Below are 72089 nucleotides of genomic sequence, written 5' to 3' on the forward strand. Positions count from 1 at the left end.
GCCTCTTGGGAAGTGCAAATAAGGGAACTTCGGGCCAAGATCACTGAAGCAAAAGAACACAAAGATGAACTCTTAAAGTTCGATGATGCTTCCATGGCTAAGGAGCTAGATTTTGGCTTGGAGTTTGTCGAAAAAGCATGCAAACTAGAGGCAGAGCTCACGACTCTTCGGTCAAAATGATCTTTGTGTGAGAAACGTCTGGAGCTTCATAAGACAAAATACCTCCATATGAAGAATCATCTCCCATTTTAAATTTGGTCTCCTTATCATCATTTATTTCTTAATGACTTTTGGTTTTACTTGTATAGATTATTAGCCCTTTAGGACCTTGTAACGAATTCCAACCATATTGGCAATATTTTACATTACCATGTTGGCTTCAATTTATTTTAATGTAATTACTCGTTTATTATTCTTATCTCTTGGAGCGCTGGCTTATATTTTTTCAAATATTTTCCATTCACTCTTAAGATCCTTTCGATCCATTGGAAGGATAACTTTCCAAACCAAATCTTCAGGCAAAAATGTCTTAACTTTAACCTTCTTATTATAAGAGTTCTCTACTCTTTTCTTCTGCCTTTTTAATAATTCCAAGGCATTTAGTCTTTCTTCATCTATATTGACTAACTCATCTAGCATTATATTCCAATATGATTCTGATGGAATTTCATGATGCCTCTGAATCCTTGTTGATTGTAGGTAAATTTCAACTGGTAAAACTGCATCATGACCAAAGGTCAGTCGAAATGGGGTCGAATTAGTGGCTTCCCTGGGAGAGGTCCGACATGCCCACAAAATCTGATCTAAAGTTTTGTGTCAATTTCTAGGTTTCTTCCCTACATGTTTCTTGATCAAACCAACTACCACCTTATTTGTTGCTTCAACCTGACCATTAGCCCGAGCGTAATATGGCGTAGACGTTAACAATTTGAAACCCATTTCCTTAGCAAATTCTTGCATCTTTCACCCAGTAAATACTGATCCTTGATCCGTTGTAACGGTCTCTAGGATCCCAAATCTGTAAATGATGTGTTTCTGGATAAATTCAATCACATATTCTTGGCCTACATTTGGCAAAGGTATAACTTCGATCCATTTTGTAAAATAATCAATGTCACCCAAGATATACCTCTGATTCTTAGATGATGGTGGTCGAATTTCCCCAATCAAATCTAAAGCCCGACAAAAGGTCAAGGTTTGACTATAAAGTATAGTTCGCTCGCAGGGACATGTTGTATGCCTACATGTACCTGACACTCTTGGCATCCTTTGGTGAATTCGACACAGTCTTATAACATGGTGGGCCAATACATCCCTTGGCGAAACAATAACCATTTCATCTTATGGCCAACTTGGTGCGCCCCACATGTCCCACTATGGACAGTCGGAAGGGCTAACTATGCCTCTGATTCAATAAGACATTTAAGAAAAACTCCCTCAGAAGTCTTTTTGAACAATTCCATCCCCAAAAGAACATAACTTAAAGCTCGATACCTGGTTTTTCGATCAGTAGATGCCGTTTGATTCAGTAAATACTCCACAATTGGTTTCCTCCAATCCCCGTCTGTCAGGCTATCTATTGCCAATATTTTGAAGCTTTCTTTATCAGCGTATCCCAATTTTGTCACTTCTAAGTCTGATGGGGCTAATTTGGTCGACACAACTCTTCCTCTGACTTCGATTACTTTTTGCAATTTTTCTTTCGAAATTTTATACCCAGATGCAATTTGAGCCAAATCATTGGCCACTTGATTTTCCAATCGAGGTATGTGTCAAATATTAGCCATCTCGAATCTTTTCAACAATCGTCTGGCTATTATGAAGTACATGATGAGATTCTCTTTAACACACTTGTACTCTTTTATGATCTGTTTTATAACTAACTCTGGGTCACCTATTATTTCGACTCGAGTTGCCCCAAATTCCAACAATATCTCAAGTCCGGATATGAGAGCTTCATATTCTGCCTCATTGTTCGAGCAGAGGCCATCCACTTTATACTTGAATTTTGTTGGAATTTTATTAGGAGAAATAATTAGAACTCCTATGCCTGTTCCATCTTTATGACTAGACCCATCGAAGTACAATTTCCAGGGTTCTAATTCGAGGTAGTCTAGTGCATTCTCAGTTATTGAGTGGTCGACTATAAAGTCTGCCACCACTTGTCCCTTAACAGCTTTTAATGGCATATAAGTTAAGGAATATTCAGTCAAAGCTAGTGCCCATTTTCCAATTCAACTGTGCAAAATTGGCTTAGACAACATATGTTTAATAACATCTAAGTGAGATGAAACATAAACATCAACAGGTTTTATATAATGCTTCAACTTTGTACAAGAAAAATACAAGCATAAACACAAATTTTCAACTATATTATACCTAGTTTCTGCATCATTTAAGATCCTACTGAGGTAGTGGATGGCTCTTTCGACGCCATCATCATCCTCCTGAGCCAACATGCTCCTCAAAGTCTTGTCAGATACAGATATGTAAAATCCCATACTCCTATTCCTATAAGGTGGTGTCAAAATTGGTGGATGACTCAGGTATTCTTTGATTTTGTCTAAAGCTTTTTGTTGAGCCTGCCCCCATTTAAATCCTTCCTTGTTAAGTCGAAGCAAAGGCAAGAAGGCTTGCGTTTTTCTGCTAAGGTTCGAGATGAATCTCCTCAGAAAATTGATCTTGCCTAGTAGTAACTACAATTCCTTCTTCTTTGATGAAGCTTTCTCCTTCATTATGGCCTTGGTCTTATTCTGGTTTATTTCGATTCCTTTTTTGTGGACCACAAAGCCTAAGAAATCCCCTGCCTATACACAAAAAGCACATTTGAGAGGGTTCATTTCTAGACCATGTTTTCTCATCCTTTTAAAAGATAGTCGAAGATGGCCTATATGGATCTTCCTTGAAATAGACTTAACAACAATATCATCGATGTATATTTTCATAAAAGTTTCTATGAAATCATGGAAGATCGAATTCATTACTCTTTGATATGTTTCCCCAACATTCTTTAAGCCAAAAAGCATCACCACCATTCATAGGTGCCTAAGGCTCCAGGACATCGAAATGTTGTTTTTGGGACATCCTCTTCAGTAATGAATATATGATTATATCAAGAATACCCATCGAGCATGCTAAGATACTCATGACCCGCGGCAGAATCGACTAGCATCTCTGCCACGGGCATTGAATATTCATCTTTTGGGGTTACAGTGTTTAAATCTCTAAAATCTATACACACCCTCAAAGTACCATTTTTCTTAATGACAGGTACAATATTGGCTAGCCATTCGACATACCTGGCTGTACGGATGAAATTACAATGAAGAAGCCTTTCAACCTCCTCTTTGATCTTTGAGAGAATTGCAGGTGCAAATCGCCTTGGATTCTGCTTGATGGGCTTTTTCCTAGGCTTGATAGGCAACTTCAATTCGACCAGATCTTTGCTCAAACTAGGCATCTCATCGTAATCCCACGCGAAACAGTCCTTGAACTCCTTCAGCAACTAGATCATTTTTGAGTTGAGGGCTGATATTAACGCTAATGTAAGTTGGCCTTTTTGTCAACCCTTCTCCTAAGTCTATTTCCTCAAGTGGATCTTGCGTCAACATCTTGATATTTGTTTCCAGCGGATCCTTATCGAATCCTAAAGGCTCATTATCATAGATAGCGTTGAGCCTCTGGCCTTGATCTTCATCCTGAACCTTATCATCTAGTTATGGATCAAAGTCCTTTCCAGGACCTTTTTGGTGAAATTCCTTGTTGGCTTCGACAACCATGTTCTTGACTTCAACCTCCAAGGTCGATTGTTGGTTGTTTTCGGCTATGTAAGCCGAAATCCTTTTTAGTGCTTCGAACTCAGTCATCATCACCGAATTCGCTTCCCTAACCTGTTGGGTCGACTCCTGACGTTCCTATGTATCCAAAATCATATTCGCCCACCACCTCTCTATCCCAATGAAATCCATTAGTGGGGTGTAAATACAAAGAGCAGTATACATCATTGCCTAGAGTAAATGCAAAGCTGGCCGGATCGCTTGGAGCAATATTGGCCAAGTGTTTGTCGAACTGGCACATGTCGACATGATTGATAGGAGTCTTGAAGTAGCCCTGCTCTGCTTCTATGGTTTTTACAATACCGTCGGGGCGCCATATGATGATTCTTTGGTGCATGGAGGATGGTACAACTCAAACTCCATGTATCAATCTGTGTCCAAGTATCAAGTTATAGTTGGCCTTTGTCTCCACAATCATAAACATTATTGATCTGGTGATAGTTACCACTGTTAACTCGACCTAGATTACTCCAAGGGTAGTACCCACCTTTCCTTCATAGTTGGAAAGCACCATGTTGTGGGGCTTGGCATCTGTGTCATATTTGCCTATTTTTCTCAACATGTGATGCGGCATCAGATTCATCGTTGCGCTGCAATCTACCAAGATCTTATTAATTGGAACATCTTCGATCTTCCCAGTAATAAAAATAGGCTTGATATGACTCTTCATTGCCTCATTTGGTCTCTCGAAGAAAGCATTTTGCTCCTATACGCAACCATTGTTCATTACATAATAGCACACTGGTTTGTGAGCGACCATTTTCCTTTCCGTGATGTTGTCAGTGTCTTCGACCTCTGTTATCTGGTCGAATTCTCTAGACAACACTGATACTAAACCAACTAAGATATCCAGTGAAGGCTCTGACCCAAAGTCGAAGTCATCCGTTAGCATTTCGTTTTCGGCCACCATTCGATCATATTTCTCTTTGGCTGCCTCTGCCGGAGTGTTAAACTTTCCTTTGACAAGACTTATTTCCTTTTTATCCTTCTTTATGGCAGGCACATTGGTGTTGGATTCAACTTTTTCCTTTTCCTCATCCTCCCTCTGTGCTTTCCTCCTTATTTGTTCCCTTATACACTTGGACCTTGTCATGGGATTTTTCCCTTTGTAGTTTTCAGAGATGTGGGATGTTTTTCTGGCATCCTAGAATTCCTCATGGTATGCCAATGACGAACCTCTGTCTACTTCAAACTTCTTCCATTTTCCCTAGCCACATTTTCTGCCATCAACTGGCTTCACCCATTTTCCCCTAGAAGCCTCAGCGTTGGGCTTGAAGGAGTAGGTTTGGCAGCATGACCCCTTTGATCTGTTTCATCAAGCCTCACCAAAGTTCTGCTTGGATCGAAATACCTTCTTGGGTCAAAGACCCTTTTGGGCTCAAAAGCCTGATGATCCTTAAGGGCTCTCTGGCACCATTGGTCTTTGGCCCTCCTGACTCCTTCGAGATTGTGAGCCGCTTGTTTGTCGAACATGACACTGCATCGAGGGCATAACATAACTTTTGATTTTTTTCTTTGGCACATATGGAGAAAATCCATCAGAGTCTCCTCTTCTTTTAGTAAGGCTACTTTATTGTACTCTTCTTGTCGACACTCGTTATCAACTTCCATGACCATGTTGACCTCCATGTCGACATCTTCAGTGATGCCTAAATTCTGGAATTTCAGTTGAAGGCCCTCAGTAGCCTTATCAATTTGTTTGAAACTATCATCAGTCTCTTTGGTTACTATCATCAAGTTGGAATCTTCAGTGACTCTGGTGTTGAAACCATCAATGGTTCCGTTGGTGAAGCTTTCAGCGGCTTCCTGAATCAAAGTTCTTGAGGAATTCCTGGTCAAGGTGCTCAGAGACCCTAACCATGACAACTTTGTTGACGAAGTCCTCAGTAACTTCGACCATGGTGATGATGTGGTTGAAGTCATCAACAACTTCAACCATATTGACTTCATCTGGCTCTGTGTAGTGAGCATCATCCACTTGCAGAGGGTCAGAGTCAATCTTCATTTGGCTTCTGGGTTTGTCCCTGAATTTGAGTCTTCCTTCCTGAATAACATTCTGGACAAGATCCCTGAGAAGAAAACATTGAGACGTTTTATGACCCAGAAAACTATGGTACTTACAAAACCCTCTTTTCTTTCTTTGTTCCAAATGGGGCATTTTAGCACCAGGAGGCATTATCATTTAGCCATCCTTAACTAACAAATCGAAGATTTCATCATATTTTGTAACATCGAATGTGTAAGTTTTCTTAGGAAATTTTCTTTTCTGGTTTGATATGGTTTTTCCCATTCGACGGGGCCAAGACCTTACAAGAGTAAGGTGACCCTTGTTTCAACTTAGCAAGGTCGATTTCATTTTCGTCGAAGTTAAAAGGCTCATTATTGGATCATGCGTCATCATTACTGAATTCGACGTAGGCCACTCTTTTATTCTTATTTGGTCTAGCATTTTCTTCCTTCAAGCGTTCTAGCTGTCGAACTCTATCAGCCAATTGGGTCATATCTCTCAAATATTGGGTGTCTAACTTTTTCCTGATAGAATAGTCAAGGCCCCTAGCGGCCATTTCGACCAACTCATGCTCTGGTACCTATGTAAAACACCTAGCTTTGAGCAATCAAAATCTATTTAGATAATCATCAATTGGCTTAGTGAATTTTTGTTTAATATTGACCAATTCCTTCAGACTTATCTTCGTTTACCCCATGTAAAACTGCTCATGGAACATTCTTTCTAACTGATTCCAAGTGTGAATCAAATTTTGTGGCAAGGTTGTAAACCACGTGAAGGCATTCTTCATGAGAGAACTTGGGAAGTACTTTATCCTGAGGTTTTCGTTGTTCAAAATGTCTCCTGCCTCTATTATATACCTAGCCACATGTTCGACAGTGGATTCAGTGGTATCCCTAGAAAACTTAGTAAATTTAGGAATTTTCGTTCTAGGGGGTGTATCTGCCTGTAGGATATATTCCGACAAAGGTGATGTATAATTTTGCCTTCGAATGCCAAAATTCACCCCATTTCGTGCCATAATCCTTTCGACCATAACTACTAGATTGTTATCTGCTGCCATATCATCATGTCGAATTTGTTGTATGACATTATCAGCATTTTGGTTTCTATTTACCAGTACTATCCTTGGCTCTCTCTCCCTGGGGATTTGTGGTTCAACCCAAGGGGGTTCGACTCCTACTCCCTGATTTACCATCTTTGGTGGCAATTGATTTTGTAGGATTTGGTTAATAGTAGGGTCTTCTTCGAAGATTACCCCTTGGTTTTCCCTTATCCCATCCCTTGGAAGGTGTCGATGGGGTTATGACACACCCAAGAAGTCATCCATTCGCGTCATCTGCGCTGTCATCTGTTGATTCGATTGTGATGTATTTTGAATAAAAGGATTCAATACGGTGATCAATATTTGGGTAAGCATTTGGACCATATCATGGTTGCTTTCGTCCATCTGCTGCCTCCACACCGCTGCAGAATTATTGGTAAGGTTAGACATTTATGTTTGGTATCCCAAGCCTAAAGATTGGTTATTTTGACCCACGTTAACCCTAGATCCTGAGCTTTGTACTGGGGAGGTTATGTTAACCACTGGTTCTGAGAATGTCGAAGCAACGTTATGTAAGCTTGCCATTACTGAAGTTGGCATTCCATAAGGCTATTCTCGACCACCAAAAGGCATAGAGAAAGCGGGGGGGGAGGGGAATACTAAAGGCCTGTTTGGAACATTCCCAATTGGCGGGGGAGTGTTAGGAGGTCCCCTTGGCCCAATGTGAGTCAAAATGGGTTAAATATGGGTAAGCGAATGTGTAGGCATCAAACTTGCCATAGATGGTACCGGTTTAGACACGGACATTGTGGCTGTGTTTGCCCCTGTTGAAGAAGAAGGGGGTGGTACATTATTGTTTGGATTTTGAGGATTTTGGTTATTTGGCGCATTTGAATTCGCCATTCTCCTTGGTTTATCTTCGTTGGTTGTGGCTACTTTACCACTTCTTAATAACATACAACGGATTTTTCAAAAGGGAAAAAATGATTAAACGACCAGAATTAGAATAAATGAAGAAAAATTCACTTTTTCAAATGTTAGCATTGTGCCACTAGGCGTGCCAATTTGTTTACCGTGAAAATTGGTAAACAACCGCTGATATTCCAAATTACTAAATTTGGTTACTTACAGGATCGATCAGATTGATCCTAGGACATGTGCTAATTATTTTTGAAGGTGAATTCTAATGAACATAAACACTTCGACGACGTTCATACCAACAGTAATTCGTTAAAGGATTTAATGAAAATATAAAATGAAAGAGGGCAAAAAGAATGTTGTAAATCGAAAATAAATGGCAGTAAAGATAAACTTCTGGGTAAAAGTACAATTATGGAAATAAAGAATTGATTAAATTACTTCAAGTAAAAACAATGGTGTAACATCAAACTTACATTTCTCAATTTACTCTTTCTCTGCACACGGATACTTTGGTAAAATTGACAGATTTTGTACACACTTGAACACACACACACGATCCTAACACTAAGACCTCTTATTTATACTTGAAATTCTAGTTATCAGACTTTGGATGTCACACTGGTTGTTATGACATCCAATTCTGCACAGACAGGGATTATGCAGAACTTAATAGTAAGTGCAGTAAATAACACAAGTAATTGTTCACCCAGTTCAGTCCAACATGACCTACATCTGGGGGCTACCAAGCCAGGGAGGAAATCCACTATTAGTAGTATCAATTCAAAGCTAAACTCACCCGTTTACAACTTATCACTTAATCCCTACCCAATGCAATTTCAATCTTAACCTAAGATCAGAGTTCCTACTCACTCCCCCTCAATCACCTCAGTGATATTAAAGACACTTTGAAGTCACACTTCAAAAACAACTCTTGATTATGCTTCACAGCTTAAATCAAGATACACAGCACTCACGCTTAAAAGCTTTGAGTGACACAACACTTACAACTCAATGAACACCCTATGCCAAAGCAATCATCTACTTGATAATGGCTTGGCTTACAAGATACGTCTAATACAAGACTCACAAAATACAGCAGTGAAGTATGATGGACACACTAACTCTTCACGCTTCAAAATCCCCGAAACTGAATGAAGGAATGCCTTCCTTTTTATATTGCAGCACCTGGGCTTTTGCACCTGTATTTTCCTGAATTTTAGGTCACACAAGTTCCCTCAAATTCAACATTTAGGTTGCTAACAAATAGGCTATTTGTTAGGTTCATTGAATGTAGCTTGGTTGTTGATTTCCTGGATTTTCTCTCAGCTGTTGAATCCCTAAAGAATAGCCTGAGAAAAAGCTGAAACAGAAAACTGAACAACCTACAATTTAGCATATGCTGTCAGACACGAATGTCACGACATTCAGCTTGACATCAAGGTCCATATGCTGAGTCTGTTTTTCCAGAAAACAGACTGTACAATTTGCTGACCTGTACATGATCAAAATGACCATACTACAGTAACAGCTTACATTAGTAAATGTCAAAGTGTCCAACTTAACATTTACACATTTGGCCTTAAGTTAGTTCTGTTATTCTCTTGAAGAACAAACTAAGTTATATGCTGAAGTATAGCAGAACACCACTCTGCCTAATCTTCACCAGCTGCTGTTAATGATGAATGTCACAACATCCAGTTTGACATTCAGTCAGTAGGCCTTATGCCAGGTCTGGTTCTTCCTTGATAACCAGACTGCAAATGAATACTAAGTTCTAACAGAACTTCTGTTCCTTAGTATCTGTTGACAGGTATGAATGTCACAGCATTCAATAATCCTGTGTTAGCTAGTCCTGCAGTAACTACAATGTAGTCACATATACATGTCATGACATCAGTCAAGACATTAGTGTTTTACCATATAATGCAGCCAATTTAAACACCTACAAACTCCCCCTTTGGCAAATTTTTGGCTAAAACACTTTGATCCCCATAACAGAGTTCATAGCAGCGGAATAATACTAGCTAATACACTCAGAGTGGCAGCACACTCACACACATGGAAGTTAAATAAAAACTTCACATAGCAGCACACACATATTAGAAGTTGCACCTAAACTTCAACATCAGCTGCAGGGGGGGGGATCTTCAGATCTGTCATGAGAGTCTGTTGTGGAGACCCACTCTGTTTGTCAGGGGTATTGGTGATTATTACTCCCCCTTTTTGTCACAAATGTTGCCAAAGCCAACAACATAGTCAGAGCACAATGACAGAGATCCAGACTTGGTTTTACTTCACAGTTTCAACCAAGTTAACATCCACTTGATCTTGCTTCACAGCTTCGATCAAGTGATCACCCACTTTTGCTTTACAGTAGGTACCACCATATCAGATGCCATGATTTTGTTTCTGACATCCAGAACCACTCCTGCATGAACAGCATCCTTGAACTCCTGCAGATACAGAGCCCTTCTCTCTGTTGGGTGTCTCCTTACCCTCTTGTATACACCCTTGTTGCAAGCAGCATAGCTATGATCTGTTGACCAATCATAGCCTAGTACAAATTGTTTAATAGGCAGAGATATTAAACAATTTATCCCAAACATCAGTGGTTGCTATAAGGTCTCAGAGAGACATATTCCCAGTTTGCTCCTTAAGTTTTCAAACTGAGTAGCATCCAGAGCCTTTGTAAATATGTCAGCCAGTTGAAGATCCGTGGCTACATGTTCCAAAGTGATCACCTTGTCTTCCACCAGATCTCTGATGAAGTGGTGCCTAATGTCAATATGTTTGGTCCTGCTGTGTTGGATGGGATTCTTGGAGATGTTGATGGCACTGAGATTATCACAGAACAATGTCATGACATTTTGAGTGACATTGTACTCAGTGAGCATTTGTTTCATCCAAACCAGTTGGGAGCAACTGCTTCCAGCAGCTATGTATTCAGCCTCTGCAGTGGACAGAGAGACACAGTTCTGCTTCTTGCTGAACCACGATATGAGGTTTTCTCCTAAGAAGAAACATCCACCTGATGTGCTTTTTCTGTCATCAGCACTTCCAGCCCAATCAGCATCACAGTATCCAGATAGGACAGGCTCAGACCCATGTGAGTACAGCATCCCATAGTCACACGTCCCATTGATGTACTTGAGAATCCTTTTGACTTGATTCAAGTGGCTCACCTTGGGCTCTGCTTGGTATCTGGCACACACTCCAGCTGCATAAGAAATGTCAGGTCTACTTGCAGTTAGATACAGCAGACTACCTATCATGCTTCTGTACAGGCATTGATCAACACTAGGCCCTCCATCATCTTTGGTTAGCTTCAGATGAGTAGGAGCTGGAGTCCTCTTGTGCCTGGCATGATCCATACCAAACTTCTTAACTATGTTCTTGGCATACTTGCTTTGGGAGAGAAACATAGAGTCCTCCATTTGGTTTACTTGCATTCCAAGGAAATAGGTCAGTTCTCCCACTAGACTCATTTCAAACTCAGATTGCATCTGGTGCACAAATTTTTTAACCATTTGTTCTGACATTCCACCAAAGACAATATCATCAACATAGATTTGAGCTATCATGATTTTGCCTTCTTCATCCTTCACAAACAAGGTTTTATCTATGCCACCCTTTCTGTATCCATTTGAGGTCAGAAATTCAGTTAACCTTTCATACCAAGCTCTGGGTGCTTGCTTCAACCCATACAAGGCTTTCTTCAACTTGTATACATGCTCAGGTTGGTTAGGATCACAGAACCCTTTGGGTTGTTCCACATAGACTTCTTCATTCAGGTAGCCATTCAAGAATGCACTCTTCACATCCATTTGGAATAGCTTAAACTTCAGGATGCATGCTACCCCCAACAGCAATCTGATGGACTCAAGTCTAGCCACAGGAGCAAATGTCTCATCAAAGTCTACTCCTTCAACTTGAGTGTATCCTTGAGCTACTAGTCTTGCTTTATTTCTAGTAATTACTCCTTTCTCATCAGATTTGTTTTTGTAGATCCACTTGGTACCAATGATGTTGGACCCTTCAGGTCTTGGAACCAGCTCCCATACTTCATGCCTTGTGAACTGCTCGAGTTCCTCTTGCATGGCAATGATCCAGTATTCATCAGTCAGGGCTTCTTTCACATTCTTTGGTTCAACCTTGGAAACAAAGCAGGAATTTGAGTTTATTCCTCTTGACCTGGTAGTTACACCACTGGTGGGATCCCCTATGATAAGATCCTTAGGGTGGTCTTTCTGAATTCTGATAGATGGCACTTTGGTGGGTGCTTCTACTTCACATTCAGGAGGAGGTTCCTGTACTTCTTCAGGCTTGACTGGACTGTCAGTTGGACTATCAAGGAATGTTTCAACATCCTCCATGACATCGATTCCTTCCTCTTTATCATCCACAATGACATTTATGGACTCCATCAGGACATTGGTCCTGTAGTTGAACACTCTATAGGCTCTGCTGTTAGTGGAGTATCCCAGAAATACGCCTTCATCACTTTTGGGATCTAGCTTCCTTCTCTGTTCACGATCTGTGAGAATGTAGCATTTACTTCCAAAAATATGAAAGTACTTCACAGTGGGTTTTCTACCCTTCCATATTTCATACAGAGTGGAGGAGGTTCCTTTTCTCAAGGTGACTCTGTTGTGAATATAGCACGCGGTATTCATTGCTTCAGCCCAAAAGTGCATAGGGAGCTTCTTTGCATGAATCATTGCTCTGGCAGATTCTTGAATAGTTCTATTTTTTCTTTCAACTATTCCATTCTGCTGAGGAGTTATAGGGGAGGAGAACTCATGGCTTATTCCTTTAGATGAGCAAAACTCATCAAACTTGGAATTCTTGAATTCAGTACCATGATCACTTCTAATCCGAACCACACAACTGTCCTTTTCCCTTTGAAGTCTTATGCACAGATCTTTGAAGACATCAAATGTATCTGACTTCTCTCTGATGAAGCTTATCCACGTGTATCTGGAATGGTCATCAACCACCACGTAGGCATACTTCTTCCCACCAAGACTTTCAACCTGCATAGGTCCCATTAGGTCCATGTGCAGCAGTTCCAGAACTCTGGAGGTTGTGGAATGTCCCAGCTTTGGGTGTGACATCTTGGTTTGCTTGCCCACTTGGCATTCTCCACAGACTCTTCCTTCATCAATCAGAAGCTTTGGCATTCCTCTGACTGCTTCCTTGGATATGATCTTCTTCATTCCCCGTAAGTGGAGATGTCCAAGTCTTCTATGCCACAGCTTCACCTCCTGTTCTTCCTTGGCTGAGGAGCATGTTGTGGAAAAGTTAGAGAGATCAGGTTCCCACAGGTAGCAGTTGTCTTTGGACCTGGTTCCTCTCATAACTTCCTGATTGTCACCATTTGTCACAATGCACAGCTCCTTAGTAAACTGAACATGAAAACCTTGATCACACAACTGACTTATGCTGATGAGGTTTGCAGTTAGTCCTCTTACTAACAGCACATTGTTCAGTTTTGGCACTCCAGAACAGTCCAGTTTGCCCACACCTCTGATTTTTCCTTTGGCACCATCACCAAAAGTCACATAGCTGGTGGTGTGAGGTTGAATGTCTACCAGTAGATTTTCCATACCAGTCATATGTCTTGAGCATCCACTGTCAAAGTACCAGTCTTCTCTGGAAGAAGCCCTTAGGGCAGTGTGTGCTATCCTAGCATACCATTGTTGCTTCTTAATGGGAACACATCGCTTACGTGTTTTATGCTTAGGTCTGACATGTGAGGCTCTGTTAGGGAAGCCATGAATCCAGTAGCAGAAGGCTTTTATATGTCCAAGCCTGCCACAGTGGTGACACCTCCAATTCTGGTATATTCTCTTCTGATGATCATTCATCCTCGCTCCTCGATGTTGAGACATTGGCTTTGACATCTGCTTGAACTTCTGAACTCTAGCCTTTGGGCGTTTGTGTTCAGCTCTTTTTCCAAATCCTAGCCCAGATTTGGTTCCAGACTGCTGTCCCACCTTTAGAATTTCTTCCAAGGTGTCAGTTCCCTTATTCATCATTCTGATGGATTTGGTCATCTGATTCAGCTTGGAGGTCAGCAGGGCTATCTCATCATTTAGCCCCTCTATGGCAGACAGTTGCTTTTGTCTCTCATCTTCCAGTTCCTTGATGAGTTTCTTCTGCTTTTCTCCTTGTGCACACACTTCTGCACTGGTGGTACACAGCTTCTTATATGCTGCAGCAAGTTCATCAAATGTCAGCTCATCTGCACTTGTGTCATCTTCAGAGACACACACACTGGTTAGTGCAGTGACATGTTTGGCAGATTCTCCTTCAGATTCACTTTCAGAATCTCCTTCAGACCATGTGATAGCTAGCCCCTTATTTTGCAATTTGAGGTAAGTAGGGCATTCAGCTCTGACGTGTCCATACCCTTCACAGCCATGACACTGGATTCCCTTCCCATGGTTGAACTTCTCCTCAGAAGCTGATCTTTTCTTAATGTCAGTCGGGATGTTCTTGACATTAGTTCTACCTCTTTGATCAATCTTCTTCATGAACTTGTTGAATTGCCTCCCAAGCATGGCTAAGGCTTCTGATATACTTTCATCACCTCCTGTATATCCTTCTTCTGACTCCTCTTCAGCATTTGATACAAAGGCTATGCTTTTCTTCTTCTCAGCATACTCACCTAAGCCCATTTCAAAGGTTTGGAGAGAACCAATGAGCTCATCTACCTTCATATTGCTGATGTCCTGAGCCTCCTCTATGGCAGTGACCTTCATAGCAAACCTCTTAGGCAAGGACCTGAGAATCTTTCTTACAAGTTTCTCTTCAGTCATTTTCTCACCTAGTCCACCAGAGGTGTTTGCAATTTCAAGAATATTCATGTGAAAGTCATGAATAGTCTCCTCCTCTTTCATCCTCAGATTTTCAAACTTGGTTGTCAACATCTGAAGTTTGGACATCTTCACCTTGGAAGTACCTTCATGAGTTACCTTGAGGGTATCCCAAACTTCCTTAGCTAGTTCACAATGGTGCACCAGCCTGAAGATGTTCTTAGTGATTCCATTGAACAGTGCATTCAAGGCTTTGGAGTTTCCAAGAGCTAATGCCTCTTGTTCCTTGTCCCAATCTTCTTCGGGAATCTGCACACTGACTCCATCTTCATCAGTCCTCGTTGGATGTTTCCATCCCTTGTTGACAGCTCTCCAGACTTTGCTGTCTAGAGACCTTAAGAAGGCTATCATGCGAGGCTTCCAGTCATCATAATTAGATCCATCCAACATGGGTGGTCTGTTTGAGTGTCCTAAATCCTTGTCCATGGTACTAGAAAGTAACTTCCCTAGATCTCACCCAGAACTTCACAAGCAGGGTGCCTGCTCTGATACCAATTGAAAATCTAGTTATCAGACTTTGGATGTCACACTGGTTGTTATGACATCCAATTCTGCACAGACAGGGATTATGCAGAACTTAATAGTAAGTGCAGTAAATAACACAAGTAATTGTTCACCCAGTTCAGTCCAACATGACCTACATCTGGGGGCTACCAAGCCAGGGAGGAAATCCACTATTAGTAGTATCAATTCAAAGCTAAACTCACCCGTTTACAACTTATCACTTAATCCCTACCCAATGCAATTTCAATCTTAACCTAAGATCAGAGTTCCTACTCACTCCCCCTCAATCACCTTAGTGATATTAAAGACACTTTGAAGTCACACTTCAAAAACAACTCTTGATTATGCTTCACAGCTTAAATCAAGATACACAGCACTCACGCTTAAAAGCTTTGAGTGACACAACACTTACAACTCAATGAACACCCTATGCCAAAGCAATCATCTACTTGATAATGGCTTGGCTTACAAGATACGTCTAATACAAGACTCACAAAATACAACAGTGAAGTATGATGGACACACTAACTCTTCACGCTTCAAAATCCCCGAAACTGAATGAAGGAATGCCTTCCTTTTTATATTGCAGCACCTGGGCTTTTGCACCTGTATTTTCCTGAATTTTAGGTCACACAAGTTCCCTCAAATTCAACATTTAGGTTGCTAACAAATAGGCTATTTGTTAGGTTCATTGAATGTAGCTTGGTTGTTGATTTCCTGGATTTTCTCTCAGCTGTTGAATCCCTAAAGAATAGCCTGAGAAAAAGCTGAAACAGAAAACTGAACAACCTACAATTTAGCATATGCTGTCAGGCACGAATGTCACGACATTCAGCTTGACATCAAGGTCCATATGCTGAGTCTGTTTTTCCAGAAAACAGACTGTACAATTTGCTGACCTGTACATGATCAAAATGACCATACTACAGTAACAGCTTACATTAGTAAATGTCAAAATGTCCAACTTAACATTTACACATTTGGCCTTAAGTTAGTTCTGTTATTCTCTTGAAGAACAAACTAAGTTATATGCTGAAGTATAGCAGAACACCACTCTGCCTAATCTTCACCAGCTGCTGTTAATGATGAATGTCACAACATCCAGTTTGACATTCAGTCAGTAGGCCTTATGCCAGGTCTGATTCTTCCTTGATAACCAGACTGCAAATGAATACTAAGTTCTAACAGAACTTCTGTTCCTTAGTATCTGTTGACAGGTATGAATGTCACAGCATTCAATAATCCTGTGTTAGCTAGTCCTGCAGTAACTACAATGTAGTCACATATACATGTCATGACATCAGTCAAGACATTAGTGTTTTACCATATAATGCAGCCAATTTAAACACCTACAATACTAATCGAAGTAACCGCTTCTAACAACCTTTCCACCAAATCGAGACAAGTGGCGCTTTGCATGCATGTAACTATCCATTATGCTCCACGTGTATCTTCAACAATTTAGATAAGAACAGAAATTTCCTCCTTTATTTGAATTTGAATCCCTCGTCGAACCACAACTGGTGACGTCTCTGTCGAAAAAACACTTTAAACTACTAAAAAATTTCTAAGTCCACACAACATTTTTACCCTTGTACCAAGGCATCTTTGACTAGAACTTCAAATGTATAATTTTATCGAAACATCTTCACAGAAAACTTTATTCTCTTAATTTATATGAACGTCGAAATTGGGAGCTAACAAAATTTATATTAAATTTATGGCAAAATTTCCAAATTTTTTTTTCTTTATTTATTTTTTCGACACAAGCCTAAACAAAAAAAAAATCTCGTAGTTTTATTTATTTATCGCTCTATCTCTCCTGTCTTCAAAGTTTCACATGCTCACTCCGTGTCACTCATCACACCACTCTACTTTCCAGCTTAGACATGTTGAGACATTTCCTTCTCAAACGTTCCCTTGGCATTCACCATCACCACTACCACCCTTCAACTCCTTCACATTCCCACCTTCTCCGAACCCTCCCTCCAAAACCCTTTCTCCGCCAATTCTCCTCTTTACCAGAACCCAACACCGATGCCGAAACCCGCAAATACTTGGGCTACGCCGCCCTTCTTCTCTTCTGTGGCGCCGCCACTTACTACTCCTATCCGTTACCCGAAAACGCCAAGCACAAGAAGGCCCAGATCTTCCGATACGCTCCTTTGCCGGAGGACCTGCACACCGTTTCCAACTGGAGTGGCACGCATGAGGTGCAGACCCGTTTTTTTCACCAACCCGAGAGCATTGACCAGCTCGAGCGTGTTGTCCGTGAGGCTCACCAGAGCAAGACCAGAATCAGGCCCGTAGGCTCGGGACTTTCCCCAAACGGAATTGGGCTTTCACGAACTGGAATGGTGAATTTGAGCTTGATGGATTCGATATTGGAAGTTGATAAGAAGAACAAGACTGTGAGAGTGCAGGCTGGTATTAGAGTGCAGCAGCTTGTGGATGGGATTAAGGAACATGGACTTACACTACAGAATTTTGCTTCCATTAGGGAACAACAAATTGGTGGCATTATTCAGGTCAATAATTTTACTTTAGGTCATATCTCTGAATCAAATGGATTGAACTTAAGAATCACTGTTCAGCCTCAGTTTAGAATATTCAAATTGTTGAAATACTAAGCATTTATGATTTATGAACTTTTGAGTACTAAAAGATATCACATTTTCACATTCTTATTAGTGTTTAAGGAATTGAGATTATACTAAAAGTTCTTGAGTGTCATTTTATCTTTCAAATTAGTTTATGAATGTGTATTCATTCAATTCATGAAATTAGAGTTAAAGTACTCACGTGAGAGCTAACTTACCTGTAAAGCACGGACACTGGTGTGTCGCGGTGTCTGACACGTGACGGTGTCCGACACTTGTATGGTATCCGTACGACACGTATTAGAAAAGTCAAACAAATGTCCTTCCAAAACAAATGATTTTTTTCTTTGTTTCGAGACCCTTTGAATTAGTGCACGACACCCGTATGACACTCACACAACACGTGTCGGACAATTCATGCAAATGTTAAAAAAAAATGTTTTTTTCTTTGCTTCAACGCACCTTCTACATTTTTTGGTTGGACAAATCTGATACATATTTAAAAGGATTAAACATGTATTGCAACAATGTTATCTATGTAGAATTAAAGACATCAATTTTTATTATAATAATTTAACTTTTTAAATAAAAGATGGATAAATGAATGTTAAGCATTGTCATATATGTAGTGGTGTCTGTGTCCTATGTTTTTGACATACTCAGTGTCAGAGTGTCCGTATCATGTCGTGTCCTGGTGTCCGTGTCGGATTCTGCGCTTCGTAGAACTTGACTAGCTAAATACATTAGTGAATCTCATCAAGTTTTGATGATACACAAATTTGTTAGACATGTGTTTTATCTTGGATTAATTTGAATCATTTGTTTGAGTATGTAAAGTGTGCAAATATTATTTGAAAAGGAAATAAAATAATTTCCGCGTGCCTTTCCCCCCTCGTAAAATAAATGAATGTGCTTGATGTGGTTTATTGAATAGAAATCTATCCATTGCCACATTGGTTCATATAAACTGTGCTTCTTTGCATTCATGTTCATTAGGTTGGTGCACATGGCACTGGTGCAAGTTTGCCTCCTATTGATGAACAAGTCGTTGCCATGAAACTAGTCACCCCTGCCAAGGGGACAATAGAAATCTCAAAAGAGAAAGATCCAGAGCTGTTTTATCTTGCTCGTTGTGGCCTTGGAGGACTTGGAGTTGTGGCAGAAGTCACCCTACAGTGTGTTGATCGACAGGAGCTTGTGGAGCACACAGTTGTCTCAACCATGGATGAGATAAAGAAGAATCATAAGTAATTGCTGAAGTTTTATCTTTTTTGAGCATATCAAATCAATTACCATATTGCTCCCCCGTCCCCAATTTTTATATAAAGAATCAATTACCAATTTTTAGAAAAGATCAATCTAAATATCAACTACACATTCCTAACACATTATATTCAGTCTTTTTTTTTGGAACATAATGAAACTAAGATCAAGAACTTGCAAAGGGCCCGCTTGTTTAAACTTTGACAATATGTATTTTTAGATTGTGTAGGAAGATGATTTACTTTTAGGGATTCTGTAAAACAGAAGCGATTGTTCTTGGTGACTAGAATTTATGGAGTGACACTAATATATGGTTTGGTGAGCTGGTTTATGATTTATTCTAATAGTAATAGTAAAAGAGTGACTCAGGACCCAAGGCTTCCATTATTGTGGGGGTTTCGGTAGGTCAGTTGCATGCATCCTTAACTCCTAACTCCATAAATGGAGAGTCTGTATCTCTGATTAGAACCTTTACCTCCAAGTTACACTTGTTGTTATAAGCCAATAAATTCAGACTGTGGTAATGGGGCTTTGAGTTCAGAGCAACCGTTAAATTAATTATCCAGAGGTACATGCTGCATCACATTGTTTCTCTATTTATAAATATACCTGTTCACCTATAGTTAAAACAAAACTATCATTTTGGTCCATAGAATCACCCCAAAGTTGTCTGAGAACAACAGCATTGATAGCGGTAAATATCCTTGAATTGAATGACCAATTTTATTGTCATTGATAAGTGGTGCTTGGACATGACATCACATATATCTTGAGAGGGCCCTAAGTATGTGTTTTTTTCTGTTGAAATCTTCTCGGTAATATTTCACTTGTATGATTGTGTATACTTCTCTGATTTGTTTCTTTCTGTTGCATGAATGTGCTTGTATATTCCTTTTTTTGTTGCCTTTGGGCTGATTGATTGAGGATCTGCCTCCAAACCAAATATTTAGATTGTCCTTTTTTTTTCTTATGTAGGAAATTGCTATCTGAGAATAAGCATGTCAAGTACCTTTATATCCCTTATACTGACTCTGTTGTGGTTGTGAGATGCAATCCTGTTTCAAAGTGGAAAGGTCCCCCTAAGTTCAAGCCAAAATATACTAAAGATGAAGCCATACAGCATGTCCGCGACCTTTATAGGGAGTCCCTCCAGAAATATAGGTACGGTTTTACCTAGTTATTAATTTTCTGATTTATGAATTAAGACTAGTACTTGTAGAAGTTGTTGTTTTCTCTGCTATGGTTTGCAGTTGGTTTGTGACTTGTGTTTCATTTATTATGTAATTTCTTTTTTTTTTCCCATCATTTTGTATAATTTAAACTTGTATTTGTTAGTAAAATTGGGTTCCCCTTTTCTCATTGCATTTGATACTATATATAATAGTGTCAGTAATTACAGGTAATTACAATTCATAATGACTAATTACGACTCGTAATGACTAATTTCCTATTCTATGAAAGTATATTATTCACAATAAATATAAAGATTATTTCCTGATTAACATCCCCCCTCAAATTGATATGGCTGATCAAGGAGCATCAATTTGCTAACAAGAAACTGATGTCGTGGGCGTGGAACAGCCTTGGTAAGAATATCTGCAACCTGCAACTGAGTACTGACGTGAGGAAGTGATATTATTCGATCATCGTAGGCGTCGCCTATTGAATGACAATCAACTTCTATATGTTTGGTGCGTTCATGAAAAACAGGATTTGCCACAATTTGAATGGCACTTGTATTGTCAGCATAAAGTGAAGTTGGCTCTGTTTGGGGAAATCCAAGTTCAGCCAAAAGACCACGAAGCCAAAGTATTTCTGAACAAGCAGCAGACATGGCACGATACTCTGATTCAGTAGAAGATTTAGAAACTCTTGCTTGCTTCTTACTTTTCCAAGAGATCAATGAAGAACCAAGAAACATGCACCAACCAGTAACAGATCGACGAGTATCAGGACATCTTGCCCAATCAGCATCACTATAAGCACTCAACTGAGGAGAAATTCCAACGAAAAAGAATAATCCGCGGTGAGTGGTTCCCTTTAAGTAGCGAATTATACGGCGAACCACAGCTAAGTGAAGATGGCGAGGAGAATGCATGAATTGACTTACTTGTTGAACAGTAAAAGATATGTTAGGGCGAGTAATAGTCAAGTAGTTGAGGCTACCCACAAGTTGGCGATACAATAAGGGATCAGGCAAAAGATCACCATCATCACGATGATATTTAACATTAACCTCAAGAGGAGTATCTACCGGATTAGCCGATTCGAGACCAGTCATAGAAATCAGATCTGTAGCATATTTGTGTTGATGGAGAAAGATGCCCTTGGATGTAGAATGGACCTCAAGACCAAGAAAATAATGTAGATTACCCAAATCTTTCATGTGAAATGAGGCCTGTAACTGTTGCTTAAGTCGCTGAATGGAAACATGATCAGAACCAGTAATAACCATATCATCAACATACAAAAGAAGCAGAACAATACCCGCAGATGTACTATGAATAAATAAAGAGGAATCATACTGACTCTGAGTAAAGGAGAATCCAAGTAGAGTGGAGCGGAATTTCTCGTACCATGCTCTAGGTGCCTGTTTCAAACCATATAAGGAGCGTTTGAGTTTGCACACGCCTTTAGATGAAGAGAATAAGCCTTGAGGTGGAGTCATATAAATATCTTCTGTCAGGTCACCATGAAGAAAAGCATTCTTCACATCCATTTGATGAAGAGACCACCCACTAGAAGCAGCTATAGAGATGATCGTGCGAACAGTTGTCATTTTGGCAACCGGTGCAAATGTCTCATCATAATCAATTCCATATTCCTGCTTGTTTCCTAAAGCAACCAAACGAGCCTTGTGACGGTTAAGGGACCCATCAGAATTTAATTTCACAGCATACACCCATTTGCAACCTATAGGTTTGACATCAGGAGGACAAGAGACAATATCCCATGTGAAATTCTCTTGAAGAGCTTGAAGCTCTTCATTCATTGTTTTTATCCATCGCACATCTTTAACAGCCTGTGAGTAACAAGTAGGAATAGGTATGCTAGAGAGTGTGACAGTCAGAGAAGTATGTGAGGAATCATACTTGTCTGGTGAATATCTATCTGGTGCGCGAGATATTCTACCAGAACGTCGTGGTTCAACCGGTACAGGATCAGGTGGCGGTTCAGCGTCGGGAAAGGGTGTGGGAACCTGCTGTCTGTGTTTTCTGACATATACATGACCTGGTTTATAACGTTCTATAGATTGAGGCATAATAGAAAACTTAGGAAGAGTAACAATATCATTAATGACAGGAGAAACATATGGAAATATAAACTGTTTATCAAAAAATGTCACATTCCTAGAAATGCGAAAACGATGGTTAGTGACATCATAACACACAAATCCCTTATGAGAGTGACTATATCCCATAAATGCACATTGAACGGATTGTGCTCCAAGCTTATGTCTTTCAAAAGGAGGTAAGTGAATAAAAGACACACACCCAAAAGTATGTAAAGCACTATAATCAGGATGAATTTTAAAAAGACGAAAGAAAGGAGAATCAAGATCAATAACCATAGAAGGAAGACGATTGATCAAGAAGACAGCTGTGGAAAGAGCCTCCACCCAAAATCGGGATGGTACAGAAGCTTGGAGAAGTAAAGTGCGTGTTACATCAAGCAAATGACGATTCTTACGTTCTGCCATACCATTTTGTTGAGGGGTATTGGGACAAGATCGTTGAGACAAGATGCCTTTTTGTTGAAGGTATTCCTGAAACTTATGAGACATGTACTCACCACCAGAGTCAGAGCAAAAAATTTTAACACTTGCTTGAAATTGAGTTTTAACATATGTCAAAAATTTCTGAAACATAGAAAACACTTCAGATTTAGAACGGAGAAAATATATCCAAGTAAAACGACTATAATCATCAATAAATGTGACAAAATATTTATAGTGAGCATGAGAAACTACGGAAGACATTCCCCATACATCACTATGAATTATCTCAAAACAAGTAGAGGCACGGTGAGCATCAGACGGAAAAGGAAGTGTTTTACTTTTAGCCAATTTGCAAACAGAACATGAAACCGAGGCATTAGAAATAACATTTTGATTTCCCAACAAACCAGTTTTACATAAATGAGACAAAACAGAAGAGTTTGGATGACCTAATTTTCTATGCCAATCCTCATAAGAATTCAAAACGTTATTACACGCAAGAGATAAATGATTAGAAATAAATTGTATTGGAAACAATCTTCCCACTTTAGGCCCCTTCGCGATCACCTTCCTCGACACCTGCTCCTGCATAAGACAACCATCATTGGAAAAGTTAACATCATAATTTTTATCTACCAATTGACCAACAAACAATAAATTGGAAGCAAGTCCGGGTGATACAAGAACATCCCGAAAGTCAGAGTTTATATCGCCAACATTAGTGATAGATAAAATATTACCATCAGCTATTTGAATTTTCTGATTACCATGATAAGATTGTAAATTGTGCAAATATTCAGAGGAACCCGTCATGTGATTGGATGCACCAGAATCAAAAAACCATGGACGAGAAATATTAGAAGACTTACCCTGAATTCCCAAGGCCGAAAGAGCAGAAAGTACCATTTGTTGAATTAGTTCAGGCTGTAGAGTACCATCATTAGATGCATTAGTAACAGAAGGGCCAACTGTAGAATTTGTATTTGCATGAAATGCCTGCACTGAACTTTGTGTTGGTCGTGGAGGACGTGTGGGACAATCAGATATAATATGACCTTGCTGCTTGAATAATTGCAGAACTTTTTATTGCAACTCCGTGAAATATGGCCAAATTGTTTACAGGAGAAACATTGAACCTGTCTCATATCACGACCTTTACCTCTACTATGAGCAGCAAATGCAACCACTGTAGGCTCAGAAACAGCAACTTCATGAGACATGGTTCCTTGAGTAGCAAGACGTTGTTCCTCTCGAAGAAGTTCACCAACACATGTATCTAAAGAAGGAACAGGAGTCCTGTTCAGCAAAGCACCTCTGACAACTTCAAATTCTGGACGAAGTTTCATAAGAAATTGATCTCGCCGACTAGTGCTGTAGACCTCCTGGACATCCGCAAGAGAACTCTTGGGAACATCCACATGTATAATCGTAGAGTGTTTTGTCCACCAATTCAAAAAACCAGAATAATATTTTTGAACTGACATATTACCTTGTTTGTAGTTGGCTATCTCGAGCTCCAACTGGAAACGTTTGGCCGCATTGTCCTGATTGTAAATACGCTTTAAATAGTTCCACATTTCTTGAGCAGTGGAAAAAGATCGCAAATTATTAATCATCTGAGGATCAATAGTATCGAGAATCCAAGTGATAATTTGAGCATCTTTGGTTTCCCAAACATCTAAATCAGTTTTCTCTAGCGGTGCCATAGAGATATCATCCAAGTGATTCCATAATCCCTTCCCTTTGACATACATTCGAAACTGAAATTCCCAAGCCGGATAATTTTTACCGGTAAAACGAACACAAAAATTATCTTTTTCTTTTTCTGAATTCATGATACAATTTTTTTAAATTTTTTTTTAAAGTAAAGCCCGTGCAGCAGAATTTATTATTATTATTATTATTCTTTTTTTTTTTTTAATTCTGCACCCACCTCTTGAAATTACAAAAGAAAAAAAAAGGAAAGGAAGACAAAACAACCTATGTTAGCAAACCTAAATACCTAGCACCGTAAAAAAGGAAACAATCTGTACCGTCGCGATTGCAGAGTCGTAAATGGCAGGATCGTAAATGGCAGCAATGAATCAAAATCGTGAGAAGTCACCGAGAAGTCACCGATCAAAATCGATCACAAATACTAAATAACGATGTCAAAGCAAGACCGTCAATCTTGAACATAAACAACGACAATCCTGAACAACACCGAGAATCAAGAGACGACAACAGAACTCAGAGTCACACACAAGCAACGACAATTCAGAACAATATCGAGAATCACGATCTCAATCCTTCAAATCGAGAATCACCGAGACAAAATTAAGATACGGCACGAAACCGCAAACAACAGATCGAATCCGACAATGAACCGGAATGGAAGAGACAATTTCGAGAACGACATAGTGGGTGTCGCCGGACAAGCCCAAGATAACACGATTTCAAAGGTTTGGTTTGATCGAACCTTCTGATACCATGTTAGTAAAATTGGCTTCCCCTTTTCTCATTGCATTTGATACTATATATGATAGTGTCAGTAATTACAATTCATAATGACTAATTACAACTCGTAATGACTAATTTCCTATTCTATGAAAGTATATTATTCACAATAAATATAAAGATTATTTCCTGATTAACATTATTCAGAACCAGAGCCAGACAGCTAAATGAATTAATCAAAGGTCTATTACTTTAGTCATTCATTTCACTGTTTTGTAGGTGGTAAAAATCTTCATGGTTTCATGTAAATTATATTGCATGGAGTGGTAAATGTTAATGCATTTTTTCACCAATGAGTGCAAACATTAGTTTTTCTACCATCATTTTAATTGGTTTCCCAATTAGCACCTTACAGCCAATTACTTTTGCAGAACTGGACCAGAGTTGAATGAAAAATAGAGTGTGTGAGGGGATGTGATATGGCAGACTTGCCTCTGGTTAAGTGATTCTGAGGTATATAAATGAAAAATGAAAAAAACCCCTCCTCAGGGAATTTGAAAGATTGCTAGTGCTACCCTTTCCATATGAATTATTTGATTTCCAATCCTTTTCTAATCTGGTTTTCAGCCCCTGTCTCCTATATCTAACAGAAATCTTTTGTTAGGTGCAGTGATAAATCCTAGAGTTCGAGGAACTAGGGGCCTCCAGAAATAACAGAGAGAAAGAGAATTTGGATAAAATCTTGCTTATTTCATTCATTCCTTACATGTCCATATATAGAATAGTTTTTGGATAGCAAATGCAGAAATAACGGAATATACAATAAGGAAGATCTAGAGAATATTGCTGCAAGATTTAGGTGAGCCACTGATAAGCTGCCACCTCATTTCCTCCTAACTGAATTTGTTGATTTATCATGTGATGAAATCTTCTAGATACTTTGGCATGTGGACTTCTCTCTTGGGCCTTCCCATTGCAACATCATGGGCCATTTCCACTGTGTTTTCTTCAGCCCATTTCCTATCATTCTCCACCCCATCTGGAAGCACCTTGTCCTCAAGGTGGTATGTTCGTTTGAGATTGTCCCAATCTTCCCAAGAAGTATCATCAGCATGCAGTCCTTCCCATTGCACGAGCACTTCGAGACGAGGCTCAGCCGTTTGAGTCCAGCGGGTGTTGAGTATCACTAGAGGAGTGATGATGGGTTGATTATCCAATGCTGATGGAGGTAATGTCGCTGTTGGAATTGGAGCAGAAGAGTCTTTGTGAAAAGGTTTCAACATGGAGCAGTGAAAAACCGGATGAATTTTGGATCCTTGTGGCAAGAGGAGTTTGTAAGCAACACTTCCCACCTTCTCCAGAATTTGAAACGGACCGTAAAAACGTTTGCTGAATTTCGAATACGGAGTGGCAGTGACGGAAATCTGTCGATGTGGTCGTAATTTAACCATCACCCAATCTCCGATATTGTATTGCATATCCCGTCTATGTGCATCAGCAAATTTCTTCATATCTTGTTGTGCCCTGGTCAGTTTTCTGCGCAGAGAGATCAGCATAGTCTCACGATTAGCCAACAATTCATCAACAGCTTCAATAGTGGAGGTGCCTACCAAATATTGCGGAATGGTGGGTGGTGTTTTCCCAAAAGTAATCTCAAAGGGAGATTTTCCAGTGCCTGAGTGTTGAGACGTGTTGTAAGACCATTCAGCCCACACGAGAAACTTGCCCCAAGTTGTCGGTTTCGAGTGTACAAACGCACGGAGATACTGCTCAATGATCCTATTTGCCACTTCTGTCTGGCCATCAGTTTGAGGGTGGTAGGACGAACTCATACGTAACTTAGTGCCGCTGAGTCTGAACAGCTCTTGCCAGAATCGACTCACAAATAATGGATCACGGTCTGAAACCAAGCTACGAGGCATGCCGTGGATCTTGCCAACAATGTCCATAAAGAGTAAGGCAACCTTGTAAGCAGTATAGTGAGGTTGCAACATACCAAGATGAATGCCTTTGGAAAAACGGTCAACGACCACTAGGATTGTGGTGTTCCCTTTGTAAGGAGGTAAACCCACGATAAAGTCAAGAGATAAGTCTTCCCACGGCGCATGAGGAATTGGCAATGGACAGAGCAATCCCGCAGCTTTCTTTGTTTCATATTTGGAGTGTTGGCAGTCCAAACAAGCGAGAACAAATTTATGGACATCATCACGCATCCCGACCCATGTAAAGTTTGAGCTTAAGCGTGCCAAAGTCTTGGTGACACCCATATGGCCTCCGGTGGGTGTTTTATGGAATTCCTCCAACAGAACCTTTATGAAGGAAGTGGTGCGTGGCAACCAAATGCGATCTTTGTGATATATAAGACCCTGAATAATTTTGAAATCTTGTGCCCCCTCAGTGTTATTGGTAATGTCTTGTAGTTTAGAGAGAAATTCATGTTGCTGGGAGAGTTCCTGCTTTAATGTTTTCAGGAAGGAGAAACTGGGGACTGACAACATGTAGAACTCAGAGGACTCATTTTCTGGTATGCGAGAAAGGGCATCTGCAACCACATTCGTTTTTCCGGAACGATACTGAATCGTGTAATCATAACCAATCAACCGTGACAGGTACAACTGCTGTTCTGGCGTTTGTACCACTTGTGACATCAATTCCTTTAAGCTGCGGTGATCTGTCAGAATCACAAAGGAGTGGCCCAACAAATATTGTCGCCATTTCTTCACTGCTGCTGTGATGGCAAAGAGTTCTCTGACATATGTAGACGCATTCAACAACTTGCGACAGAATGGTTTGCTAAAGAAAGCAATTGGTTGGTTCTGTTGAGATAGCACGGCACCCATGCCGACACCGGAGGCATCCGTTTCTACCATGAAAGGCAAAGTAAAATTAGGGAGAATCAGAACTGGTGCAGTGCTTACAGCAGTTTTCAGAGTATCAAAAGCTAACTGCGCACCAGAATTCCAGCCAAATTGATCTTTTTTGAGGAGTTGAGTTAATGGAGCTGCAATTGTCGCATATCCCTTGATGAATCGTCGGTAGAAACCTGTCAAACCCAAGAAACCACGAAGAGCTTTGAGAGTGCTTGGTACTGGCCACTGCTGAATCGTAAGAACCTTCGCCTTAACTGGTTCAACCCCATGTTGGGAAACAATGTGACCAAGGTATTCAATCTGACGTTGAGCGAACAAGCATTTTGATTGCTTGAGAAAAAATTGTCCTTCCTGTAAAACCTGAAATGCTTGATCCATATGCTTCAAGTGGTCCTCATAATTAGTGCTGTAAATTAGAATATCATCAAAGAACACAATGATAAACTTGCGCAGAAATGGCTTGAATATCGTGTTCATGGTAGCTTGAAATGTCGATGGTGCGTTGCATAGTCCAAACGGCATAACCCGGAACTCATAGTGACCCTGATGTGTCCGAAAAGCGGTTTTAAAAACATCTTCCTCCCGCATCAGGATCTGATGATACCCCTGTAGCAAATCCAATTTTGTGAACCACGCAGCCCCACCCAACTCGTCTAACAGTTCATCAACAGTGGGGATGGGAAATCGATCCTTTATAGTGATTGAATTTAAGGCTCGATAGTCGACACAAAATCTCCAAGACCCGTCTTTCTTCTTAACAAGGAGAACCGGTGACGAAAAAGGACTTGTACTCGGTCGTATCACCCCATTAGCTAGCATAGTGTCCACTTGTTTCTCAATTTCGTGTTTCTGAAAATAGGGATAGCGATAAGGACGAACATTAACAGGATGGGCCTGGGGTAGTAAGTGTATGGAGTGGTTGGTCTCACGAGCAGGTGGAAGGTTTGACGGTATCTGAAATAAGGAGTCATACTTGTGAAGTAGTGTTTGGAGTTTAGGGTCACTGATTTGGGTTGAAGGGGGCTCTGGTTGTAGAACTTGGATATGAAAGAAGGCACTAGCTCCTTTAGTGTGGAGGAGGCGTCGCACCTGTTGGGCAGTAATGAGGTGAAGGCCACCATCTCTCTCTCCCCTTAGTTCTATCATCTTACCATTCTTGAGAAACTTCATAGAGAGATCATTATAGTCAGTAAGAATCGGACCCAAGGATTTCATCCATTGAACACCTAACACAATATCAGCACCACTGAGGGGAAGGACGTGTAGGTCAACGGTGAATGTGTGAGACTGAATGTAAATTTTTACTTGAGGGCAAATTTGGTGGCACTCAATTTCATTGCCATTACCTACCATGACCTTGAGAGAGTAAGTGGATTGGGCCTTCAGCCCAAGAGATTTAACCAGCCTTTCTTGGATAAAGTTATGGGTGCTGCCTCCATCAACTAGGATAACTGCATTGTGGGTGGAGATGCGGCCCACCAGACGCAGAGTTTCAGGGGCCAAGTGGCCCGAAAGGGCATGGAAACTGATTTGGGCTTGATTAAGGGTCGGGTCGGGTTCCGATTCAAATAACAACTCAGATTCACAAGGATTCGGAATCGTATTCGTTTCTTGGGGCTCATCTTCTTCCATAATAAGGACAAAAAATTTTGACGCACATTTGTGACCTGGGCTAAACTTCTCATCACAGTTAAAACACAAACCCTTCTCACGGCGGAGAGTCATCTCCGTAGGTGTCAGTCGTTTGAAATGTGGTACGGTTGGTTTGGGGTTGTTTGGAAAACGGTTATGTGATGCAGCAGGTGTAGGAAGTATACCTTTATCGCGAGCAGATCTGTGAGCTTCATGGAGTTTCTCTTCCTGCAACCTGGCCAAAGCAGCAGCTTGGATAAGCGATAGTGGTTGCAACGCCTGAACCTCGCGACGAACGTCCGGTGCAAGCCCTGAGATGAAGCAGCTTAAGAGAAAGCTCGGTGGGAGACCCACAATACGATTTGCAAGCGTCTCAAATTCTGTTAAATATTCGTTGACCGACCCTTTCTGAGTGAGTTTGAACAGTGCGCCCTTGGGATCGTCGTACTGTGACGGTGCGAAACGGGCCTCGATTGCGTGTAGTAACGCCGCCCAACTGGTAAGCTGGCCGTTGCGAGACATCCATTGAAACCATCCGAGAGCTGGCCCTTCCATGTAGAAGGATGCAACTGTCAGTCGTTCTGCTTCCGGCGTGTCGTGATACTCAAAAAATTGGTTGATCTTGAAGATCCAACCCAAAGCATCTGTTCCATTGAAGCGAGGCACGTCGAGCTTCATACGGTGAGGTTTATTGGAGTTTTGGGGTGAGGTGTAGGACGGAGATCCGTTACCGGGGGAGTGAGATGACGTGTCGAGGGAGGAGAGTTTGCCGAGAATGTCATCAATTTTGGAAGCAAGAAGTGTTTGTGAGTTGGTAAGAGAGGTTTGATTGGTGGTTAAACGGGAGATAGCTTCGTCGATAGCTTTCGATCGAGTGCCGTCAGCCATGGATGAGGTTCAATGAAAGCAGCAAATTTGTTAGGTGCAGTGATAAATCCTAGAGTTCGAGGAACTAGGGGCCTCCAGAAATAACAGAGAGAAAGAGAATTTGGATAAAATCTTGCTTATTTCATTCATTCCTTACATGTCCATATATAGAATAGTTTTTGGATAGCAAATGCGGAAATAACGGAATATACAATAAGGAAGATCTAGAGAATATTGCTGCAAGATTTAGGTGAGCCACTGATAAGCTGCCACCTCATTTCCTCCTAACTGAATTTGTTGATTTATCATGTGATGAAATCTTCTAGATACTTTGGCATGTGGACTTCTCTCTTGGGCCTTCCCATTGCAACATCATGGGCCATTTCCACTGTGTTTTCTTCAGCCCATTTCCTATCATCTTAACTATAGGTTTTTACAATCAGTAAGCCACAATGCAACGTAACCCCTTGCCGTTCTATGTTTCCTAGCGTGGAAGCTTTTTTTATTAAGGGCCCGGTTCATAACTCTTCCTCAATACTTTAACCCTGTCCAAAAGATGTAATGTGGAAAATTTCTATTGGATTGCTCTAAAGAGCTACCTATAATTCTCACCTGGGAAGTTCTTTCCAATTAACAAGCATTTCAGCTTGCGTTTGGGGTTGTATCTAAAATCCAGCAAATCCTTGGTCTAAGTTCCATTTGTCTATAGTGCTTTCGGAAACTGTTGAGGACAATAGGAGACTGGTACACCTTTCTTCATTCGACTGACAGTCTGACATGAAACAAAGTTTAAATACTATGTGTGATAGAGCTCAAAGACTTCCTATCAATCAAGCGTATGTAAGTAGGCAGCCAATCTTTGTCAAAGATTAAAGACGTTTGGACAGGCGGATATGACCAATGTCACCTTTGCAAAATCTGTTCATTCTCTTCTGTATCTGGTTTATATTATGCGTAACTCATCTAAAATCAGGCCCCTTTCAGCTGACAAATAGTTCACTGTTTCCTCAATGGTGGGAAATTATATCTCTTTTGAAAAATCTTCCATCAAGGCTCTAATGGTTGTATTTTTGTTGAATTATTATAGTTCATGTTGAACCAAAATTCTGCTAAAGTCAACAGTCATTGCCACTTATTGGGTTTTTACCATGCGAAACACCTTGATGCTCTAAAACTTCACTTAGGAACTTAGTCCGCACATCTATTTGTGGGTGATATGCAGACCTGTAGTTTTTGACCATTAATTACTGGAACATTTGATCTCTGTCCAATACAATAATCGAAGTTGGTAAATGTGGAGCCTCAGTGTTTCAGAGATGTACTTTAATTTTAACCTAATTCTGATATTCTGTTTTTCATGCTTTTAATTATTTTCTCTGTTGGCAGCAGCAGTAATTTCAGTTGAATTGGATGGAATAGAATGAAAGTAGGAAGAGAACAGAATTCAATGTATAATAATGTATGCTTCACTTTGATGAAGCTGTCCTGAGGTAGATGATGATATATGAGACAAACCACCCTTCATAATATTCAAGAAACCCTAACCCTCTCCCAATATACTTTAGCTGGTTCTCACCCTTTTCTCTGGTATATGATAAAAAATCCTGAATAACTATGGGTATTACAATCCATTACGTGGGTTGTTATCCCACTTCTTTTAATCCATCTTTCCTAGTGTCAACCACAGTTACCAGCTGAGGAAGACCATCCTTTGTACTGTGATCTGGGACACAAGGTCCAGTTTGGCTTATACTTTTGTTTCAGTTTGTTGTGGAGCCGGTTTTTTAATGCAACAGTGAGCCATTGTTTTCCAAATAAACAGGGAACAAGGAAAGGAGAGAACCTTCGGCTCATTTCAATATAAAAAGGATGCAGTGTTATCAAATAGCGGCGCCATGGCGGATATACACGGCGGTTTTTGGGCTCTCCGCAATGGTAAATATCGGCCGATATTGTAGGTTTTTTCCTGCATAATCCGCTATAACGGGGCCGCAAAGCGGCTGATATTGCTGGATTTTGGCTCTCCGCGATCCGCCATCGACAACACTGAAAGGAGGGGATGTGACCCTATTTCCGTTGAGATAAAGAGATCAAATAAAGGAAAGAAGGGAGAGTGAGCCCTTACTATGCAATACAAGTAAAGGGGATTTTTTTTTAAATATTCAATTACTGAAATTAGTGTTTGGAAATGCGCCTTTATGTCTATCAACTTAATGGTATGTCGAAAAAAACTGAAAATGAATGAGATCATATTAAAAAAGTAAAAAGGAGATAAAGGGATTGTTATCAAACTTTCTATCTTTTTTTATATCTTTAGTTAACTGCGTATTATTTAACTGTTTACATGTTGTGAACTTTTCTTTTAAAGTCAAATGGGGTTTTATTTGTTTTTTCAGAGTGGAAGGATCTAGGGATAAATCATCAGATGATGAACAAGATATAGACGAGCTATCTTTTACAGAACTAAGAGATAAGTTAATTGCCATAGATCCACTTAATAAACATCACATTGTCAAGGTCAATCAAGTTGAGGCCGAGTTCTGGAAGAAGTCCGAAGGATATAGGGTTGGATGGAGTGATGAAATATTAGGTTTTGATTGTGGAGGCCAACAGTGGGTATCAGAGACATGTTTCCCTGCTGGAAAACTGGCAAAGCCAAGCATGAAAGATCTTGAATACATTGAAGAGCTGAAGAAACTTATAGAGAAAGAAGAGATACCTGCTCCTGCTCCAATTGAGCAGCGATGGACAGCTAGCACCTGGAGTCCCTTGAGTCCTGCTTCAAGCCCGTCAGAGGATGATATATTTTCTTGGGTAATATTTTCATTTTCTGTATAAATAGTTTAGATAAAGTTCTAAATTCTGATCTATGCGAGAATGAATGAACTGATTTGATGTGGCCATAGTAGTGGAGCTTCGCTTTATGTTGTTTTGAAGTTTGTTTTCAAATTCTGATCTATGCGAGAATGAATGAACTGTTTTAGTTTTCAAATTTAAAATACGCCATGCTCTAGTTATTTCTCTAGTATGTTTGTTCAAAACATGTCTTTCTTAGATTTGGTGATTTTTTGTTCTTGCCTAGATCAATGTTTAGATGAGCTTCATTTTTTGTGTCTTTTGAGACTGCAGCTTGGAAAAAGATTAAAAGACTTTTTTTGTTGAAAGCTAAAATTCCAGCTACTCCATTGTTGCATTTAGTAGTAGACAAATATATCTAATTTGCTTGAAAAAATTCAAGTTTCCAATAAGTGCTGTTCTTATCTTTATTTTTACTGAACTTTTTAACATTATAATGCTGTTTGGAGGATTTAATTGAACAATTATATCTCTTATTCTGTTTCAGGTTGGCATAATCATGTACCTACCTACCATGGATGCTCGCCAGAGAAAAGATATAACGGAAGAATTCTTTCATTACAGGCATTTGACTCAGGCAAAATTATGGGATGATTACTCTGCTTATGAACACTGGGCAAAGATTGAGGTAATGATCAAAGCTTCACAAATAATGAAAAATAATCCAACTTAGTAATTGAATCTGATATACCAATTACTGTCATAATCTAAATCCATTGATGTTTGCCTAGTTTCTTCATATATAGTTACCAATTTTTGTTTGTTCCTATACAATAATCTACACCAACTTAATGGCATAATCTATATCTAGCATTTATTTATGTTTGTTCCTATACAATATTACAAGGTAAAGTTCTCTCTCTCACATCCGCATTCAAATGAGAGCACATGGTCATGTTCGTTTATAGTTTTTGTTGTAACTGAACTGTAATCTTATACTTAAATGCTAAAGACTGATAGAGGAGGTGCGGAGAGTGAATTAAATGAGAATGTGAACATTGAGTATGGGCCCAAACCTAAGACTTGGAAGGTGTACACAAGGAAAAGGAAGAAGCATGACGTGGCTAAGAATCACCTGAAGGCGTGAGATGCATGTGACAGTAGTGCTATATAAGGATTAAGAAAAGAATAGAGAGGCAGCCAAGTTTTCAGTTAGTAGTGGGGTCACTTTTGAGTGATTTGTGGGAGGCCTGCGTGCCTAGGGATTGGTATAATCATTTACCAATCTGTCTTCTACCTTTTTCTGTTATTCCATTCTGTTTCACACTTTAATTGTAATTGTTCAGATCTTAATACAATTACAGTTTATTCTCTTCTATTTTCCTGTAACTGTTCCATTCATCAGAAAATAACCCATCAATTGGTCCGACCTGCCGGATCCACAACCTCACCATTATCGTTTAGTAGATGCCACGCAAACCTAACAAGATGGGAGAACGCCTTGATGTCCTTGAAGAACAGATGGGGGAAGTGAGATCTACCCTCGAGGCGTTGGCTCTGCAGATGCAACGGCAGAGCGCCACCATCGCGGAGCAAATGCAGCAGCAGAGTTTGGTGTTGAGCGAGCTTAGTAAACAGATTGGGCAAAAAACAGGGGAGAACGTCACTGAAAGCGAGAAGTCAGTGGGTGATCATTCGAACGGTGAATCTCGTCTCTCCGGCAAGAAGGTGAAGCTTCCGGTGTTCGACGGCGAAGATCCGGTTGCGTGGATTACGCGCGCTGAGATCTATTTCGATGTCCAAAATACATCGGAAGAGATGCGAGTAAAGCTTGCTCGTCTGAGCATGGAGGGTGCAACTATCCATTGGTTTAATTTGTTAAGGGAAACAGAGGACGAGTTGTCATGGGAGAAGTTGAAGAAAGCGTTGATCGCTCGTTATGGCGGTCGTCGATTGGAGAATCCGTTTGAAGAATTATCCATTCTTCATCAGAAGGGAAGTGTGGAGGAGTTTGTTGAGGCTTTCGAGTTGTTGTCGTCGCAGGTAGGACGACTTCCGGAAGAACAATATATGGGTTATTTTATGAGTGGCTTAAAACCCCAGATCCGAAGGAGGGTGCGTACGTTGAATCCTAAAAACAGGATGCAGATGATGAGAATGGCGAAGGACGTGGAAGACGAGCTGAAGGATGAAGACGAAGATGAGAGGTACGTTGGAAAAAAAGGAACAAATGAGAAAATGGGCCGGAGTGAGTGGGCTGGGTCAATTTTTAAGAATCGGAGCGGGTCTATTCAAAAGGATTCTGCCCGACCCGGAAATACGGTTTGGTCCAACCCGACACAGAAAAGTGGGTCAATTGGGTCCAATGCAAATTCCACGTCATCTTTATCTTCTACTGCAAAAAAGGGTGAGAATTCTGGATCGAGTGAGAAAGGGAAGGGAATACGAAGCATCCACAACGACGAGATGGCGGAGAGACGTGCAAAGGGATTGTGTTTCAAATGCGGGGGGAAGTATCAACCAACGCTCCATAAATGTCCAGAACGATCGATGCGGTTGCTGATTCTGGGCGAGGGGGAAAGTTTGAATGAAGAAGGGGAGATTGTGTCGTTGGAGGCGGAGGAAGAGGAAAGTGAAGAAGAAACTGAGATTGAGTGCAAGGCGATGGGAGTGTTAGGCACGATGGGGGAGTACAGGACCATGAAGATTGAAGGAATGATAGGAAATGTGGGGGTGCTGGTATTGATTGATAGTGGAGCAAGCCATAATTTCATTTCTTCTGAAATTACCTCTGCGCTGGGTCTTGATGTCACTCCTACGACTTCAAGGAACATCAAATTGGGGGATGGTCACAAGGTAGTAACAAAAGGGGTATGTAAAGGAATTTGTATGAAGTTAGGGTCCTTTGAAGTAGTGGTGGATGCTTTGGTCCTGGATTTGGGAGGGCTTGATTTGGTGCTAGGGATGGCGTGGTTGAGTACACTGGGGAAGGTGGTGATGGACTGGAAATTTCTCACTATGCAATTTCTAAGTGAGAATCGAGTGGTAAAACTCCAAGGCCAAGGAGTGAAACAGGAACAACAGGGTTTCCTCAATACGTTTCTGGAAGAGAAGCCCAACAGAGGAGGTATGGAATGGTGGTGGTCACAGGGCGGAGGAGGCAAGAAAAACAGGGAAACAGCACAGGAGGATTTGAGCTCCATCCTAACGCAATTTCCGGGAATTTTCCAAGAGCACATTCAACTTCCACCAGAACGAACTCAAGTTCATCAGATCAAACTCTTTTCAGGTCAGGGTCCTGTCAACGTGAGGCCCTATAAGTACCCTCATCACCAAAAAGAAGAGATTGAAAAACAAGTTGCAGAACTCTTAGCAGCAGGGGTGATACGGCCAAGTATGAGTGCTTACTCTAGTCCAGTCATTTTAGTCAAGAAGAAGGACAAGAGTTGGAGGATGTGTGTAGATTATAGAGCTCTAAACAAGGCCACAATACCAGATAAGTATCCCATACCTATTGTAGATGAACTGCTCGATGAATTGTATGGTGCTACTATATTCTCAAAAATTGACCTTAAGTCTGGATATCACCAGATTCGAGTTCATGAGAATGACATCCACAAAACAGCTTTTAGAACCCATAATGGACACTATGAATACTTAGTGATGCCTTTTGGTTTAATGAATGCGCCAGCTACTTTTCAAGCCACTATGAATGATATTTTTAGACCATTCCTAAGGAAGTTTGTCCTAGTGTTTTTTGATGACATTTTGGTCTACAGCAAGGACTTAGTAGAGCACCAAGACCATTTGAAACAGGTGCTAACTGTGTTATTATCTAACTGTTTTGTGGCCAACATGTCCAAGTGTAAGTTTGGATGTACAGAGGTGGACTACTTGGGGCATGTGATCTCAGGAAAGGGGGTAGCAGTGGACCCTGAAAAAATACAGTGTGTGTTAGACTGGCCAGAACCAAAAAATGTAAAAGGGGTCAGAGGTTTCCTAGGTTTAACTGGGTATTATAGGAAGTTTGTGAAGGACTATGGGAAGATAGCCAAACCCCTCACTGATTTGACTAAGAAAGATAATTTTTCATGGGGCCCTACTGCTGCTGAAGCCTTTCATAGATTAAAGCAAATCATGACATCATCCCCTGTACTGGTATTGCCTAACTTTTCTTTGCCTTTTGAGATTGAGTGTGATGCAGCTGGTAGGGGCATTGGGGCAGTGCTGATGCAGAATAAACAACCAGTAGCCTTTTTCAGCAAAGCATTGTCAGCAGGAAATCTAGCCAAATCTGTGTATGAGAAAGAATTGATGGCTCTTGTACTTTGTATTCAATATTGGAGACACTATCTTTTGGGTAAACCTTTTACAGTGTACACTGACCACAAAAGTCTTAAATATTTTTTGCAACAAAGAGTGACATCACCAGATCAGCAATGTTGGGTGGCTAAACTGTTGGGATACCAGTTTGAGATCAAGTACAAGCCTGGGTTGGAGAATAAGGCTGCAGATGCTTTATCCCGGTGTCATGGTGAGGTGGAACTGAAGACTTTAATCTCTTATTCTACATGGTTGGGTGGACACCTGTTGTTAGATGAGGTGGGAAAAGACCCTTATGTTCAGAAATTGAGGACAGAAGTTGAAAGCAAATTGGAGGCCAAACCCGGGTTCACTGTGAAACATGGAATTTTATTTTATCAGGGAAGGCTTGTTATTTCTCCCACGTCACCATCAATTCCTTTGTTGCTCGAGGAATTTCATAGCACTCCAAGTGGTGGCCATTCTGGGTTTTTAAGGACTTATAGGAGATTGGCAGAAAATATATACTGGGTAGGGATGCAAAAAAGGATACGTGATTTTGTAAGATCTTGTGATGTGTGTCAAAGGCAAAAATATGCAGCTACAACTCCTGGGGGTCTTCTGCAACCGTTGCCTATTCCAAATGCTGTTTGGGAGGATCTCTCCTTAGATTTCATAACTGGTTTGCCCAAGTCTAAGGGTTTTGATGTTGTGCTGGTTGTTGTGGACAGATTGTCTAAATATGGCCATTTTATCCCTCTGAAACACCCCTACACTGCTAAAACCATTGCAGAGGTCTTTGTGAAGGAAATTGTGAGACTGCATGGAATTCCACTATCCATCATTAGTGACAGGGATCCTATCTTTATTAGTCATTTTTGGCGGGAATTATTCAAGTTACAGGGCACTAAGCTCAAAATGAGTTCAGCTTATCACCCTGAAACGGATGGTCAAACTGAGGTTCTTAACAGGTGCTTGGAGAGTTATTTACGCTGTTTTGCATCAGAGCAGCCAAGAACATGGTCTCAGTGGATTCCTTGGGCAGAGTTCTGGTACAATACCACGTATCATGTATCCATTGGCAGAACTCCGTTTGAAGTAGTTTATGGCAGGACTGCTCCTAACTTGCTCAGATTTTTGAGTAATGAAACAAAAGTGGCAGCTGTGGCTTTAGAGTTGGCTGAACGTGATGAGGCTTTATCTCAGTTGAAGGGGCATTTGTTAAGAGCCCAACAGCAGATGAAGAAGTATGCGGATTTGAATAGGAGAGATGTGAGGTTTGAAGTGGGAGAATGGGTTTTCCTTAAGTTGAGGCCTCATAGGCAACAGTCCGTTATTAAAAGAATCCATCAGAAGCTTGCAGCTCGTTTTTATGGCCCTTTCCAGATTATTGAGAAGATAGGGGAGGTAGCATATAAGTTGCATTTGCCTGATCAGTCCAGGATACATCCTGTTTTTCATGTCTCTTTACTTAAGAAAGCTGTAGGAGACTATGAAGTCCAAGGGGAGCTGCCTAAGGAGTTAGAGGTGGTTATAGGGGTGGAACATTATCCTGAGAAGGTGCTTGGCTCTAGAATAACCATGAAAGAAGGAGTGGCTGTTGTCCAAAGTTTGATTCAGTGGAAAAATGGATCTGTTGATGATGTGACCTGGGAAGATAATGATTTTTTGCAGGGCCAGTTTCCAGATTTTATCCTTGAGGTCAAGGATGTTTTGAAGGAGGGTGGTATTGATAGAGGAGGTGCGGAGAGTGAATTAAATGAGAATGTGAACATTGAGTATGGGCCCAAACCTAAGACTTGGAAGGTGTACACAAGGAAAAGGAAGAAGCATGACGTGGCTAAGAATCACCTGAAGGCGTGAGATGCATGTGACAGTAGTGCTATATAAGGATTAAGAAAAGAATAGAGAGGCAGCCAAGTTTTCAGTTAGTAGTGGGGTCACTTTTGAGTGATTTGTGGGAGGCCTGCGTGCCTAGGGATTGGTATAATCATTTACCAATCTGTCTTCTACCTTTTTCTGTTATTCCATTCTGTTTCACACTTTAATTGTAATTGTTCAGATCTTAATACAATTACAGTTTATTCTCTTCTATTTTCCTGTAACTGTTCCATTCATCAGAAAATAACCCATCAAAGACTAACTCAGGTTTTAAAGGTTCACATTACTGATATTACCAAATATTTCAACAGAAAAAAATGAAAATAAAGTATTTGAGGTATAGTTAATCTCTGTTTATTATCTGATTTATAGGTTCCAAAGAACAAGGAGGAGCTTGTAGCTCTCCAGGCAAGGCTGAGAAAGCGGTTTCCTGTGGATGTATACAATAAGGCGAGAAAGGAACTGGATCCCAATAGGATTCTTTCGAATAACAAGTTGGAAAAGCTCTTTCCACAATCAGAAACCATATGACGTTCTGGGTTGATTATTTTTCTAAACTTTTCCTGTAAGTACATCTTGGACTTTAAGAACTTGACTGCAGCAAGTCATTTGGAACTTCAGGAAGCAAAATGTTAGTTACACATACAATCAGGATTATTATACAAAAACGCACGATCTTTCAGTTTATTGCTTGCGTGGAAAGAGAGCCAAAAGAAGCTTTAAGAGTTGCAATGTAATATATTAATAAGAGCTGGATTAATTAGGGAACTTTGCACTACCATCATGATGTCCACAATGCTCAGTTCTTGCGCATCTAATTTATTAGGGAACTTTGCACTACCATCTTGTTTTCCTAAGGCATGTTATATTGCTCTGCCAGAATTTACATTTGGAGGTTCTATATGATCTTACTATCAGTGTTAAGACCACGTGATTTGTTCTCCCCTTCCCGTGAGTAACATCTCAATGTTGACTACCTTGTTTGTAAGAGTCACCCTGAAAAACAGGTTAATGGACACGTTTATTTTATTTTTTAAAAAATAGATTTTGTTTTAAAAATTATTTTTATAAAAATGTTTTTTTTTTAAATTTGTTTTTTAAAAATTTAAAGTATAATTTTAATATTATATAAATACACATTATTGATGATTAAACATATTCAATCAAAATTAATGTGATAGTTTTCCGTTTTAATCTCCTAGAACCAGTTGTGATTGCATATGATGGTCAAAAGACTGCTGTTATTCCGTTGGTCATTCGTTTGGCAGGCTCATCGCTTTACGAATTTGCTAAAGCTGTGCCTTACAAGTATAATGCCACTATGGTAAAAGACGACAAAGAAGTGCCTACAATATTGCCAATGTAAGTGGTGTGACTCGAAGTGATCGTATATTTGTTGATGCAACTCCTAAGAGGACTCAAGACGTGGTGATAGAGAAATCAAGTTCAGAGGAAACTCCTATTATACAAGCCGGTCAATCCAGTGTTGTGAATCAGAATGCTGATCATGATGAAGGGCTGAAATTGATCAAGAAGAGTGATTTCATTGTGGTGGACCGGTTGTTGCATACTCCGTCCAAGATATCTGTGTTATCCCTACTGATGAGTTCAGAAGAACATCGAGAAGCTTTGCAGAAAGTCCTAAAGCAAACTTATGTGGACCATGACGTGACAATTGATCAGTTTGATGGCCTTGTAGTTAATATTACTGCATATAATAATTTGAGCTTCAGTGATGAAGAACTACCAGAGCAAGGGAGGAATCACAATTTGGCCCTGCATATCTCTATGAATTGTCAAGAAGATGCTTTATCTAATGTGCTGATGGATACTTGATCCTCTCTGAATGTTCTACCCAAGTCTACGCTGTCTAAACTTGCTTACCACGGTGCTCCTATGAGGTTCAGTGGAGTTGTTGTGAAAACCTTTAATGGCTAAAGGAAAAATGTAATTGGGGAAGTTAATCTCCGAATAAAGATAGATCCGTGCTTATTTCAGATCACCTTTCAAGTGATGGATATTCATCCCGCCTATAGTTGTCTCTTAGGACGTCATTGGATTCATGAGGCTGAGGCAGTTACATCAACTCTACACCAGAAGTTGAAGTTTGTGAAGAATGGGAAGTTGGTGATTGCGGGTGACGAGCAGACCATGTTAGTAAGCCATCTCTCCTCGTTTTCCTATATTGATGTTGACGAAGTTGAAGGAACGTCATTTCAGGCTCTTTCAGTGGATAATGTTGTTATTAAGAAGAATGGTGAATCCATATCATCCCTGAAAGATGCTTAGTCTGTGGTGGAGAATGGTCAATCTGCTAGATGGGGACAAGTTGTTGAGCTTGCTGAGAACAAGAACATAGCTGGTTTGGGTTTTTCACCTGGTGCAACCTGAAGAGATCTAAAGCGAATTCAAGAAGTGCTTCACAGTGCTGGTTTTATTCATTCTAAAGATCAGTCTGCTGCTGCAATCTTAGAAGACGACGAAGAGCAAGAAGTGTCAGACTTAATGACGCATGAATCGATGTGCCATAATTGGATTGCTGTCGATGTTCCTTTTGTTATTCACTTTTCAAAGTAATATGTTTGCTTTTTGTTATTTTCAAAATCCTTTTCACTATGCCCAAGGTGAAAGCGAATCTATGTGGGCTTTGTTTCAAATTTCATCATCATTAATAAAACGTTATTTCATTTATCCATATTATATTTTTTCTTTTTGCTTATTCTGGAAAATGGTAACATAATAAAAATAAATAATCATTCTTATATTTGCATCACAATGTGCATTTATTTTTTCGTATTCTAAAATCAAGCATAAAATCATTGTGCAGATTAGTTGTTAAACCCATTGAAAATAATGACCCTATGCCCTCTCCCAACTTTGAATTCCCTATGTTTGAAATGGAAGAAGAGGATGTTGAAGAGATTCCTGATGAGATTTCTCAGTTGCTTGAGCACGAAGAGAAGACCATTTAGCCTCTTAAAGAGCCGTTGGAAGTGATCAATTTGGGTTCCGAAGATAACAAGAAAGAAGTCAAGATTGGGGCACTGCTTTGCCCAAATGTTAAGAAGAGGATGGTAGAGCTTCTTAGAGAATATGTGGATGTATTTGCTTGGTCTTATCAAGACATGCCAGGTCTTGATACCGATATTGTGGAGCATCGATTGTCGTTAAAGCCAGAGTGTCCGCCGGTTAAGCAGAAGTTGAGAAGAACTCACCCTGATATGGCTGTCAAGATCAAAGAGGAAGTTCAAAAGTAGATTGATATTGGTTTCCTTGTTACCGCTGAGTATCCTCTGTGAATGGCCAACATTGTACCTGTTCCTAAGAAAGATGGTAAAGTTTGAATGTGTGTTGATTATAGAGACTTGAACAAAGTTAGTCCGAAAGATGATTTTCCTCTGCCACACATTGACATGTTGGTAGAAAATACAACTAGGTTCAATGTCTTCTCCTTTATGGATGGGTTCTCCAGTTACAATCAGATTAAGATGGCACCCGAAGACACGAAAAGATAACATTTATTACACCTTGGGGAACATTCTGCTATACAGTGATGCCTTTCGATTTAAAGAATGCTGTTGCAATGTACCAAAGAGCCATGACTATTCTTTTCCATGACATGATGCACAAAGAGATAAGAGTTTATGTTGATGATATGATTGTTAAGTCGAAGATTGAAGAAGATCATGTTAAGTATTTGTTGAAGCTGTTTCAGCGTTTGAGAAAATTTAAACTCCGGTTGAATCCTAATAAATGTACTTTCGATGTTCGTTCAAGAAAACTGTTGGGTTTCATTGTCAGCCAGAAAAGGTATTGAAGTAGATCCTGATAAAGTTAGAGTTATTCAAGAAATGCCAGCGCCAAAGACAGAAAAGCAAGTCAGAGGATTCCTCGGGCGTCTGAATTACATATCCAAATTTATATCTCACATGACTGCCACGTGTGGGCCAATCTTCAAGCTTCTCCGCAAAGATCAAGGTTGTGTTTGGGCAGAGGACTGCCAAAAGGCTTTTGATAGTATCAAGAAGTATTTGCTTGAACCTCCTATCTTGTCTTCTCTAGTGGAAGGAAGACCTTTGATTATGTATTTAACCGTGTTAGAAGAGTCCATGGGTTGTGTGATTTGACAATAAGATGAAACTGGTAGAGGGGAGAATGCCATCTACTATTCGAGTAAGAAATTTACAAACTGTGAGTCTCGGTATTCTATGCTTGAGAAGACTTGTTGTGGTTTAACATGGGGTTGCCAAACGTTTATGCCAGTATATGATCAATCGTACCACTTGGTTGATATCCAAAACGGATCCAATCAAGTATATCTTGGAAAAGTCCGCTTTGACTGGGAGGATAGCTCGTTGACAAATGCTATTGTCTGAATATGATATTGAGTACCGTACTCAGGAAGCAATTAAGGAAAGTATTCTTGCAGATCATTTGGCTCATCAGCCGATTGATGATTACCAATCCATTAGGTTTGACTTTCATGATGAATATGTTATGTACTTAAAAGCTAAATATTGTGACGAACCGTTGCTTGGAGAAGGGCCAGATCCTGGATCCCGGTGGGGGTTACTGTTTGATGGAGTTGTTAATGCTTACGATAATGGAATTAGGGAAATCATTATTACTTCTAAGGGTTCTCATATCCCTTTTACTTTAAGATTGATGTTTGATTGTACAAACAATATGGAAGAATATGAAGTTTGTATTATGAGTCTCGAAGAAGCCATTGATTTGAGAATTAAGATCCTAGATGTGTACGGAGATTCAGCCTTGGTGGTCAATCAAATCAAAGGAGAATGGGAGACACGTCATCCTGGTATAATCCCTTACAAAGATTATGCAAGGAGGTTGTCAACTTTCTTCAATAAAATTGAGTTTCATCATATACCTCGCGAAGAAAATCAGATGGCGGACTCTCTGGCTACTCTTTCCTCTATGTATAAAGTGAATCGTTGGAATGACACACCAAATATCACAATTATATGCCTTGATAGACTTGCTCATGTGTTTGCAGCAGAAGAAGTTACAGATGATAAGCCTTGGTATTATGATATTAAATGTTTCTTCCAAAGTTAGGAATACCCGCTTGGGGCATCCAACAAAGATAAGAAGACTTTAAGAAGACTGACTGACAATTTCTTTCTAAATGAAGATGTGTTGTACAAGAGAAACTTTGACATGGTTTTGCTCAGATGCATGGATAAACACGAAGCAGGCATGTTAATGCAAGAAGTTCATGAAGGATACTTTGGTACTCATGCCAATGGACATGCAATGGCTAAAAAGATGTTAAGGGTAGGTTAATATTGACTGACAATGAAATTTGATTGTTGTAAGTATGTGAAGAAATGTCATAAATGTCAGATTTATGCTGATAAGATTCATGTGCCTCTGATGCTTCTCAATGTTATTTCATCCCCATGGCCTTTCTCTATGTGGAGAACTGATGTGATTGGTATGATTGAGCCCAAAGCTTTGAACGAACATCATTTCATTCTATTAGCTATTGATTACTTCACCAAGTGGGTTGAAGCAACATCCTCTGCTAATGTGACCAAGCAGGTTGTGGTCCGATTTATCAAGAATCAGATTATTTGCCGATATGGTGTTCCAAGTAAGATCATTACTGATAATGGGTTGAACTTGAATAACAAGATGATGAAAAAGATTTGTGACGATTTCAAGGTTGAACATCATAACTCTTCTCCTTACAGACCTAAGATGAATGGGGTTGTTGAAGCTGCGAATAAGAAGATTAAGAAGATCATTCAGGAGATAGTTGTGACACATAAAGATTGACATGGGATGCTCCCATTTTCTTTGCATGGATATCGTACATCTGTCCATACTTCAACTGGGGAAATCCCTTTCTCTCTTGTGTATGGCATGAAAGCAGTGCTCCCTGTGGAGGTTGAGATCCCATAAATGTAAGTCCTGATGGAAGCCAGTTTGTCTGAGGCTGAATGGTTTCAGAGAAGATATGATCAGTTGAATTTGATTGAAGAGAAAAGAATGATGACCTTGTATCATGGTTAGTTGTATCAAAAGAGAATGAAGAAAGCATTTGGCAAGAAGGTTCAACCTCGTGTATTCAGAGAAGGTGACCTTGTGCTCAAGAAGATCTTTTCTTTCAACACTGATTCTAGGGGAAAATGGACTCCTAATTACGAAGGGCCATATGTTGTTAAGAGAGCTTGCTCTGGTGGTGCATTGATTGTTACAACTATGGATGTTGAGGAGCTCCCTCGTCCTGTTAATGTCGATGCAGTCAAGAAATACTTCGCCTAGAAAATAAAAGAACAACTCGCTAAGTTGAAAACCCGAAAGGACGGCTTAGGCAAAAATGAGCGTCTCGGTGGATTGAAAACCCGATAGGGCGGTCCAGGAAAAAGTTAGAGACATAAACAAAAAATAATCATCCGGTATATTGACCATGAAAAGGCAATCTAGGAAAAAGTTAGGGATCATGGCAAGTAACTACATCAGACCAGACTTGATAGTTTGAAGCAACAATGCCCATCACAGATTCCTTTTCTGTCATCCTCGACCGAAGTCCAAAGTATAGTGGAATTCAAAGTTGTTAGGGAGAATAGTGGTAATTGTATTTCAATGTAGACCTTTCCATATATTTACCATTTTCCAACTTTGTTCCATTGAGTCATGACATTTGCAAACTACCATTCTATCAATAAAATTTGAGCCTTTTGCCCACTTATTTGTTACTCTTATTTTGTTTCAGTTTACGAAATTTCATTTATTTATGATGATCATTTTTGAAATAAAAATATATCTAAACAATCATGTTTTTTTGAAAATCTACAAAAAATATATGTATGTTCCTGGACTTGTGAATGCAAAAGAGGAATGTTAATGGTAATCCTAAGGATGGTAAGATCCTGAAAAATGGAATTCAGTGACTTCCCAATGCCAGATTTTATATTACAACAGTATCACCAATATCAGATTACAAGAGTGGTGTAATCCCGACGAATCTCTGCCAACATCTCTATCTTGTTGAGATCAGCCAAGTATCTTTTTATAATGTGTTATTAGTCTCACACCTTTGCGTTTGTTTTATCAGCATATTCATACACATATGCATAGCATCATGATGCTTACTTGCACATTTTTTGCATTTCTTTGTAATAATCCCTTACCACTCGCTGAAACTTTTCCCCCCCGCAGAGTGTGTGCGTCCTCAGTCCCATAAAGTGTCGACCTTAAGCAAAAATAGTTTATCCTTTCTAATTCCCCACTGAGTCTGATCCTCGTGGAAAAGTTTGCTTCAGTTTTTCCCTAAAGTTCATTATTTGGATGGAATCAATCCCCAATTGAGTTCATGCGCTCATTGGATTGAGTCCTCTTTGACTGCTTCTCTCCAATTCATATATTCCTGGTCTGAAGTTTGGTCTCCCTTTGATTGGTTACCTTTGTTAAGCTATCATTTGGCTGGTAGTTGGTAATCATTCCCTTTGGCTTATTACCTTTGTTAAGTTATCACTCGGCTGCTAGTAGGTAATATTTCGTCTCCCTCTGATTGGTTACCTTGGTTAAACTATCACTTGGCTGGTAGTTGGTAATCACTCCCTTTGTCTTATTACCTTTGTTAAGCTATCACTCGGTTGATAGTAGGTAATATTCCTTTTACCTCTGATTGGTTACCTTTGTTATGCTATCATTTGGCTGGTAGTTGGTAATCATACCCTTTGGCTTATTACCTTTGTTAAGCTATCACTCGACTGATAGTAGGTAATATTCCTTTTACCTCTGATTGGTTATCTTTGTTAATCTATCACTTGGCTGATAGTTGATAATCATCCCCTTTGACTTATTACCTTTGTTAAGCTATCACTCGGCTGATAGTAGGTAATATTCCGTTTACCTCTGATTGGTTATCTTTGTTAAGCTATGACTTGGTTGGTAGTTGGTAATCATTCCTTTTGGCTTATGACCTTTGTTAAGCTATCACTCGACTGATAGTAGGTAATAGTTTCTTTTACCCTTTGATTGGTTACCTTTGTTAAGTTATCACTTGGCTGGTAGTTGGTAATCATTTTGTTCGAGCTTATCGCCTTTGTTAAGCTATCACTCGGATGATAGTAGTTAATATTCCTCTCCTATTAGAGCCAGAGTTTTTCCCTATTAATGATTGCTATTCCCCGACGAAGTCTTACTTTATTAAGTCTCCCCCGTTGGATCTTTAGTTCGTACTCTAACCATGCATCGGTTATTTTTGAGCTTTTCCTTTTTTTCTCCAGCTGGGTACGCCTTTGGAATTTGTCTTTCCCCTGCGGAATTTCAGTCTCCTCTTTTCTCTAGAAGTTCTTTGTCTCTTGTGGAACTATATTCCCCACAGAGATTCTTGTTTGCATTCATATCATAAGCATTTTGCGGTATCCTAGGGCCAAAAATTGGGTCCTTAATATTTAAGTCTCTCCAATCTTGTTGAGACGAAGATTTCAACCTTCATATCTCCAAATTAAAGAAACTTAAATAGGGGCATCTGTCATACCCTAATTTTTAACCCTAATATCCCACATCTCATTTTGCATACAAGCAAGGTCACATCTTGGCCCTTACCATATCCATCTTTGGGTTTTCTTCTTGTAGAGATCACCAAGCACCTCTTTGCTTTACCTGTGTGTTTATTTGATTCATTGCTTATCTAACCACTAATCAAAATTCCAAAAATATGCCTTGTTTCTCTTATGTTTATTGTGTAAGATAGGGCTCCTCAAGTCAAAACATCTCAAAGTTTGGTGGCTTACTTCTCAAGAAAAGTCAAAGGTTCATGTATTTATTTCCATGCCTTCTTCAACAAGTAACTTAAAGCTTTGAGCAATTTAATCAAGAGGAAATTAAGGACACCTAATCTTGAGTTCATATGACCACCCATGTGATTTGAAATGCAAGGAAAGTCCAAGTTCACAAGCTTGTTCCAAGTGGTTTGACCTAAAAGTCAATATTTTGAAGTCAAAGTTCCAAAGATCATAACTCCTTCAATTCTCAACATTTTTGAATGCCAACTTTTTGAATATGACCGTTATCAACATCCTCTATAACTTCTCTTTACATGAAAAGAGCCAATTATGCTTGGAGGATCATCAAAAGTTTGGAGACATTATAGGTCATTTGTGAACTTAGTGAAATTTGACCTATTTCAAGTGACTTTTTGCCAACTTTCAAAGATCATAACTTCCTTAATTTTCAACATATGAAGCTTATTCTTATTGCAAAATGTCATTTGTGATGGCATCTACAATTTTTCTTACAGAACCAAGGTTAAATTATGATGTGAAGGCCATGAAATTCATTGGGACATTATATGTCATCTTCAGCCTTGAAGCATTCAAAATATTCTAAGTTATGGAACCAGTAATTTATGCAAACTTCAACACACCATAACTTTGTGCTCAAACATCAAAATTCAACCTTTCTTGGCACATTATAAACTTGGCCATGATGGTAACACATTGCAAAAAGAATGGGATCAAAGAGCCTCTTGAGGAGGATGCCCCATTGAGTTGAACATGGTGACTTGGAATTGCAAAAATCACCATAACCTGAAATTTGATCATGACTAAACTCACTTCCAAGCCAAATTAGCAAGTCTTTTGGTCATAAACATGTTTAATCAAACCTCCAGAAGTTAATTGACACTAAAAATGCATCATTTGGCTGAGTTTTGACGGATTACAAGTCACACTTTCCATGTATTCTGAGCAAATTGGTTTTGCACGAATTGAGCATCATTTGGCACATATGAGATCACCAATTGGTTCCCTATAGATAAAGGAACCCGTTTCCTTCATTTGCAAGCTTTGGAGAGCCAAGAAACCCCTGCTGCAACTTGAAGTTTTTCCAGAAAATTCAACTATCGTGTCTTGAATTTCAGTATGTTTCAATCCATTTTCTTGATTCCATTAGCTCCATCGACATCCTCTAAAACTTTTGCAACAATTCCCAAGCTCTAAGACCTTTTGAATTGCTCCAACCAGATCGAGCTTCATCAACTTCTGATCACCATATGGACAATGTAGTTATGAACATCATTTGGACTCAAACAAGTTACCACAATGTAATCCTTCACTCTCTGATGCTTTCCCATAATTTATCCGATGTTGATTTATCATGTTCATAATTTAATTTTACTTTTTATGTTATGCTTATTTCTGAAACTTCTTTGAAATTTCCTTTGGTCAGTTCACATAAATGAATTTGAAGCATAAGGTTGAATTCAGGATGAGAAGAGGATCACAATGGTGGTGGTCTCGTGTCTTAAGGTTACCAAATGATGAAACTCCGGTGAGAGCTCACTGGAGAAGACAACCAGAGTATTTCTCAGGTGGTATGAGTTTGGACCAAACACGTTGGCATTTTGAAATGTTTTGATTGGTTAAATTCAAACTGGATCTTGTGTTTGGCTTGCAGTGCGTTCCATAGGGTTTCTCAGCATTTGGAGTGTTGGATCTACCACGTCAATTAATGAGGCGTGATCCAACGCTCATGTTTTTTTTCTTCTGATTTTAATTCCAATTCTTTAATTATTTTAAATTGCATTTTCTTTAAAAATTTGTAGTAATTTCACTTTTCGTCCAAAAAATCCCAAAATAATTTTTAAAGTTCTCTTTTATTTTTCTTCATCTGATTTTTATTTTTTCACATTTTATTTCATTGATTTTCTATTTTTCATAAATTTTCTCTTTTCTCTTTTGTTTTAATTGGTTTAAAAATATTTTTCTGCATTTTAAAATTCTGAAAATTTTATTATATGTTTCTCATTTTATTTCCAACCTTCCATAATTTTCGTGGCAATTTATTTGGTGTTTTGAAGCATTTTGTGGATTTTCCATTTTATTTATATTTTAAAAATCATTTAAAAATACCTTTAATGCATTTTAATTTCATTTAATTGCATTTTTAATTTGTTTAACCTTGTGGATTTCGGTTGGCCTTGGATCATGATGATTTTAACTTCAAGTATCATCAAACTCAATGGATCTTGGGCGTTGATAGGGTGAAAACCCTAATCCACCAAAATGGATGATTGATTTTGATGATGACTTGATCAAATTTGTGATTCAATTTGGGTGTGACCTCTTTTGTCCCCTTTCATCATCATCCCTTTCTTTTCTTTTGATTAATTAGATGGATTTGTGTCCATCTTGTTCATGATGTGTGGATTGATGCTTGATGAACTTTCATCATTTCAAATATACCTTCTAAGTGATCATGAATCATTTAAGGTACTTTGGATTGATGCATAAGTTTGTCCTAAGTGTCATGAAATGTGGATTGAAGTAATATGTAAGACCCCAATTTTGACCCTAAGATCCCTCATGCTATCTCATCATTTGCATTGGCTTTGGGATCACATATTAGTATCCTTCTCACCTCTCATTCATTGGATTTGCAGTGAGAGAGATTACCAAGCACATTTAATTGTATCATACTTTGTTTTTATTTGTTTACTAACCAAAATACCAAAAATATGTCTAGTGTAGCTTTGTTTCTTTTGTAGGTAGTGTGTGTGTCCACCTGTGCCTCATCAAACTCATATCTAGGGTTTGAGACCCTCGGTGCAAGGAGATCAATCAAGGAAAGGTTCACAATGTATGGATCCCCATGTTTATTATGTTTTATTTTGATCAAGAATTTATCACGAGATTTGAAGCTTGTTTGCCTTGGAAGACCTAATTCATCTAAGTATCATGTGTGACTTCCTTAACAAGTTTCTCCAAAAATTGGTCAAATATTTCAAGGGATACTTCATGATACATCATCTTATGCATATATGATCCTCCATGAGCCCCAAAAATCAAAATAACTACAAGTTTGCAAGTTGGTTCAAAGAGGTTGACCAGAGAAAGTCAACTGGTCAAATCTAGGGTACCCTAGACCCTATTTCCTACAATTTTTGTCATATGAAAATGATTCCAAGAGAAAAGTTACTATTTATGACATTAAAAACTACTTTCATGTTGACATCAAGAGCTATTTTTGCTTTGAAATTCAATTTTTATGGTGAAAGATTATAGGTCATTTTGTCTGTACCCTAGTTAGAAGGTCAAATTCCAAGAACCATAACTTGCTCAATTTTTGTGATATAAAGGCCATACAAGTTTAGTGATCAAATTCAAGATGTCTTATCCCACTTTTCTTCTTTGAGAAATGTCAAATTCAACTTGCAAGGGCATGTACCAAGAGGAAACATTATAGGTCATTTTGGGCCATCATCATTGGACAAGCAATTTTCCTTAACTTCTAAAATCTATAACTCCTTAATGAAAGATCCAAATGGTGTCAAATTTTTGACCAAATTGAAAAGGAATTAAAGAGATACAACTTTTATGAAGGAACCATTTTCATTTGAAGCTCATAGCGAAAGTTATTGAAGGTGGAAGAAGCGGTCATTTGACTTTATACTTAGAAAATTTTCAACCATGTTTGATTCCTATAACTTCCACCTCAAAATTCATCATGATCAAAGCTCCAAATGGAAACATCTTCAACAACAAAGTTGTTCCCCTTCATGTCACCTTTCCAAAGAGTCTAAGATAATGGCATTTGGAGCATTTTTGGAGGACTTGTGCATGGGTGTAATGCATGTCCTCATTTGGTAAGTTCAATGTCCAATTTCCATTTCACTAATGCATGATCCCATGTTATCATATCAGGTTGATTAACACATGATTTTGGACCTTTTTGCATCATTTAATGGGCCTATCACACACCCATGCGAGCATGCATTCAAGAGTTTCTATTTTTGACCAAAGTTTGAAAGTGTGTGGAAAGAATTTGAAAAGCCTATAAATACATTTCCTAACTGATCAGAATGAACACACCTTACGCAAGCCTTGCTCTTGGAACCTCCCCAAACCTCCATTAAAGGATAAGTTTGAAGATTTCATTTGAAATCAAGTTTTGACTTCACTTCTGTTTTGAGGTTGAAACTCCAAGTGTCCAAACCCATTGAGCATCCATTTCATCTCCTGCAAGCCAGAGGAAGCAAGGCCAAGCATATTGAGATCCAGATCGAGCTTCATCACTGCAAATAGAAGGTGAATTTTGTGAAACTTTCCTTCTTCGATTCTCCCTCAATTCTCCATCATTTCACTTGGCTTTTGGTTGGATGAAGTCCTACCAATGTAGGAAACAAGATTGAGTTGCTTTGAGGCCAAATTGAAGCAACTCGGATCATGCACCTTAAATTTCAAATCCATTTATCTTTTAATATACTTGGAATTGGGAGAAATTGAGGTCATATTCGAACTACTAAGGATTTTCTCTTTAAGTTAGTGTATTCATTTGTCTTTTTTATGGAGGTTGGTGGTGGACCAGTCCGATGAGGTCCACCAGAGAAGAAGACCAGCGCTAGGGCTCCAGTGGTGCGTTGGCGCCCTTCCAGCCATCTAATCATGTTGAAATGTTTTAATCATGTCCCTTGGTTCTGATTACCATACGTGTTATGCGTTGACTAGGGTGCCCCATGGATGACACACGCTTGACCATCATATCTACCACCTCAATTAATGAGGGAGATCTGGTGGCCCTTGTTGTAAGACCCCAAGTTTGACCCTAAGATCCCTCATGCTATATTATCATTTGCATTGGCTTTGGGATCACACCTTGGCATCCTCCTAACCCCTCAGTCATTGGGTTCACATTGGGAGAGATCACCAAGCACATTTGATTGTATCATATTTTATTTTACTTTGTTTACTAACCAAAATACTAAAAATATGTCTAGTGTAGCTTTGTTTCTTTTTTAGGTAGTGTGTGCATCCATCTGTGCCTCACCAAGTTCGTAACTAGGGTTTGAGACCTACAATGCAAAGAAATCAATCAAGGAAAGATTCACATTGGTTCTGAACATCATATATGGATCCCCATGTTCGTCTTTGTCATTTTGATAAAGAATGCATCAACAGTTTGAAGCTTATTTGCCTTGGAAGCCCTAATTTATCTGGGTATCTTGTGTGACTTCCTCAGTAAGTTTCTTCAACAATTAGTCAAAAATATCAAGGGATACTTCATTATATACCATCTCAAGCATATATGGTCCTCCAGAATTCCCAAAGATAAATAGAACTTTAAGTTTGCAAGTTGGTTCAAAGAAGTTGATTAGAGAAAGTCAACTAGTCAAAACTGGGGTTCCCTAGACCCTATCTCCTACAATTTGTGTCATATGAAAATGATTCCAAGAGAAAGGTTACTATTTATGACATTAAAAATAACTTTCATGTTGACATAAAGAGCTATTTTTTCTTGGAAAACCATTTTTTATGGTGAAAGATTATAGGTCATTTTGTATGTGCCCTAGTTAGAAGGTCAACTTTCAAGGACCATAACTTTCTCAATTTTTATGATATGAATACCATACAAGTTTCATGATCAATTTAAATATGTATTATCCAACTTTTATTCTTTGAGAAATGTCAAATTCGACTTACAAGGGCATGTGCCAAGAGGAAATATTATAGGTCCTTTTGGGCCATTACCATTGAACAAGCAATTTTTCTCAACTTCTAAAATCCATAACTCCCTTATGCCAAATCCAAATGATGTCAAATTTGTGACCAAATTGAATAGGAGTGGAAGATATACAACTTTGGTGAAGAAACCATGTTCATTTGGAGCTCATAGAAAAAGTTATTCAAGGTGGAAGAAGTGGTCATTTGACTTTGTACTTAGAAAATTTTCAACCATGTTTGATTTCTCCAACTTCCACCACAAAATTCATCATGATCCAAGCTCCAAATGGAAAAGTGTTCAAAATCAAAGTTGTTCCCCTTGATATCACCTTTGTAAATCGTCCAAGATCACTCCATTTGGACAAGAATTTAGGGACTTGCGAATGGGTTCTTCTCATGGTTTGTTTTTGGCAATATTTGAATACAATTTTCATTTAGCTTTGCATGGTTCCATGTGGTGACATCAGTAATTGAAAATTTCTTGAAGATTTCTTTGAAATCGAGTTTGAATTTCTCCTTCTATTTTGAGATTCAAACTCCAAGGATTAATTGCCATTTTCATCTCAATTGATCACTGCAAGCAAGAGGAGGACGAACCAAGTGGATTCACATTGAGATCAAGCCAAATCACTGCTACCCGAAGGTGAATTTTCAAAAACTTCAAGCCTTCAATTCTCTCTCAACTCTCCACCATTCTATTTGCAAATATTTTCAGACCATGGATTATGGAAGAAGGAACACTAAGAAGTATAGTTTCAGATGTCCTGATTTGGAAGAGCTAAGGAAGTTGTCATCCTTTGTATTAGATCCCTTAGACTTCAAACAACATCATAGGAAGCTATTGTCTGTATTATCTGCTGATGTAGTTGAAGGACTTCTGAGTGTCTTGGTTCAGTTGTATGATCCTCTCTACCGATGCTTCACTTTTCCTGATTATTAACTTGTGCCTACGTTAGAGGATTATGCCCATCTCTTGGGAATACCCGTATCTAACAAGGTACCTTTTAGTGGATTGGAGGAGATTCCCAGATCTCATGTCATAGATGAAGCTCTTCATTTGAAGAAATCTGAGATTGATGCTCATTTGGTGAAGAAAGGAGGAAGTCTTGGGTTGACTTCTAAGTTTCTCATCGGTAGGGCTACTGGGTTTGCTCAGGCCGGTAGCATGGATGCTTTTGAAGCTGTTTTTGTTCTGCTCATCTATGGTCTAGCCTTGTTCCCTAACATTGACAGTTTTATTGATGTTAATGCCATTGGAATTTTCTTGATTGGAAGTCTTGTTCCTACTCTGTTGGGTGACATGTATTTCTCTTTGCATTTGAGGAATTCTAAAGGTGGTGGGACTATTGTGTGATGTGTTCCTCTTCTGCACAAGTGGTTTATTTCGCACCTGCCTTAGACACCTGTTTTCCTGGAGAACAAGCAATGTCTACGGTGGTCTCATAGACTTATGTCTCTCACTAATAACGATGTTGTTTGGTATGATTCTGCATTAAGTAGTGTGGACATTATTGATAGTTATGGTGAGTTCTCTAATGTGCCTCTCATTGGTACGCAAGGAGGAATCAACTACAACCATGCTTTGGCTCGTCGTCAACTTGGGTTCCCCTTGAGAGATAAACCTAATGACACTCAGTTAGAAGGTCTATTTTATCAGGACAGTAAAGATCCCCAATTTTTGAAGAAAAGGATGATACATGCTTGGCATAACGTGCATAGGAAAGGAAGATCCGAGCTTGGTCCACGCAACTGTGTAGCTTTGGAAGCTTACACTATTTGGGTGAAGAAGAGAGCTTTGGAGCTCAAGATGCCTTACGCTTTTGAAAGACCTATATCTGTGGTTATGGCTGAGCCATCAACTCTCCCTAACCAAGATGTAGAGGAGTTGGAAGATACGCTCGCCAAGATGAAGCAAGAGAGAGATATGTGGGAAGAGCGGTTCCATGCTTTGAGCCGAAAGCATGAAGAGTTACAACTTGAGTCTAAAGACTAGGATGCACTTATTTAGATTCTTGAAGATCGAGCAGTGAAGAGACAGAGAGAGCTAGAGGGTTCATCTTCCTCTAGCATGCCTCAACCTTCCGAGCAGTGAACAATAAGGATGGAGATGAAGAGGGAAAGGGAAATAGAGACCCAAATTGATCGTAGGAGGAATTTCATCTGATCAATACTACCCATTCATTTTGGGAGATGAAATGTACATTTCATAAATCCCCTAAATCCAATTGTATTGATCAAACAAAAGTCAAATCAACCATGGCCAAACAGAAAGTCAAACATCACAAGACCATAAGAATGGCTCAACACAATTTTTAAACATTTAATCAATTAATAAACAATTTTATAATGAATTAAATAGACAAAACCTCATATCCCTTCAAAACACCAAATAAATGGCCAAGGGATTTATCCTAGGTCAAACAAGGTCAAAGGACCTTAGACAAAAAATTTCAAGATTTTTGGAAAGTCAAAAGTATTTTTAAAATATTTAAAACAAGTCAGAAATCATTTAATTCATGAAAAATATCAAAATTAATCCATTTTTTTTTTTAATTCAAAACATGGAATAGGAAAATATTTAAATATTTTTTTGTGAAAGTCTCATGTTTTTTGGATTAAAAATAAAATTAATATGAATTAAACAAAATAAAGGGATTAAATGAAAAAATCAGAATTAAAAAGAAAATAGAAAAAACGAGGCGCATCAGAACTCCCTCATTAATTGAGGTGGCATATATGAATGCCAAGTGCGTATCATCCACCAAGTTCCTTAGTCAACGCGCGCGCAGGGATTGTAATCAGAAGGAGCGGTCAAGATTAGAACATGGACTCAAGATCAAATGGTTGGAACATTGCCAACACATCACCGAAGCCCTAGCTCCAGTTGTCTTCTCTGGTGGACCTCACCAGACAGGTCCACCCTCAACCATCCAGAAAATAAAAAGTAAGGACACTATTTTAAAGAGAAAAAGCTCAGGAGCTCGAATCTGGCCTCAATTTTGTCCAATTCCAGTAGCCCTACTGATGAGAAACTCAGAAGTCAACCCAAGAATTCCTCCTTTCTTCACCAAATGAGCATCAATATCATATTTCTTCAAATGAAGAGCTTCAACTTTGACATGAGATCTGGGAATCTCTTCCAATCCACTAAAAGGTACCTTGTTAGATACGGGTATTCCCAAGAGATCAGCATACTCCTCTAACATAGGCACACATTGATAATCATAAACGTGAACCATCGGTAGAGAGGATCATAGAACTGAATCAAGACACTCAGAAGTTCTTCAACCATATCAACAAATAATACACACAAGAGCTTCCCATGACGTTATTTTAAGTCTAAGGGATCTAATACAAAGGATGACAACTTCCTTAGCTCTTTCAAATCAGAACATCTGAAACTGTACTTGTTAGTGTTCCTTCATCCATAATCCATGGTCTGAAAATATTTGCAAACAAGACCTCAGTTTCCTTGAATTTTTTTTTGTGTGATGAATGTTATGATGTGTATGTATTCATGAATGCAACAATCACACACTAGGGATCACACACAAGGCAAACACAAATAAAGGTCAAGGGATGGATCAAGTCATCATCAAGATCAATCATCCATTTTGGTGGATTATGGTTTTCACCTTATCAACACCCAAGTTCCATTGATATTGATGAGATTAGATCGGATCAACCGAGAATCAAAGGGTTTGTTGTGAGTCACGAGCATGTAGTCAGGTTAAGAACCATCCCAAAGGAGTGTACTAATGATAAAAACCTGGAGATCATGTTCTATAAAAGTGCCTAGAGTCATAATCCTATATATGGATATTATAGGTTAGGATGACTGACTTATCAACCCATAATATTCTCAAGAGAAACTCGTCTGTGTGTAGTATCACATAACAACTGTTATCAAGTCTACACTTGAACAGTCTCCGCACTATGTCCTAAATAGGACAAGCCGGGTTAAATTTTCTACGGTCCTCAACTTCTCAGACCCCAAATTAGAGAAAGTAATTCCTATCCACAAATGACTTGTGTGACATCAGTAACTCCAAATAGGTCTCCACTGAGCAGATGGGTCTCAAGCTAACTTGTCAATGACTATTCCACACAAGTTGATTATGACTATACCATCCTCCTATCTTAATTGCACTCAAGTTCGGGTTAGAAGTTATCTCACCACTCAAAGATGACTAAGCACAATAGACAAATTATATCATACAAAGAACATATACAAACATGAAATATACAAATATATACACATACAAAAGTAGGCTAAACCCACTGAGGACTATATCCCCAGCAAAGTCGCCACTTAATTTCTATAGCGGTAAATTCATGACCATCAAGCTATGGATAAACTTGACGTCAAAAAAACCAGAGTTGCCACCACGCTTTTATTGCTTCCAAAGGAAAAGGGAAAAGTACAAACAAAACCCAAAGATAAGAAGTTTTCAAATCAAAACTAATAAAATGCCAGAGATTACAGGTAAGCGGGTCGGTTACACAGAGGCAAGGTGTTATCACCCAAAGTGTCTTAGGCACTCATAGGGAGCCCTTTTTTTATGTGTGCATGTGTTTTTGGTATAAATTATGTTTGGTAAAATAGAGTGTGAGGATGAGAAAAGAATTCATTGATTATACTTTTGTGTTTGACAAGACTTTCAATCTCATGCCTACGTCCCAACATAAAAATGAGGGATCAAAACCTCGTAGTTCATGGTAAAATTTTCAAAGAAGTTGGTTAATTGTTTTTAACAAAAGTTTAAGTAAAAGGGGCACAAGAGGCCAAAAATTTGAATGGCGTTGTTAGTTATTTTTGTCTTTTGAAATTTAAGTCAATATGGTTAAGTTTATTTACAAGTTTGATTTAAGAAAAAAAGTTTGAAAATTCAATGGCATAAGGCCAAAGTTTCTAATCATTAAACAATGTCTAAGTTTGAAATTACAAGCAAAGAAAGGTTTTTGAAAAGAGGGAGAGATTTTGAAATTTAAAAAGTAGGAGGAAATGAAGAGGCTATCCTAAGCACAAATTAAAAGTTAAGAGTTTGAAAAGATCTGACCAAAGGGATGCAATCCAACAGACAAGAATGTCATATAGAAACCCATTTTCCTTTGGACTTTGACCAAGAAATAATCAATAAGCAATGAGCAATATCCAGACATCATGAAGATCAAGGCATCAAATAAAGATAGCCACATCCAAGCAAGCACTCTAATAGCTATCAGTTTTCATTGTCTTCCATTATACCAGATGAAATATTCCTTGATCAACTAAGAACAAAACATCAGACATAGGCAATAACAAAATAACAATTAAGCATATAATCAAAGTAGCAGATGAATCGAAGAGATCCAAAGTCTTGCATCAGATGAAAGTCACTTGTCAAGAATAACTTGGTCTCAAATGTTGGCATTGGCCAAGTCCTTTAGCACAGGGGATGTTGCCTAATTCTAAGTCCAAAAAAATTAGATCAAGTTCAACAGTCCACCAATTGTTTTTTAGGATTTTTGTTGTTATTAGGTGATTTAAGATCCACAAACAAAATCAAAATGCACAAACACTATATATACAATCACAAAATATGGCTCAAATGAGCAAAGTGAAAAAGGACTTAAACATAAACAAGTTGCATGAAATGTAAAATGGCAATGAAATGATAAATGACTGAAATTTAAATTGCATAAAATAAATGACTTGAAAGTAAAAACATAATGAATAAGAGTTAGTCAATGGTTAGTGTTAAGTTAGTGGTAAGTTTTAATTGATTAAGTCATTCTTTGGAGAACACTCAACCATTCATTCACAAGTATGAATCCTTAAACTAAGACATCTTCCATGAGAAGGGCTCCAACTTGTATAATTCAACAAGTCTGCCACTAGATCCCATGAAAGGAAAAAAGGTCAAGTCTCCATACAATTCCATGAAGAATGGGAGACTTACAATCTCACTTACTAGAATGCTATGCCTTGAGGGTCAACTTTAGCTCTATGTTAAGCAATCGTAATTGGACTTATGTAGAAGTCACAACTATCTGAGGTCGGGTAATAAAAATATAGGTATTAATGCGTGTTAGAGATTTGGTACAAAGAACCAAACTCCTGAAACATACCACACACTAAAAGAAAATGGGAAGGACCTGTCTCAGTCATACTTGTATTGATTCATCTGACACAAGGTCATTGATGAATCAATTAGACTTTTGACATTAGAGATTTCATTGGTCAAATGAGGGAATGAGGAATAATAGGGATGAGGGTGAAGAGGGAGGGGGAAATAGAAACACAAATTGATCAAGAGAGGAATTTCATCTGATCAAAACCATTCATTCATTTTGGGAGATGAAATGTACATTTCATCAATCCCCTAAATCCAATGGTTTCGATCCAACAAAACTCAAATCCACCATGACCAAGGCCCAAACAGAAAGTCAAACATCACAAGACCATAAGAATGGCACAATGATATTTTTAAACATTTAATCAATTAAAAATCACATTAAAAATGAATTAAAATACATTTTAATTTGGTCAAAACCTAAAATCCCTTCAAAACACCAAGTAAATGGCCAAGGGATTTATCCTTGGTCAAACAAGGTCAAAGGACCTTAGCCAAAAAATTTCATCATTTTTAAAAAGTCAGAAGTATTTCTAAACAATTAAAAATATGCACACAAAAATTTAATTCATGAAAAATACCAAAATCAATCCCAAAAATAATTTTAGTTCAGAATATGGAATAGAAAAATATTTAAAGATTTTTGGTGAATGTCCCATATTTTTTTGGATTAAAAATGGATTTATTATGAATTAAACAAAATAACACAATTACATGAAAAATCAGGAAATATGGAAAATCAGGGGCCATCAGATCTCCCGCATTAATTGAGGTGGAAGATCTGATTAGGAAGCGCGCGTGTTCCACAAACACCTCAGTCAACTGCGCCACACACATGGTAATCAAAAGCAAGGGCCAAGATTAGAACATTTTAAATGGATCAAAAGGTTGAGAGAGTGCCAACGCACCACTGGAGCCCTAACTTCGGTCTTCTTCTCCAGTGGACCTCACCGGACTGGTCCACCATAAACCTTCACCCAAATGGAAAACAAGGACATGGTTTTAAAGAAAAAAAGCTCAGGAGCTCGAATTTGGCCTCAAATTTCTCCAATTCCAAGAATATTGAAAGATACATGGATTTGAATTTTGAGGATCATGAACTGAGTTGCTTCGATTTGACCTCAAAGCAACTCAATCTTGTTGCCTACATTGGTAGGACTTCAGCAAACCAACAATAAATCAAAATGTATGAGAAATGAGGGAGAATCGAAGAAGAGAAGTTCTGAAATCTCATCTTCGGGGAACTTTAAATCAGCTTGATCTTGTTTCCAATTTGGCTTGACGTGACTCTAGAAACTTCCAGGAGATGATATTGATGATTAAAAAGCTTGGACTCTTGGAGTTTCAATTCCAAAACAGAATGAGAATGGAAACTCGATTTCTTAAGAAATCTTCAAGATTATCCTTTCAATGAGGTTTGGGGAAGAAAGGGGTCGAAGCTTGGGTAAGAGGATCCTTTTTCTGATCACCAAGGTCATGTATTTATAGCCATGTTCATTTCTTTTCACACACTTCCAAACTTTGGCCAAAAATAAAAATTGAATTGCATGCTTGCATGGGCGTGTGATAGGCCTATGAGGTGATGTAATCAGGTCCAAAAATGATCATGAATGAAGCTGAAAGTTTAACATGAGGCCATGCATTTGTAATTGAAAAATGATCATGTGATTCATCCAAATGAAACCATGAAGAGTAACCATGTGCAAGCCATTCAGATCTTGTACAAATAAGGTGATCTTGTACTTTTGGGAAAGGTGACATCAAGGGGAACAACTTTCATGTTGAACATTTTTCCATTTGAAGCTTGGATCATGATGAATTTTGAGGTGGAAGTTTGAGAAATCAAACATAATTGAAATTTTTCAAAGTACCAAGTCAAAAATCCACTTCTTCCACCTTGAGCTTCAAATTGGAATAGTTTATTCATCAAAGTTGTATCTCTTTCAATCCTCTTCAATTTGGTCATAATTTTGACCTCATTTGGATTTGGCATGAAAGAGTTATGCATTTTAAAAGTTGAGGAAAATTGCTTGTTCAATGGTAATGGTCCAAAATGACCTATAATGTTTTCTCTTGGAACATGCCCTTGCAAGTTGAATTTTACATTTCTCAAAGTATCAAAGTTGGAGAGGGCATCTTGAAATGGACCATGAAACTTGGATGGCCTTCATCTCATAACAATTGAGCAAGTTATGGTCCTTGGAAGTTGACCTCCTAACTAGGGTTCAAACAAAATGACATATAATATTTCACCATAAAAATGACTTTCCAAGTAAGAATTTTATCTTGGAATCATTTTAATATGACAAATAGTGTAGGAGATAGGGTCTAGGGAACCCCGATTTTGACCAGTTGACTTTCTCTAGTCAACCACCTTGAACCAACTTGCAAACTTGAAGTTCTCTTGATCTTTGGGACTCATGGAGGATAATATATGTATAAGATGAGGTAATATGAAGTATCCCTTGAAATATTTGATCAAATGTTGAATAAACTTGCCGAGGAAGTCACACAAGATACCCAGATGAATTAGAGTTTCCAAGGCAAACAAGCTTCAAAATCTTGATGATTTCTTGATCAAAATGATAAGTGAAGATGACGGGGATCAATATATGATGTCTAGAACCAATGTGAATCATCTCTTGATTGATCTCCTTGCACTGAGGGTCTCAAATCCTAATTGTGAGTTTGATGAGGCAATGGTGGATGCACACACTACCTATAAAAGAAACAAAGATATACATAGACATATTTTTGGTATTTTGGTTAGTAAAAAAAGAGAAAATAAAGTATGATACAATCAAATGTGCTTGGTGATCTCTCCCAATGCAAACCCAATGAATGAGGGGTAAGGAGGATGCAAAGGTGTTATCCCAAAGCCAATGCAAATGATGAGATAGCATGAGGGATCTTAGGGTCAAAAGGTCTTACAGCTGCCCCTATTTAAGGACATTCTAACTGAGGATGTGAAGGTTAAAATCTTCGTATCAACTCAGTAGAATGAACTTAAATAATAACATCTAGAAACAAATTTTGGTTCCTAAGAGACCTCACGATGCATATGATATGCATGTAAAAGGTAATCTTTGCGGGGAATATATTTCCACAAAGGAAAATAATAATCTGGAGAGACTGAAAGTCCAAAGGAGCGTAATACATTCCATAAGGAAAACTCATTGAGGAGACAGAGACTCTAGAGGATAAAAAGCTATGCGTAGGCCAGGCTGCAACTTGAAAACTGCTGGAGACATAAGGGGTTTCCATGAAAATAAATCAATGGAAGGACTCGATCTAGGGATAAGGGAAATCTGCAGGGGATATGAATAGATTAGAACAAAACTTAAATATTCAAACCAAACAGGGGATGGCGATTTCACTGAGGAAATACGCACTCAAACTTAACTGGGGAAGAATGAACTTCAACATAGGAGTAAAAGGGATATATTATCTATTACCGATTACTTGGTAAGAAGATAATATACTATGACAGAGGGACATGCGTTACCGGTTAGGGTAAACATATCAAGGATGACCCGCTGAGGAAAAAGAGGTGTATCCATTACCGATTACTGGGTAAGAATAACCTACTAGGGAGAGGAATCAAATAGGATTTACAACTTCCGACTACTGGGCAGAAGACCAACATAAAGAGTATCCACCACTGGTTAAAGTGAACATATCAAGGATAAACTCAAAGGAAAAATATCCGTCATCGGTTAGGATGAACATATCAAGGATAGACCACCTGGGAAAAAATAGGAATTATAACTACCGGTTACTGGGCAGAAGACCATAAAGAAGAGAAAATCCATCACTGATTAAAGTGAACATATCAAGGATAAACTTTCTAGGGAATAAAAATAGGGATTACGACTACCTTTTTACTGGGTAGAAAACCAAAAAGGAAGAATATCCGTCACCGGTTAGGATGAACATATCAAGGATAAACTGCCTGGGAAAAAATAGGAATTATATCTACCAGTTACTGGGTAGAATACCACAAAGAAGAGAAAATCCGTCACCGGTTAAAGTGAAGATATCAAGGATAGACTCTATGGGGAAATGTGAAAACGAATCCGGTGGGAAACACAAAGGAAGTAGATTACATTTTACCGAGTATTGGGAAAAAGTAATGTACTCAGCATCAAGAAGAATACTACTGGTTACTGGGTAATAGACTCTTGGAGACCAAAAGATCTATCTAGGTAAAAACTAGAAAGAAACGGTCACACAAGGACTCAACCCAATGAGGATATAACTCAAGGAGAGTGGTTCCATCCAAATAATAAACCGGGGAGCAAACTAGAATAACAATCGTCCACGAGGGAATAACTCAGTGGGGAATGAGAAAGATTGAACTCTTTCTAGTTAAGGGGATGACACTCTACAATTGAAGGAGGACAAACACACCAAATCTGCATGGGGAAATAACATCACCAAAGCAGGGGATCAGGAGAAAAATCAATGTGAAAAAAATGAACAATGAAATATCAGATGCTATGTTTTATGCATGAATATGCATGTATATGATTATGATTATGATTATGCTGACAACACATCACAAAGGATACAAATAACAAAGATTTGAATCATCACTACAACACTCGACAAATCTCAACAAGATGGAAACACAAACTGGAGAAAGTGCTAGGGATGAAAATAAATCATCTAACTTTGAATGAATCTACTATGGTTGGGAAAGTCATGGGGAACATGCTTTGAATCAATCATGGTAAACTCCGTGGGAAGAGAGCACTGTTGAAGGATGATCAACCAAACATGTCGAGGATAAGGAAGGATCTGCTGAGGATCCAAACAAATCAACACTATGGGGAATTTTAAGTTAACACCATGTTAAATGGGAGACAACCTTGCAGGGGACGAAATCAAATACTACTCAGAATCAAACACTGCCAGGAAAGAGGGAACTTCTATCAGAAGATGAACACTGTCGGGGAATACAAGAGATAATACTCTAAATGAGGAATTAAGCAAATTGCTGGGGATGCTGTGACAAAGACCATCACATTCCTCAGTAATCATCAAGTTCTTCTCGAAAATTGCGAAATAAGCCAATTCCAAGGTAAAGATGACCGAATTTGATTCACACAAAGGAGAAACTGCCGAAGTTATGCAACACAATCAAATGCAAATGGAAAACCAATAAAGGTTCCAGATCTCGAGGGTTCGATCATCCAAATCACAAACTGGGGGATACAAAACCTGAGCACCTCAGTTGGGGAATGTGGATATGCAAAAGCTCAATTGGAGATGAGACCCACCAACTCTACTAGGGATGCTGAAATATTCAGGGAGAATCTCATCAACCAAGCTGAGGATAAATGACGAACTGTTGGGGAGGATTTTTTTTCGAACCGACTTCTTAGGGAAAACCAACAATGCTTCACACCTCAAGACTTACCTGTTCTCAGAATGTTGTTGACATTCCTTACTGAAATCGATTATTCTTAAAGTGATTGCTTTCATTATTTCAAGAAAAATAATTATTCATTGATTTATTTCAAAATTATCATCATAAAAATTCAATTTTATTTAACAGAAGTAAATAAGAATAGAAATAATTGGATAAAAGCTCAACTTTATTAAATAAAATGGTAGTTCGTCAATTACGGGACTCCATGGATCTTTACAAAGTTTGAAAATGGTAATTTACAAGGAAAAAGGGCTACATTGAATACAATGATCATGACTCTCCCTACCAACTTTTGAAATCCACTGTGCTCTTGTCTTTGGTTGAGAATGATGAATCAGTACCAAATGACTTGCTCAAAACTGTTCAAAGATCAGGACCAGCCGGATGCAGTTACTTGCCATAATCCCTAATTTTTGCCTAGATTGCCTCAAGGTGGAGTACTCAATCTACCAAGATAAATTTTTCTGTTATATGTCTCTAACTTTTTCCTGGATCACCTTTCGGGTTTTTAATCCACCGAGACACTCATCTTTTGCCTAAGCCTCCCTTTCGAGTTTTCAACTTAGCGAGGCGTTATTTTCTTTTTTTAGGCGAAGTATTTCTTGACCGCATTGGAATTCACAGGACGTGTGAACTCTTCACCATCCATAGTTGTAAGAATCAATGCACCACCTGAGAAGGCTCTCTTAAAAACATATGGGCCTTCATAACTAGGAGTGCATTTGCCCATAACATCAGGTTTGAAAAATAGAATCTTCTTGAGCACGAGGTCACCTTCTCTGAACATACGAGGTTTGACCTTCTTATCAAAAGATTTCTTCATTCTCTGTTGATACAACTGACCATGACACATGGAATTTAATCTATTCTCTTCAATTAAATTCAACTGATCATATTTGGTCTGACACCATTCAGCTTCTGTCAACTTGGCTTCTATCAAGACATGAAATGATGGGATCTCAACCTCCACAGGGAGCACAACTTTCATTCCATAAACAAGAGAGAAAGGGGTTTCCCCTGTTGAAGTGCGGATGGATGTACATTACCCATGCAAAGCAAATGGTAGCATCTCATGCAAATCTTTGTATGTCACAACCATCTTCTGAATGATCTTCTAAATGTTCTTATTCGCAGCTTCAACAACCCCATTCATCCTGGGTCTGTAGGGAGAAGAATTATGATGTGCAATCTTGAAGTCTTTGCAAAGAGCTTCCACCATAGAGGGAAGGTGTTAGCACCCAAAGTGTCCTAGGTACTCCTAGGGAGCCCTTTTTGTGTGCATATGTACTTGGTATAAAGTGATGTTTACAAACAAATAGAATGGGGAGATGAGAAAAGAACTCATTATTTATATTTTTGTGTTTGACAAGACCTTCGGTCTTGTGCCTACGTACCAACATAAAAATGAGGGATCAAAACCTCGTAGTTCGTGATACAAATTTCAAAGTGGATGCATTGTTTTTAACAAAAATTAAGTTTGAAAGGCACAAAGGCCTAAAAATGGTTTGAATAAGTTAGTTCTTTTTGGCTTTTTGAAAGTTTAGGTCAAGTATAGTTAAGCCTATTTACAAGTTTGATTTAAGAAAAGAAGTTTGAAAATGCAATGGCATAAGGCCAAAGTTTTTGCAAAAGTGGTCTAAGTTTAGAACAAAAGTAGTTCACACAAAGAAGATTTTTTTGAAAAAATGGAGGGAGAGATTTTGAAATTAAAGAAATGGGGAGAAGATGAAGAGACTATCCTATGTACAAAATTAAAAGTTTAGAGTTGAAAAGATCTGACCAAATGGGTAGCAATCCAATAGACAAGAATGTCAATAGAAACCCAAAATTCCCTTGGACTTTTAGAATCAAGCAACACACAAATGCATAATTATATTATCTTGAAGAGCAAGGCATCAAATAAAGATGGCCACATCCAAGCTTATCCATTCCATGATCTTCTCCAAAATGGCCCATGCAACAGATGAATTCCATAATTCACAGGTTCAAAATAATAGCTCCACAATGATCATGTTGCAGATGAACTCAAAAGGATCTTGAATGATGTATCAGATGAAGCAATCCACACAAAAGTCTTTTAGGGTTTTTGTTGTTATTATGTACATTAATGATCAAATACCACACAAACAAGCAAAGTATACACAAACAAAATATATCACACAATATGGTCCAAATGGACAAAGTGAAAATTGCATTAACATAAACAATTAGAATGATATGAACAATGGCAAGTGAATAGAAACAAAAATTAAATGGCATTAAAGTAAATGGCTTGAAATTAAAAGTTAGTAGTTAATAGGTTAGAAATTAGTATTGTTTTGCTTTTGCTTTTCATTTTAAGACATTATTTGCAGAACACTCAACCCACTTATCACAAGCATGAATCCTTGACCCAAAACATCTTCCAAACGAAGGAATGAAGGCCAAGTTTCCACACAATACCATGAAAGAGGGGAGACTTACAATCTCACTAACTAGAACGCTTATGCCTTTTATGTCACAAATTTAGCGCTATGTTAAGCAATCGTAATTGGACTTATGTAGAAGTCACAACTATTTGAGGTCGGGCAATAAAATTTTGGTGTTAATGCATGTTAGAGACATAGTATAATGGACTATGCTCATGAAACATACCACACACAAAAAGAATATGCAAAAGGTGTGGCCTAATCTCATCCATACTCATGTCAATTTTCAATCAACTAGCCTTAGGATTATGAGATATCATAGGCCAAATGGAATGAATGAATGAAGAAAGGGAATATGATGAAGTGGGAGGGAAATGGATCAAAACATAAATTGGTCAAAGGAGGACTTTTACCAAATTAATATCATCCATTCAGTTTGGGAGATGGAATGTACATTCCATCAATCCCCTAAATCCAATGATATTAATTTGACAAAGTCAAATCAACCTTGACCAAGGCTCAACAACAAGAGTCAAACATAAACAAGTCATCACAACTGGTCAGCAAATTTATTTGGCATTTATTCAAATTAAAATACTAAAATAGTGCATTTAAATTAAATATTATTTGTCCAATTCCTAAAATCTCATCAAAACACCAAAGAAATGGCCATGAGATTTATCATAGGTCAAACAAGGTAAAAGGACCTTGGAGAAAAAAATTCATAATTTTTGGACATTTAAAAATATTTTTAAACAATTAAAAACAAGTGCAAAATCAATTAATTCATGAAAAATGTTAATAATGATCCAAAAAATAATTTTAATTGAGAATCTGAAAGAGAAAAATATTTGAATTTTTTTGGTGAAAGTCCCATATTTTTTGGATCAATATTGAATTTAATATGAGTTATTGAAAATAATGCAATTAAAATATCATAAAAAATGTGGACCACTTGATCTCCCCTCATTAATTGAGGTGGCAGATCAAGTGGTGGAAAACGCGCTATCCGCGATGGACTCAAGTCAGCGCGCTACACAATTGGTAATCACAATGGACACGTGAGATTAGAACGGAATAACAAGATCATGTGGCTGTGAGACATGCCAGCGCATGGTCGGAGCTGTAGCTCCGGTCTTCTTCTTCGGTGGACCTCACCGGACTGGTCCACCTTCAACCATCATCAAAATTAAAAACAAGGACATGATTTCAAAGTAAATATGGCATTGAGTTCGAATCTGGCCTTAATTCACTCTAACTCCAAGTATATTGAGAGATACATGGAGTTGAAATTTGAGGTACATGAACTGAGTTGCTTCGATTTAGCCTTAAAGCAACTCAATCTTCTTGCCTACATTGGTAGGACTTCAGACAACCAAAGAATCAATAAAATTGAGCAAGAATTAGAGAGAATCGAAGAGATCAAAATTTCTGGAAAATACCTTCAATGGAAGTCTGGATACAACTGATCTTGCTCTTGCTCGTGCTTGATCTCACTCCAAATGCTTGCAGAGAAAGGATTGAATGCTCAAAAGGCTGTGGATTCCTGGTGATTTGAATTTCAAAATAGTGGAAATTCAAACTCAAATTCAAGTGAATTTCTCAGGTTTATCCTTTGCAATGTGAGGGTTAGATTTAGGGGATCAAAGCTGGCGCGAATGTGTGTGAATTGCTGAGCATATGAGGCTCTATTTATAGCTGAATCCATTGCTTTTTGCACACTTGAATTCACTTTCCAAATTTGGTCATTGATGATGCATGGGTGCATGGGCGCGCACAGGCCCATAAAATCATTGCCATAAGTCCACAAATGAATGTGAGATAGTCTGAGTTCAGCTTGGATTGCAAGGCAAGTGTACATTTTGATTTGAAGCTTGATCCTTGCCAAGTGATGAAACCATGTTCATGCCATGCGCAACCTATGCATTCCTTGTCCAAAATGAATGTGAGATCAAGAGGAATAACTTTCATGTTCAACACCTTTCCATTTTGAGTTTGTAACTTGAAGAAATTTGAGGTGGAAGTTTGGAAATTTTTGACATATCAAATTTTTTCTAAGTGTCAAGCCATATGTCTCAATATTCCACATTGCTTAACTTTTTATATGAGCTTCAAATGAGAAACGTGTATTCATCAAAGTTGTAGCTATCTCAAATACCTTAAAAATGGTTACCAATTTCAATTCATTTGGATTATAAATGATAGAGTTATGCATTTTTGAAGTTTGGAAAAATCACTTGATCAATGGTATAGGTCAAAAGTGACCTATAATGTAAGCTCATATCACATGCTCAAAAAAGTTGAATTATCTCCCATTCCAAACATCAAAGTTGAAGTAGACATATTGAATTTGATTTTGCAACTTGGAAATCTTTCATCTCATAAAAATTGAGCAAGTTATGGCCTTGCGAAGTTGACTTTCAAATTAGGGTTTAGACAAAATGACCTATAATGTTTCAACATAGAAAATGATTTTCAAAGCAAAACTAGCTCTAGGTCTCAACATTAAAGTTTTTTGGAATGTCATTTAGATTAAGGTTTATCTTGTAATCATTTTCATATAGTGAAAAGTGTAGGAGATAGGGTCTAGGGAGACCCAACTTTGATCAGATGAATTCATCTAGCCAACCACCATCAACCAACTTGCTAACTTCCAATTATCTTGACTTTTTAGGCTCATGGTAGATCATATATGCCTAAGATAATGAATTTTGAAGTGTCCCTTGAGAAAAATTTGATCAATTGGTGAGATAGCTTGTTGGAGAAGTTACTCAAGATACCCAGTTAAACTAGGGTTTCCAAGGCAAATCACCCTCAAACTCTTGAAGAAAACTTGATCAATATAACATGTAGAGAAAATTGGAACTTATATATGATGCCCATAACCATTCTTGTATCAATTTAATGGTTGTGCTCTTTGTTCATGAGGGTCTCAAACCCTAGATGTGAACTTGATGAATCAATGGGATCATGCCCTTCCTACAAAAGAGTTAGGCAAATGCAAAGACATATTTTTGGTATTTTGGTTAGTGAAATGATAAAAATACAAGTATGATATAATCACAAAGTGCTTGGTGATCTCTCCTAAAACAAACCCAATGAAAGAGGGGTAAGGAGGGTGCCAAGGTATGATCCCAATGCTAATGCTTATGATGGAATTGCATGAGGGATCTTAGGGTCAAAATTGGGGTCTTACAATAGACAATAACAAAATAACAATTAAGAACAAAATCAAAGTAGCAGATGAATCAAAGAGATCCAAAGTCTTGCATCAGATGAAAGTCACTTGTCAAGAATAACTTGGTCTCAAATGTTAGCATTGGCTAAGTCCTTTAGCACAGGGGATGTTGCCTAATTCTAAGTCCAAAAAATTCAGATCAAGTTCAACAGTCCACCAAATATTTTTTAAGGTTTTTGTTGTTATTAGGTGTTTTAAGATCCGCAAACAAAATCGAAATGCACAAACACTATATATACAATCACAAAAAATGGCTCAAATGAGTAAAGTGAAAAAAGGACTTAAACATAAACAAGTTGCATGAAATGTAAAATGGCAATGAAATAATAAATGACTGAAATTTAAATTTCATAAAATAAATAACTTGAAAGTAAAATCATAATGAATAAGAGTTAGTCAATGGTTAGTGTTAAGTTAGTGGTGACTTTTAATTTATTAAGTCATTCTTTGGAGAACACTCAACCATTCATTCACAAGTATGAATCTTTAAACCAAGACATCTTTCTTGAGAAGGGCTCCAACTTGGATAATTCAACAAGTATGCCACTATCTCCCATGAAAGGAAAAAAGGTCAAGTCTCCACACAATGCCATGAAGAATGGGAGACTTACAATCTCACTTACTAGAATGATATGCCTTGAGGGTCAAATTTAGCTCTATATTAAGCAATCGTAATTGGACTTATGTAGAAGTCACAACCATCTGAGGTCGAATAATAAAAATATAGGTGTTAATGCGTGTTAGAGATTTGGTACAAAGAACCAAATTCCTAAAACATACCACACACTAAAAGAAAATGGGAAGGACATATCTTAGTCATACTTGTATTGATTCATCTGACACAAGGTCATTGATGAAT

At 38.6% G+C, this 72089-nt stretch overlaps 1 protein-coding gene across 1 annotated transcript; it reads left to right on the top strand.

Moving 5' to 3' along the window:
- The first annotated feature begins 17013 nt into the window (after window positions 1-17013).
- LOC127098460 (L-galactono-1,4-lactone dehydrogenase, mitochondrial) lies at window positions 17014-40486 on the top strand. The gene is made up of 6 exons (XM_051037068.1): window positions 17014-17720; window positions 18789-19039; window positions 20031-20216; window positions 32975-33392; window positions 33922-34062; window positions 39930-40486. Exons 1-6 carry the CDS (start codon window positions 17082-17084, stop codon window positions 40086-40088), a joined length of 1794 nt encoding a protein of 597 aa, XP_050893025.1. The 5' UTR covers window positions 17014-17081; the 3' UTR covers window positions 40089-40486.
- The last annotated feature ends 31603 nt before the right edge of the window (window positions 40487-72089 follow it).

This window comes from Lathyrus oleraceus, chromosome 6 (genome assembly GCF_024323335.1).
Source record: "Lathyrus oleraceus cultivar Zhongwan6 chromosome 6, CAAS_Psat_ZW6_1.0, whole genome shotgun sequence".
Classification (NCBI taxonomy): domain Eukaryota; kingdom Viridiplantae; phylum Streptophyta; class Magnoliopsida; order Fabales; family Fabaceae; genus Lathyrus; species Lathyrus oleraceus.

Excerpts from the sequence above, each read along its gene's own strand:
- LOC127098460 (XM_051037068.1), top strand. The coding sequence starts at position 17,082 with ATGTTGAGACATTTCCTTCTCAAACGTTCCCTTGGCATTCACCATCAC. Across the intron at positions 20,217-32,974 it reads GAGTCCCTCCAGAAATATAG|AGTGGAAGGATCTAGGGATA; the intron begins GTACGGTTTTAC and ends TTGTTTTTTCAG. Across the intron at positions 34,063-39,929 it reads AACACTGGGCAAAGATTGAG|GTTCCAAAGAACAAGGAGGA; the intron begins GTAATGATCAAA and ends TCTGATTTATAG.